Source organism: Abramis brama (assembly GCF_963993115.1).
Source record: "Abramis brama genome assembly, chromosome: 18".
NCBI lineage: Eukaryota > Metazoa > Chordata > Actinopteri > Cypriniformes > Leuciscidae > Abramis > Abramis brama.
In genome coordinates this window covers 15504355-15576443 of record NC_139980.1, presented here as the reverse complement: position 1 = coordinate 15576443, position 72089 = coordinate 15504355, and the positions used below count along the sequence as shown (strand labels likewise).

The window sequence follows — 72089 nt, the reverse complement described above, 5'->3', positions numbered from 1 at the left end:
ATACATATGTTAAAAAATATGTACATATGATAAAAACTCCAGTAATACAGGTGACCTAAAGAAGTTTTATTCTTCATAAGAGTGACCACTGCAGAGTTTTTGTTCAGTGCTGAGCTCTGCACTCTCATGAATCGTCACATTATAACAACCGGAGTGTAGAAAAGATGTAAATAAATGATTCATTGTGCAGTGTAGACAGTATTGGCCGACGCTGTACACGTGAGCACCACAACGCATGCGTGTAATGCTGACACATGGGCTACCCAGTAGTGAGACTGACACACAGATGAAATTGTTGAATAAAGTCGTTATTTTTGTTTTGTTTTTGTGCACAAAAAAATATTCTTGTTGCTTCATAACATTAAGGTTAAACCACTGTAGTCACATGGACTATTTTAACGATGTCTTTACTACCTTTCTGGGCCTTGAAAGTTGCAAAGACGGTGCTGTCTATGGCTGGTTCAGAAAGCTCTCAGATTTCATCAAAAATATCTTAATTTGTGTTCCGAAGATGAACGAAGGTCTTACGGGTTTGGAACGACATGAGGGTGAGTAATTAATGACAGGATTTTCATTTGGGTGAATTGAATAGTGCTTCTGGTACCATCATCATAGTCATAGACCATAGTCATTGGGTTTTTAATGGGTTTGTGGTTACATGCCTGAAATAAGGTCTGTGGTGAACACTAGCTCAAGATAATTTCACGTTTTATTCTACGTTATAAAATACATCAGTAATACCCTCTTTTTTTAAAGCTTTTACTTGTCTTGAAAAAGGCAGTTATTGCTAGCGAGTAGAGATGCACCGATATGAATTTTCTCAACCGATACCGATAGCCGATTGTCAGAATGATATCGGCCGATGCCGATAGATTGTTTTTTCTTATGGATAAAAAATCTCTCCCAAATAATGCTGCAAACTATACAGATAACCCCCCTCATTTGCTACACTATAATATTAGAGGTTAAAATTAACAACAGAGCTATTATATTCTACTGCTATTTATTTACAGATATAATATTTACACTCAAATAAAAGCTGAAATATTTGTATACAACTCAGTTACACATATAAGGTAGTTTTCATAAGCACCTGCATTCTTGGCAAATTTATTCAAACATACATATATAATTAACAGTAAATAACCTCCTCTCTAGGTTTTTTTTTTTTTTTTTTTTAAAGCTAACTAACAAACGGATGACTTTCCTGAGGTAAATGCAACATTAAATGAAACTGTTCACAAGCTTCACAAGCGAGTTTTATTGACATCTTTCCACGGTTGAAACACAGATTGAGTGATTACATGATACGGATTTCGGTAAGTTGTACTGTAACGTTCAACTTACCTTTTAATATTCATGCATGTTTTTCTAGATATATTTTTTATTAAAGGGGAAGAGCTCGCGCCCCGCGCTGCTGCTTGAACTGAGGCGCGATCTGTCACGTCACATTTAAGAGCGTCAAAACGCCATTTATGGTTTGAATTTCATGATAACGATCACACTTTGTTTCTTTTTTAGAAGTAACAAAGCACAGAGGTATCTGCGATTAATTGGGTGAGAGGCGCGCTACAAATAATGTTTAGTATAGGTAAAAACTGCAGATCTGGCAACCCTGGCTTGAACTACGGGTGATTCATAGGGTCAAATAGAGTCTGCTTTTTTGTAGCTGTTTTTAGCTGTTAATGCGTTATTGTCACATACTTGCCCTAACTAACTCAACAGAGATTTTCTTCACACATAGTGTGAGTTGCAGACAGTCATGTTTTACTGCACCCTTTTGATTGACAGGATATAATCTGCCCTGATCATCGGCTGTTTTTAAACAATCGGCCAATGGCCAATAGTGAAAATAATTGCTTTTATCGACCGATACCGATTGTTGGCCGATACATCGGTGCATCTCTACTAGCGAGTGTGGCTAAATGGGACTAAAGAGACTGTCGGAGACATTACATGTCATCACGCCAACCAGCCTCACTGTGTTTATAATCGCACCCTTGCAAACTATTCTAACTATTAAAACAAATGTTTTTTTGTTTAAAAAAAAAAAAAGCTTAGTGATGGTGAAGTTGAAGTCATGTAGTTGTGGTGTATAGCCTGCATTTAGCTTTTTAATTCTGGCAATTGTATTTAGGTTTCAAAAACCATAAAGGTTGTGTTCATTTGTGAAGATTGTCATGATGAACAAAACATGTAAAAATCCTAAACTTTTGTTGGTCACAGAGCTAATTTTCTGCAATAATCCAAAAGCCAATGGAAAAATTCTGTTGGGTTTTTGTCAGGGAAACCATGGGGATGCAACTTCCAAGTTGGCCTACAAAAATACGTCATCCCCGAGTTAATAAACAAAAACTTAATGCATACACCCCAATAGGTGTCAGTATAACATCCAAGACTACTATTGTACCAACACCGTTTTCAACTTAAAACTTTTGGGGGCCTGAAAACGGACCTTTTTTTTTTTTTTTTTTTTTTTAACGATACCGTTATTGTCTCCATGTAAACTACAAAATTGCAAATTTGTGAAACCAGTCATGGTCATGCACATGTACATGCGTGTTGCAGTTCAGTCTATATGTGTGAGTACTTGACAACCAACATTGGTGGACTACAGGACTGTGTTAGTGCTGCTCAAGATACTTTATCAGCGCTTCTCAAGCAAAGTGTAGATTTACTGCACCACTACTACGACTACTTCCGGGTTGGCCTACAAAAATACATCACCCCCGAGTTAATAAACAAAAACAAAAAGGTGGTTTTAGAAAACAGATATCATTAAAGCATGAAATTACTTATATTTTGTGAAGCATCAAAAGTATCATTTTAAGGACCAAATCAACTAAAGGGGAAAAAATTGGACATTGCATTAAATGTCATTTCCTTTAAAAGAAAAACAAGAAAACGCAGTCGAGTTCCCCTACTGTTCTACTGTTTCCTTGTCCTGTTTATAAAATCATTGTGGGGAAACCCATGAAGAGGGTTCCTGGTCAAAAGAAAGCTTTCACACTGTGCTGGAATGATGTGCGATGATATCAGTGAAGTTCAGTCAGGTGTCTTCCCATTGCAGGAAAGTACAGCCTAAAACATGGACTTTTTGAGGAACCACAAAAACCAATAGTGGGGGAAGGGTTTCATTAGCTTTTCTTAACTTCTCTTTTCTAAAAGCTTACTGGATGTACGCATAGCACTGCCATTTAGGGTTGACCTCTAATCTTTAACGCCCTGAGTTCCAGATCGAGCACTTCTGCAGGTTTGCCCCACTCTTGCGGCAATAGCGGTTGTTATGTAGGAGGTCGTGAGGGATTCCCAGTGAGATGTCGCTGCTCACACCTGCTCACATTTGTCCCCTCACCACTGGGTGGTCGATCTCTTCTCTGTTGTGGCTTTATCTTCCTACGTTCAACGGAGCTGTTGCTTCTCTTTCTGTAAGTTCACCTTCAGCGTTTTTTCCCCCAGTACTACGCTGTGTCTTTCTCTTTATTTCTCTCACTATCTCTTTCTTTCTCTTGAGAAATGGCCTGCTGTTCTTTATCCCCACGTGTGGCTTTGTGGCTGCTAACCCAGACAAGGTTTAGAGATGGAGTCCTGGAGGGGCTGGTTTTTCAGTGACCTTTTCTTTCTGCCTAACAGGAACTTGCATTATTGATCGACAAAACAACACTTGCCAAGTTCAGATTTCTGAGCCGTGTCTAAGCATTCACTGCTAAAATCAGAAAGCCTCTATGCCAGTCACTATAATTGTTTTGTTACTTCGGCACAAGCCGACTGGATCTAAGACTGGTTTGGTAAATGCAATTAATATTTAGCAAACCAAACGACAGTTTTTGGCAAGTCTACCAAATGGTAGCAATTTGATTCTCAAAAGGATTATAGTCACGTTTTCTCACAATATCTTACGACTAATACTAATACAATACTAATAACAGGGAAGAGTTATAAAACCTAATTTTATAGTGCAGAATGGATGTGCACATAAATATGTGAATAAGAGAAAAATCAGTCTGTGACTTAAACACTCTGGCATCTTCAGAACAGTAGAAAAAAAGAAAAAAAGGTGATGCATGCGAGACCACAAAGCACAATGCATATGGATGTGTTTTTGGGTGTACGGTGCATCGGGAAAGACACGCTCCCCCATACCACTAACGACACACTGTGCTCTTTCATATATGACATTTACATATTCAATGGCTTTTCTCTTTCGTTTCTGGTCTTTCTCTAGAACTCATTCTTCTGCGGTTTATGCACAAAAGGGGTCTGCTCGTTCACACGAGAGGGAAGGTGATACACACTCAGCGGCGCATACCGGTTTCACACAGACAAGAGAACCTGAAGATCATTTCAAGAAATGCATTCTTACTGGACAGTCATTGCAGTATGTGTTCATATAGTCTTTGTATGTGCATGTCCTCCCAGATTGCTCTGGGACAGAGAGGACGACAGTGTCAAATCTCACTTAAGCTCACAATACACTTTCCACATGTGCACTGTAGAGAGGTCAAAATCTGCTTCATACAGTACATGTGTGAGAGGAAATGTGTTTGCATGCGTTTGTGTGTGTATGTGAAATCCCATTAGCAGGAGGATGTAACCTTTACCCAAAACACCTCTCCATTCTGCACAACTCCCAGCTTTTCACATTTGTTTCGAATGTGGGAAGGACTATCAGCGGCTCGCTCTCTCACTTCCTCTGGTTCTGAGGAGTTAATCCCACTCTCCTCTCAGAACAACCCCTCCTTTCTTAACAAAACAAACCCATCAGGCACCTTGGAAATCCACCTATTTTCCCATTAAAGCCATGTGATGGAAAATCTGTTGATTTTCCTGATTGGATTTAGTCCCGTGAAACCGATCCTGGACCATGTGGCTCGGCGAGGAGAAAGTCTGAATGAAAGAGGAAATAGATGAATGAAAGGGAGGGGGGCGAGTGGAAACAGAAAATGAAATCCACTTTATTCTCTATAGTCCAGTCTGAATGTGATCTGACAGTAACGGCTGCAGAATTGGACATGTGCTGTGCAGTTGAAAGCAGGCAGAGTATCTCAGCTGGATCTAATTGTGTTCTATACTGTATTTCTAAATCAAGGCATTTCTTGTTAATCCTCTCGTTTCAGTTCCAAAAGGATGCCAGCAACATTATTCTGCTTTCTTAGGTACTAAGGCAGCTAAAGGCAAATACTGCCTTTATGTTTTTTAAGCAGCAATGCTTTGCAACAAGCTCAGTTTTAACAGAAATGAACACCAGAGGCAGTAAAACAGCAGTAATCGTACTTTCATACACAAGTATGATTACAGGGGCAGATTCTGGTTTTATAAAGACTTGTTTTCAAGCGACTCCTTGCACAATTATGTTATGACTTCAAAACACTTTTTACCATAGTGCATGATTTGTAAACAAATATCTTTTGGAGTTTGCATCACTTAACCAGCTCCCCATCAAGCATTTTTGCATTTAAAAGATGTCTAATAGCCGTCCAAACGCAGCCCTGATGTCTAGGCTAAAACAAGGCAAAATTTGGGCTGTCAGTGAGAATTTTATAGACGTCTAACCACAGCCCAAGAACAGACGCACAGGATATGCATAGAACATGTCAAAGAAATGAAACCAAACACTGTGTAATCACTGTTGACTTTGCTTACATGATGGAATATCATACATCTCGCAAGTTATTTTGGCAAAAATGACATGTAACCAAATGGCAAGAAGCCATTTGGCAAGAAGTGGGTTACTCATAGCCGGACTTTATCGGGTCTATAGTTAACCAAGATGGTGAAATGACGGCTATTGCTTGCTGGGTTTATATGTTCAGTTTTACTGACGTATTAAGTACTCTGTAGCTCAGCTGGTACAGAATTGTACTTGTGATGCGGAGAGCTCGGGTACGAATCCTGTGAAAGACAAGTCATGATAAAAACAAGCTAAAATGCCATGGTTTACGATTGCGTTTTTATGTCACAGTTGCTTTTGTTAACACTATTGGGTAGGTTTAGGGTTTAGTGTAGGTGTACGTTATTTTAAAATGAAGCATTAAGCTTATAGCACCACTCACTGGACATTTCAATATAGAACTGCGGTGAAACGTACAACTCCAACGTAATAAAACGTTGCCATGTTCACGTTAATCTGTTCCAGAAAAAACTAAACACGCTTTTAGCGCCACTCACTGGACATATCACTTTGAAACGGTCACAAAATGTGCAAGACGCAACGTATTTAGCATTTTACAAAAATGTTGCCCCAGATAATGAGCCTGGGCTGAAAAAACAATGGATAAGTAGCACAGTGGAATGGAAAAACGCGTTCTTTGTAAACTCTGTAAATGCTTTAATCAAGACCTCTATATTCAGTTTTTCACCGATGTTTGCGTGAACATGCATAAGTGTCAAATGAGTTCTGAGACATGCTGGTCCTCAACCAGCATATAGCCAAATCACTCACTCCATTTGAAATTGCCTATATTCATTTCTCAAAGTCCTAAAACCATATTCGACGACATATAAAAACGAAATAATTCGTAATTTTATGAATAAAGGTGGAAAATTAAAAATATATTTTAAGTAGTTACATATTAAATTCCAATGAAGTGAAACAGCTGTCGGCAGTGGGTGTGGCAGCACTCTCTATAGTCCCGTGGCCATGGTTATGTTGCAAAATTGAACAGAATGCAAAAGTTTTTTTAACGTTGAACTACATTTAAACTTGACACTTGATGAAAGATACTGAAAAAACAGAGAGACATGACGCAGTGGCCAAAGATGTCCATCTAATGCATGTGTACATACACTCTATAAAATGCTGGGTTGTTTCAACCCATGTTTGGGTCGAATATGGACAAAACCAAACATTGGGTTTAAAAATGTGGAATGTCTGAAGACGTTCTGTGTGCACGAAGCTGCCTATATAAACAGCAAGGCAGGTTTTTAGACCAGAGCTATTGTCTACACCACACATTTTTGTTGAGTAATTTTGTCCCCTTAGATCAAAGCTCACATTCACTTTGGTACTCATGCATTTGAACTAGTGCACTCTAAATCTTGCATCTGTCAGCATACCGTTCAGATTAAATAGCTGACACTTGTGATTTTATACCCACAGTGCTGTTATGCCACAAACGCACCCCATCTGGATATTAGATCTCAGAGAAACACATTACAGATGGGATTTTACATTTTCTCCTCGCGTTCCTGCGGGGGAAGGGTCTGGGTGTTTTGATGGACAGCTGTAATCTCCAGTGAAAATATTTGATCAGTGATGGCCATTCAAAACATAGAGACACGGTCTGGATTTTTGATCTGACACGGTTTCAAACCGCTCACCACAATATCCACTAGTACCTACAATCACCAGTGCTTGATAATATAGAAAACAAGTTAGATCAGCAGATTTTAACTCTAGTTTGGCAGTTATCCCATGGTACGGTTGGGTCTTTTCGACCTGTATACGGCTATAAAATTGAACAATGTGTCCACTCAGCAAGCATAAACCACATGCGTCTGATGCACAAAACGAACCCTCTATTTATCATTTATTACTGGCTTATATAACAGTGCACTTTGCTGACTTTCTCAGGCCTTATTTGCTACTTTAAAGAGGTATAGCTCTGTTTCGCTGTCTCTGGTAAGGCAGTACTCCTGATAAATCACAGATTCAAGTGCCATGTTTCATCTATAAAATGCAACCACATGTGCATCTGTGCTTATGGGTTGGGATATGGGGAGGATTAGTTCATTATTCTCACAGACATCTCAGAATGGTGATAAGGACTGGAAATGGAGACGCAGGTATCTGGGTCAGATCTACCATAAAAGCTCTCCAATAATAACAGCTTGGCCAAATTATACCCTTAGCTAATGTCACACACCTGCGCTAAAACCACGCTGAACAATTGACCTGCTTCAGAATATATTTTTTAAAGTCTTTGTAAAACTAGCATAAATGGGGGGACATGACAGTTGTGTCTAGATAAAATGCAATTTTCAAAACTCACCTCAGAAAACTCATTATGGAGTTTTGTTTTTTACTACTGAAAGTGCAATGAAGGCTGTCACAATTCAAATGTGGCCTACAAATGCATCCTTCGTTTCCCAGGCCACAAAGAATAGAATGAGTGGATCCTTCACAGCCTATCCCAAAATTCATTGCACGTTGGTGACAAATGGATTTTTTTTAGAGAAAATGCCAGATTACACTTTTATATGTATTTGTATTTAAGTGAAAGTACTTCAGTTCACACCATCTCGGTTTGGTCATCTGCACTGAAACACCTCATTAGCAGCAGACATATCATTGTCTAAGGTCAGCTTCTCACCTCCTTAGCACCTAAACACACTCTCTGAGGGAGATATTGATATGACAATATTCCTACTCACGCACCGAGTGGCAGAGAAACGTGACCCCGCCAGTGTATTTGATTAGGATATGCCGTCCCTCCCATCAGAAAGCCTCTGTTTGTCTCTGTTTGTGTGCAATGCTATGATGGGGATTCCTAAAGAAACAATATGCTACATTCATACACACTCACAAAGGCTGGTTATATTCTTCCTAACAAACATCAGTGCTGTTCCAACAAGCATCTACCACCCTCCTCCCAGCAACCTCCTGCATCTCACAGCATCTAATGCAAAGGGTTCGAAAATACATGATGAAACCTTTCATAGTTCTTAAAGGGATAGTTCACTCAGAAATTAAAATTGGGTCATTTACACACTCTCATGGGGTTCCAGACAGAATTGTGAATTACTTTCTTTCCTCTGTAGAATACGTTGCGTGTTGAGTGTAAAATAAAAGTCAATTAAGCCCAGTTTTGTTTTGGACCCCATTGACTAACACTATGAATAAAAACAGTTGAATTTTTTTTTAGATATGTATATATCTGCTGCTTTTGTGTTCAACAGAAGAAAATACAGAAATCATACAGGTTTGGAACAGCATGAGGGTGAGTAAATGATGACAGTAAAATGAATGATTTTCATTTTTTGGCTGAACTGATTGATTCATTTTTTGGCTGAACTGATTGATTCATTTTTTGGCTGAACTGATTGAGTGGTGAGGATAAAAACATTTTAATTTTTTATGGTGTACTATTCCTTTAACTTTGCGCAAGGCCAAACTTGTAAAAAAGTTGTAAACGTACACCTGTCAATAGTGGTCTTCAAAAAGACTAATAACCGTTGGAATGTTCTGGCAATCAGTTTTTAGCCCATCTGAATCTAAACATGCCAAAATACTTATAAACAAGCAGAAGGTTCATATTTTTGTTCCAACAAGGCCAAAACAGCTTGAACCTGGAATGATATACTGTAGTGCTAAAACACGCTCAGTTCTCATAAAACTATAGCAATAGTTGTGGGAGGATCTGTATTACCCTTTAACAAATAGACTTTAATGATCTGCAACGGTGCCAAATAACAGATAACTGCCTCGTGACAGAACACGCCTCTCTCTCTCTCTGAGACTGGCGGGTCTGGTTTTGTTCTTTCGAGAGCATATTTTATTATGCAATTGTACATCTTGTGCTTAACATCAATTTAGTTGTTCTTTACATCTCCACCCCCCTATTTATAAATATTTGAAATATCTCTGTTACTTTCTGTGTCTTTACACACTCCAAGGGAGTGAACGCCCTGCCACGAGAGAGAAAATGCTGCACTGGGTATTGTTTGACCTTGAGTCTGGGTGGGGACACTAAGCTTGCAATGTGCGAGTTAGCGCAAGATATACATTTGTTGCATTTGCCACCTCTTTCTGCTTATGCATCTTTCTTTGATATTAAAATGGGTTCCTGGAAAAGACTTGGTTGCTATCTCAGAACTAAACATTCCACCTCACCGCAAACTTCTGGAGTTCTGTGTTTGATAAGGTGGTGTGAGTCATGTACATGGGGGCTGTAGATGTGGGAGAAGTTATGCACAACCCTGACATTTCACTACTCCACAGTCAAACCTTAATCTGCCTACAACCGTAATTTAAAACGGCAAGTTGTGGTCACCTTTGAACACTTCCTACTCCCTGACATTTCAATAATTGGTGATAAATTTCAACAAAGCTTGGGGTTAGGACATTTTGGCAATCAGAATTAGCCTTTGCGTTCAAACGTGATGATTTAGAAGGAAGAGATAACTAGCTGTAAGTACATTTTGTAGGGGGAAACTGAGTGGGGGTAAAGCTCTTACAGAAGATGGAACGATATTTTGTTACGGTCGTGACTTTTTCTCACTGTGGAGGCATTCAGCAAGTGCAAATTAACCTCATTGTATTTGGGATATTTTGGAAGTGCTCAAGGGCAAAAACTGTCACAGACATTCCATTCAAACTATCCGAGCTGTAAACCCTTCATTTTCTCCATAAACCGGCCTGACTGAGCTCAAAGCAGTAATTACTACAACAAAACAGACAGGAAGACACTAAAGTAGCTAGTTGGATTAGCAACATTGCTAACTTAACAGTGTAGCATGAAAAGCTACTTGTATTACAGCTGGCAAAAATTGTATTATTATATTACTATGATTTTATATATATATATATATAAAAAATACGGGCAAATACGTTTTCATATGACTGCCTCTAAAGCAAGACATCGACGAACAGTTATACATCATCACACCTTAGGCCCCGCCCACTGGCATTCAGTTGCTTAGCGGCTGACATTTGCCACATCACATTGCGTGAAAAGCAAATAGAATCCATTATCACTGATGCTGCTTGTCAGGCCCGGGTTGAGGAAGGAGACAAGCCAAGCGAAGTACCAAAATAACAAAGGTTTATTAACAGAAGAAAACTCAAAACAAACAAGAAACAGTGTGCTGGTGCACAAACAATAACCGACAAAAGACGAGTGAAGACCAGGAACTTAAATACACACACAGATGAACACAAGACAGGTGATGCAGCTGATGATAATGATGAACAGGTGGGTAATTGAGGGAGTGAGTTCAGGTGTGGAGACAAGGAGGATTCTGGGAACTGTAGTGAGCAGGACGAAGACAGACGGTGAATGTGACATTACTCCCCCCTCCCGCTAGGCGCGACCCGGAACTGGACCCGGAACTGGACCCGGAACTGGATCTGGCCTCTCTGGGCCAACAACAGTCACAGGCTCGGCAGGCATGACGCGAACTGCCTTGGCTTCGGCAGATCTGGCTTGAAGTGCGGGCTCGGCTGGACTCGGAACTGGATCTGGCCTCTCTAGGCCAACAACTGTCTCAGGCACGGCGGGCATGACGCGAACTGCCTTGGCTTCGGCAGATCTGGCGTGAAGTGCGGGCTCGGCTGGACTGGCATGAAGTGCAAGCGCGGCTGGACTGGCGGGAAGTGCAGGCTCGGCTGGACTGGCGTGAAGTGCAGGCTCGGCTGGACTGGCGTGAAGTGCAGGCTCGGCTGGACTGGCGTGAAGTGCAGGCTCGGCTGGACTGGCGAATTGCAACAGATCGCGGCTATCCCGAGCCAAAGCCGCGATCTGTCCAGCAAGCTCCCAGCTCATGATGTGGTCGGTTATTCTGTCAGGTCCGGGTTGAGGAAGGAGACAAGCCAAGCGAAATACCAAAATAACAAATGTTTATTAACAGGCGAAAACTCAAAACAAACAAGAAACAGTGTGCTGGTGCACAAACAATAACCGACAAAAGACAAGTGAAGACCAGGAACTTAAATACACACACAGATGAACACAAGACAGGTGATGCAGCTGATGATAATGATGAACAGGTGGGTAATTGAGGGAGTGAGTTCAGGTGTGGAGACAAGGAGGATTCTGGGAACTGTAGTGAGCAGGATGAAGACAGACGGTGAATGTGACATTACTCCCCCCTCCCGCTAGGCGCGACCCGCGCCGTAGAAGGCAGAACACGGGAGGGGGGTGGGCATCCTGGAGTCTGTGACCCGAAGGGTGAACAGAAAGATAACAGACAGGAGACTCCAGGATGGTATCGCCGCCACGGTGGTGCAGGACGAGGAGGTGGCCATGGCAAAGCAGGCCCTTCGCACCCTTCAGGTGGCCAGGACGGCATTGGGAACCGTGTCGGTGAGACCTCCCCGGTCCCCCCAGAGGACGAAGACAGACGGTGAATGTGACACTGCTACATTGGATACAGTATACAGATGTGTGTTCGGTTTCTGACACACTCCACGCACTTGATTCTGCCGACAAGAGGACAAATGGAAGAGTAAATCAAAGCGTAAAAACATTTGTTTGGCACGTCCTGTTTAAACAGCTTGTAGCTCATTTCTGTAGAGACTTCAAAAGGATTCCAGCATTGGAATCAAGTTGAATGGTTTATTTTAATGGCATTCTGGATCGCATTGAAGGATTGAACGTTTGTTCAGAGCATTTGACTGTAGATTGTTTTTGTAAACGAGGCACAGAATAATAGTTTTTCCATATATATATATATATATATATATATATATATATTGTGCACTTTTTTTCTTTTTTTTAACATTATAACTGAATCTCACAGAACATGTTAAAATAAAAAAATAAAAAAATCCATGTCATGACCCCTTAGTAGGTTTGTCTATGGATTCCATGTCGGGGTATGTGTTTATTCATACAGAGCCAACATGGAACCCATGGACAAACCCATTAAGGGCCCAAACCCATGTAGGGCCCATTCCTCAAGCCCATATCATGCCGAGATTGGCCCCAGCATGAAATGTTGGTTGGGTTAGGCAAAAAAACAGTTGCTGGATTTGCCAAATTTGGCAAGGTTCAAGGCATTTTCTTGTAAGAGTTTTGCAAGATCCGCAAAAAGGGCTTATGCATTAAAGTCTGCAAAGTCTTCAAGCACAACTGCTCATTTCGCTGTTATCAGACTTACGTCTGTAAAATATTCACTGAAATATTTCATCTAGATTAATCTGCCCAAAAGATTATTTTTGGGTTGTAAGCAGAACGAAGGCTCTGCAATAGTATGTATGAGCTTTCAAAATAAATTATAAAAAGCACCATATTTATATATTTTAGTTTTTAGTTTTTAGTTTTTATTACTGACAAAAGTTACCACATAAGAAAACATTAACAAGATAAGTTGGGCTTTTCTAAAAATAACCAGCTAGGGGTTGAAGCCCACCACTAACTATTTTTTTTAAAAGGGAACTGTAATTTAACTAATTTAGCTACTGGTCAAAGTAGTTTCATCTACAAAACAAGAGGAAAGGAAAGAAACAGAAGAGGGTGAAGAGGTAGACCCATGAAAAGAGGTGAAGTGTGTGAGAGGGTGAGGCTTTTGTGTCATATTAATCCTAAAAGAGAGACAGAAATCCAGTGGACGGATCAGAAGTTGGCAGAAGATCTGCTAAGTAAAACATGAAGGGCTTTGCAACAAACAATAAGCTCTTTTTTAGAAGAACAGTAATAGAAGTATAGTGATGGGCTATTAAGAGAAAGAGGAAAGTATGTCATGGGAAAGAAGAGAATACATTTTCTGTGGTTGCTGTGGGTGAGAGGTGTTGATAACTGAAGCTTTTAGGTTCTCAGGCCTTTTTCGACAAACGCAAATATGTTATTCCATATAATCACTTTAAATATTGTCTATGTACACCAAAACATAAGAGAAGGAACATATTGTTATTAGCTCTGGCCCCAAACACAAATTTAAATTGTCTTAAATAAGAAGTGTGTATTTAATATACTTATTAAGTTCCTTGCTTTATTTGCGCAAACAATTGTGGAACTATCAAAACATTGCTTTGTTTGAGCAACCAAACAGCCCAACACAATATTAGCCCAACACAATATTAGCTCAATCGATGGTGTGAGTTGGGGTGGGACTATCTGTTTGTCTCACCAATGACACAATTTGGTGCAAAAAAAAGGTCCCCCCCAAAAAAGGGTTCAATGTAGAATAGACGAGACCAGACGCTGATGAGTGTGTGAAGCAGGCTTGAATATGGAGCTGATGAAGGTGAATGATAGCAGGTGTTGATGATTAAGAGGTGACTGGTCTAGTGACTGAGATTGTGACAGTCCTTATTGATTTTTCACAGGTGTTTTACCCATATTTTGAATTATGTATTGCATTGTGTTGTGTTTTATGGTTAATGGAAATGTCTGTAAATTTAATGGATAATGTCCATGTCAGAAAATTACCAGTACCTTTTCCATTGTTCTATAGATTTTTTTTCTTTTCTTACAATACAGTATTTTTACATATTGTGTAAATATTGTAATCATAATCACTATGTTATTTGGCCACAATGATTATAACGATATTATTATGATTATTATTATCTAGTTGGCAACGTGGGGAAAAAAACAACAATTGAATCTATTATTCTGAATTCTCGAGCCATTAAGAACTGGCAGAAAAATTTGCATTTGCGTATATGTTCCAGTCTGAGCTGAACGCCTGCAGTAGTCAAATGTGTTTCATACAAGCATTTTTCAGCCATGTGAACTGAAGGAAGTGTGTTTGGTTTCGTTCTGCCCTGATGATAGGCATCCACTGCCTGTAATGAATCTGTTCGTGCTGCTTATTTGATCAGCTCACGGCTGTTTGTTTTCTTGCGCTACCAGAGGGTGAGCTACATTTGTTTCTACTTACAGATGCACTGACTGGCTCAGTGAAATCAAACAATAATTAACTCAAATTAAGAGTGCATAAGCACACTAGTGTTCAGGGTTTGTGTTCCTTTGTGAAGTGGTTGATGAGTTTATTTGGGAACAACATTATAATCATGTAGCAGCTCTTAGCAGTGCAAATGTTTTAGGGGTGAACATGGTATAAGACTGCAGATTTTCATCATGTTCCAGAGCTGTGGGAAACAAGGTCCGCTTTACAGGAAGAGTGTAAGGCTGTTAAGAGCAGACCCTTACAAAAATACTGGCCACAATAAAGAGATGGTGGTTTCACTTTATTTTGATGGTCCCTTTAACACATTCTGTTGACTATAAGTAACATTGCACCTACACTGCGTCTAACACGCTCATTAGAGTGTTAGTAGAGTATTAGTAGACTATTAGACTGCAAAGTAATTTAAAGTCAGTAGAATGTTCAAAAGGAGGCGATCAAAAATAAAGTGTTAGCGAGATGGTAATACCATGGTACAGAATGGATACTTAAAAGCTATAATGCCTATAACCATGTCTGGGGTAAAAAACATATATCAAGGTACCTTCTTGTTCGTGAACTTTTTTTAAAGCCAAATTCATTTTTTTCAATTCAATTCTAAAATGTAAAAATAAAATTATTGAAATATAACAAGTTACAACATATTATGATACTTTTTTGTTAGTGGTGTATAAATGATTAATTATTTAAAGTTTATGAAATAATGTTGAAATATATATATATATATATATATATATATATATATATATATATATTTATATATATATATATATATATATATATATATATATATATATATATATATATATATATATATATATATATATATATATACAATATCAACAGCTAAGCATGTAAAAAATGACATTCATCTAGAACTCATTTAAAAAAAAAATCTGAAAAACAGTTTTGTTTTGTTCATGCAATGGAATTCATTAAGGTCCAACGTTGTATTTAAATATTATGAAATAATATTATACATAATAAAGGTGTAATTTTTGTGCCAAAATTGGTAAATTAATGCCTGTTTTCAGACATGTTTCCTGAACACTCCCCCTGTCTGCCATTAATCAACAAAGAGATTATGAAGAGATTGTGGAGGTTGGCATCCTCCTCGGCTGAAATCGCAGTCCCGCTCGGGCGTTAAAGGGGTCATATAATGGCATTTTTGTACAAGTTAATATGATTCTTTAGGGTCTAAATGAAAAGTTTGTAATATACTTTAATTAAAAATTCTCATTAGTATTGTAAGAAAACACTCATTATACCTGGTCAAAAACAGCTCTGTTTTCAGCACGCCATTTAAGTTCATGTGTCTTTAAATGATAATGAGCTTTGCTCTGTGGGGCGTTTTGACACAACACATGTGGAGTGTTGCCTTGACAACAGTTGAGGGTATATTTTGGAGAAAGAATGGCAGCGGGAGTCTCTGAGGACACATCTGTGCAACCATATCAATTTGAACCGGAGTCGGACCCGGAACAAGATGACGGCCCCGAAGAAGTTCGACAAGTAAGGCTCGAACAAGACGTTTCTGAATGGTTGGTTAACATAATGTCACTTTGATCTATCTTTGTATGTACTGGCAGGGTAGAGTAGTGAGATACGAACTCTATGTGTTTACTGATGTATACGTTAGTACATTGACAGATTGATGTTACAGCTAATGGTCATGAAAAACTTTTTTTGGTAAATGTAGGCTTGTCAGTGATGCGTAATGTTATCTATGCAGTGTTAGGTACAACTGTCAGGGCTGAACTCAGCCACTGCGTCTTAAAATGACTGCTGTGTTCGTTATTACACCAAAGAACAGAACACCACAATCGCTTAGACGCCATTCTGCTCCAGCATATCAACAATGGCGGACTATGATGACAGGTCGCTCAGGGCAGGTCTGTGTTGAAACGCTGCTGTCAATTAACAATCGTGAATAGGAGCGTCACACGGTCAGACGGCTCGATTTGAGACAGGGGAAAACATATAAGGAGATTTAAAAAAAACACTGGATGGATTTTTATCATTATATGATGGTTGTGTACCAACACACATTTCAGTAAAATCAACTTGTAAAAGTGCATGTACCATTATATGACCCCTTTAATCAATGCCTATACCTGCCCCAAACTCACAAATATTGGTTGAGTAAATGTTGCGTTGTGTTGTGTTTTGAAATTGAACAGATTTCCCTCAGGAAAATCATCCAACAATTGTCTAACTTAAAATTGTCTCTGCACATTATGCTGCGATAGAAGAACGTTTACATATATTAAAAACAAAAAAAAACATGACATGAACTGTTTGTGCTCTCTTGGTTCATGGAAAGCCCTTTACTGTCTTGAACCCTTTACTGGGTTGAGTTTTAGAGTTGTTGATTTTATAGACACATCACCGACATCCTCAACCCACGCGGCTGCAATAGAGTGGCCCACACCCACACAGTGCCGTCCAAACTGCTCATCTGGCATTAGTCTTCAGGCTCAACGGGATCCAGGGGGTCTATTAGTAAGGGCTTCCTGAGCAGTGACTCGCTATATCTGTGGGTGAGGGCGATTCATCACGTTGGTGCCGTAGAGGGGGGTCACACTGAAAGGGACACAAGATTAGCACACTTCACCTCACAGAATAAACAAATATAAATGGAAACATATTACAGACAGCTGTGGTTGATGAATGCATGGAAAAACTTGGAAAAAGATGAACAACTGTTCTTGCAGGGACCTAGGTTTGAATTCTAGCCTATGTCATTTCCTCATCACATTCCTCTCTATCTATCTGGACAGTCCTGTCACTCTACACCACAGTTTTTATACAACCATCATTACAGGAAATGGCTGCTCTATGCTGCATGACAGCAATGGCCAGTTCAAATGCAAATTACACTTTTATTTTTCCTGCTTTAAGTGGCGGATTTCTAATTTGAAGTCCGTAGCTTTTTTGGGTTAAAAAATATCCAAAATAATTTTTTGAGCAAGTACATAACCAGCCAGTGTTCAAAACTAACTGCTTGCCTTAGCTCAATTCAAAACGGTAAGCTTGTAATAATGTTTTTAATTCCAGTGGTACTGGTGGATTTCCGCAGGAAATTCAAGCATGTCTTTGCGTCATTACGTCACATCTGTACACATAAAGAAGGTGTCTCGGCTAGTAGGCTATATTGCGTGTGAGGATGTTGGTGGTGGAGATTTATAGCCTTTTCTCACAGCACTTGATATAATTAAACTTATCAGTTTGATGGCGGATCCAGAAAGGTTCAAACAACAATCACCAGTGACAACTGGAGATTCAACCGTTGTAAAACGCGAAAGACTTCGGACTTCGGAGAAAAAAAGAGACTGCAACCGCGCCCATGTGAAAACAAGGACAAATATCGGAAGGGCATTAAATGTAGTCACGCAATGCTGATGTTATTAACATTAACAATTTGAGAACAAAGTATAATTTGCACAGTTTGACGTGATATGATAAGCGATCGTTAGATTTAATCAGCGCGATTTACTGCAATGCCTTTTTCCCTTAGTTGGTCAGAACAAAAGTGGATGTTACTTACATGTTCAGACGACATTTTCCAGTGAAAATTCCTATGTTGGTCATACTTCCAAAAAGTAGAATCTGTGATTGCGAATGACAGTTTCCACACCACCAGCGCGGTGATTGACAGCTGCATATTCTCCTCAAAACATTGGATTCATCCGCGCTGTGCCATGCCGAGGCAAAACACACGTAAGGTTGATAATTCCGCGAATAACTGCAATTGCAGATTTCGAACAGAGATGGCGACAAAGAGGAAAAACTGCGGACTGCAGCTTTAAGTTCCTCTTGTTCACTAAGTGTACTGTATGTATATGTCCAGTCACCGTTGCATTTAGTGTGTGTTGCCCTGCCTGTCTGGCTGCTAGTTGTATTATTCTCATCAAACTTTGTATTGGAACTTTATTCTTCATCTTCGAACGTTTGCCTGCAACAACCCGTAACAGGTAGTCTATATGAACTTTAACATAATACTAATTAAATACTCCTGGTATGTTCAAGTTCTCTCAAAAATGAAAGTTCTGTCATAATTTACTCATCCTCATGGCGTTATAAACCTGTATGACTTTCTTCTGTGGAACAAAAGATATTTTGAAAAAAAGAACATTGTTTTTGTATTTTTTTAGTTTTTTAGTTTTTGTTTTAGTTTTTTAGTTTAGTTTAGGAGTTGCATTAAGGTCAGTAAACAGAATTGTAATTTTTCCATAAACTCTCCTTTTAAGAAACAGTACAATAGTTCATTTTAACATGTTAGACCTGCACGTGAAAGTGCTTCAAAAGTAAACTACTCTGCACTATCCGATTTCATAAAGAAGTAAATAAATAAAAATAAATAAATATACTATTTCTGTATTTGTGCTAAAGTTGACATTCTCTGACAGTTTTGAATAAGTAGGTTTGATTCCGTCAGCAAAACCATCCGGACCCTTACCCAATCTGGTCAAATGAGGGAGTGAGAGAGAGAGAGCAATGAAAGAAATGGCAGATATGTTTTTAGACCCGTGCCGTGCTGTGGTTTTCACACTTAGCTGAGTCATCTGGCTGAAATACAATCCCCTTCACTGGTCCCCTTTCTGTCCACACATCTGCATGTTCATGCAAACCTCCAGCCGAGCACCGTAGCTCTTCTCACTGTTTTTATAATTACAGGCCAAAGGTCCTGGGTCGAAGGCTAATTGAAGGCTCCCCTGAAATGCCCGCACATGACTCTCAGAGAAAAGAGATGGAAGGAGAAATAGAAACAAAAAGCAGATTGAGAAAAATAGAGACAGAAAGAGACGGCAGTTGAATGTTTGGAATTCCAGAAAAACAAGAAGGTCAAGATTGTCACTCTGTTTCGGTTGCCAAGCCGTCCAATGAATAGCCACCCCTCACTTCAGATCCAGATGAGGCCGAGTTCACATTGGTGGGGATTTTTAAGGCCTTTTTCTCAATTTTTTCTCTATTTAAAGACACAATGAGAGTGTCTGTTGAGGCCATGCAGATCAAATGCTGCTCTGTTTCTTGTAAAAGGAATTCCCAACCACTTGAATGTGAAGCGGGTCGGGACACAGGGAGAATGAGAAGGGGGTGTAATTGGTTGTGATGAAAAATGTGCGTCCTTGACCCTGTCTACCTTAAGATACTGTGAGCATTAGCCAGAGTTGTCTCAGGCTCCATTAGCGGCTGATAGCAGCAGCTTTTAGGCTCTATCAGGATCTCAACTCTGGCTCATTGGAAAAACGTGCCTGCGGAGACATTTCTGCAAAATGATATTACATTGCTTCTTGCAGATTTTGCGACACTTTTAAAGTGAAATGTCCAGTGAGTGGCACTAAAAGGGATTTTAGTTTTATCCCAAAAAAATGTACATGAATCTTGCAAAGTTATATTATGCTGGTTGTTGTACTGTACGTATCAAGGCAGTTCGTAAATTAAATATCTGCTAAAAGGTTAATGCTTAAAAATAATGTACACACTAAACTCTTATCGTCGCTGTCTGGCGGAATCCTCGTGTCTCCAAAACCATTATTTTTCAGGAAATTAAAAAAACTGCATATTTTTTTAATTATTAAACATTGTATCGTTAAAGTTGGTATTATAACTTATATTGCTATCATATACTGTTGTATACCAACATTAACACAACATTTCCCCAAAATCATGTTTAATCGGAGATACGAGATTTATGATTTGGGAGCAGGGAGATACGAGGTTACGCTGCCATTGATTAGAATGGTACGGACACAGACGTCGCTGCTGCCAGCAGTGTTCATCAAAGTCTGCGGTCACGATGAGCCTTTTGACAAGAGATAAGGCTTTAAGAGCTATTCATATCTAATGATTGTGGTTACATACATCTTCCTAAACTCTATTTTAAAGGTTTAAGAGCTATACGTGAAGCAGAACAAAAAACGATGAGGTAACTAGGCTGTCTTATAGGCGGAAATTTGCCTAATCTGCACGCAAATTTACCGTGGCTCACAGGCTTCCTTCTGCACCAAAGCATTACAGCAATCGATTTTTAACAAAACAAGCCTACTCAAATGTATCTAACCTAACTATTTTCACTCGTTATTGTCTAAAAAAACAGAGTTATGCAATGATAGGCTTACTGGCGCTGTGAGAGACCAAGTTGGTAGGCATGAGGAGTCAGAAAATAGGGTTTCAAGAAAAAATAGATTTATTTACAAAAACAAAAAAAACACTAATTTAAAGAATAACAGAAAATTCTGGGCCCATAAAAGAGGTCAATTAAACAGAATTTAACTCAGGTAACATAACCTTAACATATAGGCTGAACAACCCAAAACCTGGGCAAACCAACAGACCTACTAGACTGAGACATGGGGAAACTTATATAGTGGCTGATCAGGCCATTCTGAAACAAAAGGGGGTAAACAAAACACATAATATATAAACAAACCACAACAACAACAACAACAACAACAACAACACATGTTAAACCAATGCTACCTGATATGAACCAAAGATAAATCAATTAAATAATCATAACAACAAAATATAACTAACAAAGAAAAGAACACATCTCAAATGGAATCCTCTGCCACCCCCATGATATGGGACAACATGGCGCAGTCCAATTATCCATTCCCCTATTTAAACAGCCTGGCGTCAGTTGAAAGTCCTTTTGCCTGTCAGCCAGCCAGAGACCCCCATCAGCCACTCCCCAAGAACTGGTAACTCAAAGAGAAAGGTATTAATTTCACAGAACGTAACTTAATGAACCTGAAATTAGCTAAATTGACAAAGTTAACTAAATGTGTGCACCCAAAAAGAAAACTAAGTCAAATAACTAATAAACCGTTTTTTAAACCTAAAGTGTGTCCAGTTATTTATTTTGTATAGTATGTAATGTGCTCAAAACAAATGAAAGGGTTACCACCATGAGTTGTTGTTTCCATGTGTGGCTGCTTGTGCGGCCATCACAGGCGCCAGTAACGTTAGACAGACCCTTTTTCTCCCATAAATAAAACCTGCTACTTGGGGTATTTTACATGCACAGTGCCAACTTCGAGTCAGTAAAATAATAATAAAAACAATAATTTAATGCTGGTATCCAAAACATTTATTTCAATTCAAGTATTATATTAGATACATTTTAAAACAATGCACACGTATAATAAGCCTAGTAATAATAAGCCTATAATACGTAGACATTTAAAATACATCAATAACTGATATCATAGTTTAACACAGATAAAAGCAGAGTTAAGGCTTGCTTTACGTGTTGCTCGACGAGGATTTCTTATCGTTGCGACGTTCAATCCTGAGGAGACAAAATGCTGGATTATGCCGCGGAGTGAAGAAGAGGTGGAGTTACGAGGATTCTCAGACAGTTGAAGTGTCCAATGGAGTTACGAGATTTGCTCTCAAGCTATTTTCAACACTTTAGATTGGTTAAAAATTTGTAAAAATAACGGAACCACGTGGGGACTGACCAATAGCATCGATTTGTGAAAAAATATGAAATTGACCAAATTTGGACATACAAGGTTTCTGCCCGACAGCGACGTTATGTAGCCCCGCCCCTTTTCAGCGCTGCACTTGTTGTCTTTTGTCTTCCAGTTTGTATTTCCACAGCGATCTTAAGAATTTAGATCTTGTCTACTGACATATGTTAAAACATCTGCTTTAAACATTACAATGCTCGTGATAACTTTCGTTAACTCTACAATAAGTAAATCCACTTCACCAGCTACACTGAACAAAACACTGAACGCTGAACGGTTTGCTGATGTCAATGTTGTGGATCGAGTGGCCCATGGTGGCGGTGGGGTTATGGTGCATTTTATTGATGGCATTTTGAATGCACAGAGATACCGCGATGACATCCTGAGACCCATTGTTGTGCCATTCATCCACGACCATCACCTCATGTTCCAGGATGATAATGCACAGCCCCATGTTACAAGGATCTGTACACAATTCCTGGAAGCTGAAAACATCCCAGTTCTTGCATGGCCAGCATACTCACCGGACATGTCATCCATTAAGCATGTTTAAGATGCTCTGGATCGGCGTATATGACAGCGTATTCCAGGTCCTGCCAATATCCAGCAACTCCACACAGCCATTAAAGAGGAGTGGACCAACATTCCACAGGCCACAATCAACAACCTATTTTTTGGGGGGGACCCCCACAATTCAGTAAAACTGAACATTTTAGATTGGCCTTTTATTGTGGCCAGCATAAGGCACACCTGTGCAATAATCATGCTGTCTAATCAGCATCTTGATATGCCACACCAGTGAGGTGGATGGATTATCTCGGCAAAGGAGAAGTGCTCACTAACACAGATTTAGACAGATTTGTGAACAATATTTGAGAGAAATAGGCCTTTTGTGTACATAGAAAATGTCTTAGATCTTTGAGTTCAACTCATGAAAAATGGAGGCAAAAACAAAAGTGTTGCGTTTATAATTTTGTCCAGTGTAATTACTCTTCCACAGCGATGCCATAGAAATATACAGAGCTACCGCTAAAATGGAAGTTCAAAGACAATATTCTAAAGATGGCTGCGTGTATGTTTCTCTGGCGCATAAGGTCTATAGGAACTACCCGTGACGTTAGTGTTCGCTGATTGGTCGAACGCACGCGGAACACCAGCACCCGCCATTTTGAAAAAAGTTGTGTAAACACACAGATTATAGCCTATATATATTTACACCAGAAACTAACTCTATGAACACGGAAAACAGTGATAGATGGGCCTCTTAACATTTACGCTGAGAAGAAAATCCAACGCATCTTTGAGGGGACCGAGCAAGCCAAACATGATTATGTTTTTCTGCCAACTAGCAACACTGGACATCAAACACACAGGAAACGCTAATACCTTTTCATATATTTCTACTTTCTATGTATAACATTTCTATCTAATAACGTATTAGACAGGACTTTTAGACAGATCATAAACTAATGAAGACAGAGAATGCGAGCACTGTGTGATCAAGCTCTGGTGTTCTCAGCACCGTCAAAATAAAGGTCTGGTGCAGAAAAGCCATACATATGACGCAGCTTATGTGATGCAAATGTCTAAATATATTAGTTTACAAACCATGCACTATGGTAAAAGTGTTTTAAGGTTATATCATAGTAGTGCAAGGAACTATGTGAAAAAAAGGTTTTATTGATTGATATTCTGCCCCTGTAATCATAATTTGTGAACAGGAATGATGGTTTGATGGTGTTTACTACCACCAGTGGTCATTCTGCTGAAAACAGCAGTGCATTGTAGGAATACGTATGTTTTTGAAGTTTTCCAAAAATGTAGGTACGTTTTTCCAGTGAGCTTGCTTTGAACGATCTGTTCCCTGCAGGAACAGTCTGCTGAAGTCACACCCTAAAACACACCTCCTGCTACATCTCCACACCCTGAGAGCCTGTACTCCCACACCCCCACAAAACAACTCAGACGCCAGGCAGATTAGCTTAGCTTATGGACAATAACGGCTTTGCATTATGGGATACGTTGTACGTGGGTGATTAAGCTCTGAATGAAAACGAACGAGCGAAAGACAAATAAGGGAGAATCTATTAGGTGAAGGAGTTTAAACCTCACAGGATTTTAGATCAAAGAGAAGTGATGAGAACAAAATCAGCCTGAGTGCTGTGGACAAAACACCAACACCAATGATTGATGGGCGGTTTTTGGGTGGAGGTGTAGGAGGGTGTGGGAGGGTGTAACAGTGGGACACAGTGAACCTAAACAGCATCTTAAGGCATGATAGGCATCTGCAATGGTTGTTCCAAAAAGTAGCCAGCCACATTTACGCTGCCTTCTTAGATATCTGCATTTGGACAAAATCAATGTATCATTCACAGAGAAGGTAATCACAAAACGCAGCAAGCGAACAAGTATGTATTACATTTGATGAAGAATGAACTTTGGGACCATTAAAAAAGTATGTTCTATATAGTATGAATGTGTGTAGTCATATGGCCTACTAGCATCAATTCACAAATCCTCTCCTGTGGCCTCATGGGGCAGTAAAGTGTCCATCAGATGCACACTTCAGAATCTCTGCAAAAGTCAATGGTCATCCAGGTACTTTTTGCAAACTGTTATGAAAATTGTGAATTTGTACATCCTACTCTTTTCACATACTGTTTTTCGTCCTACTACTCAGACAGTATGTCATTTCAGATGCACTTTATGTATGTTTATGCTTATTTGAGTATCACAATAGCTGTTTCATCCAAAGCTGCCAATTTAACTTATGTGCCAAACTTGCGTAAAACATTTGTGAATAAAGCACTGTTTCCATTCCATGTGTTTGAGAGAACAAAATCCACACTTCCTGGGAAATTGGCACAAAATATCTGTAAGTTGCTTCAATTGGGAAAGCCACTGTGGCTCTTTCTTCCTACATCATAAATGACTTGTGACTCAGAGCGCACAGACGAAATGCAATAAATGCTGTCATGTTATCTTGTGTTCGGATGCCTGGTGTTTGGGAACACAATCATGTGTGACGCTTCTGGGAGGTCATTAAACCCAACCATTCTCATGACAGACTTTGGCTCAGGCATTTCAGAATGATCAAACCAACATTTGAGATGCTGTGCAATGAAATTGGACCGCTGCAGTTATCCAATCACATGATCTGTGAAGGCAAAGCCATGTGAGGTTGTTTTTTTTCCGAGGGATTTAGTGTTTCCATCGTAGTTTATGCGCATATCTTCTTATCAGATACAAATTTCTGCCTCATTTGAGCGCATGTTTTTATGCAATTTTTTTTAAATTTATACACATCTTTGCATTTCCATCCCAAAATTCCCAAAATGAAAATAGGTGCATTGAAACATAGCTATTGTTAGCATAGCAACATGCTAATGTCAAACTCCTGTGCTCTTCATGTGATGAATTTGAGCTATTTGAGTTTAAAAAACACCATTTTGATTGAGTCGTCTACAGGTTGTAAATCAGTTACGGTGTTTCCTTAACAGGTAGGGTTAGGCAGGCAGATTAGCTTAGCTTATGGACATTAACAGCTTTGCGTAATGGGATACACTGTACGTGGGTGATTAATTAAAACAAACTATTGAATGATAAATAAGGGAGAATCTATTAGGTAAAGGAGTTTAAATCTCACAAAGAGAAGTGTTAGCAGGGTTAGCAGTAAACAACAAGTCAGCTCAATAGGTTTTGGAACAGAGCTTGCAGGGATGTGGTTTTCCAAGTGTGCTTTATAAGGTTAACACACCCACACCATACACATCTGCACATTTCTCTGAAACTGGCATCCCCTCATGCCCACTGACGAGCATATGTGGTACGCAAATACTAACCACACCTGAAAGTCACTCATGTGAATCCTGTCTCAGCATAAAGTGGTCTGCTTGAGAGTCTGAAATGGGTGAATTTCAAATACAGGATCTGAAAGAGACACACCAACACAAATGATCCCACGCAATCATAAATAACAAACAATAACAGCATCTCAAACAAGACTACTGGTCTCCAACAGCCTACAAGTATTTTTAGAAGTATTGTGGCCAGGTTCAGACCACACAATATCAGCCCAATTTTGGCTCTATCCATTTGACGTAGGTTGTTGTGTTGATTTGTGAATGACAATGGCCGATAGTTTTAACTCGTATAGTGCGCCATAGTGTACAACAACCGAAGCTGCATCTGTGATACTTGACCATTTTTTTCTGTCTTCCACAACGAGTTCTGCCACATCTGTGACATTGACAAAAAGGAGCACAGAAGCTCTTCCATACACAGTTTTCAAGCATGGCGAAATGAAAGAGAAATGATGGTATGGTGCTGCTAAGTGGAAGAAGCAGTTATGCAATGGAGGAAAGGTTCTTGGAGCTATAACAACAATACTACTGCCATTATGATGTTTCCTCGAGGGACTACCACGACAGAGTGAAAAAAAGATAAATGCTGGCGAACGATGGTGGAGGTGCTTCAGCAACCCGGTGAGTACTGGAAATAGCATTAAGCTAACACGCCATTTCAGTAGCCATTGTTTGTTTACGCTCTTGTTTCCAGAAGTCAATCACTCGTTCCTTCTCTCGATGATATCATGAACATCGTTAAAGATGATTGGTCGAGAAGCAACAAGTAGTCTGACGTGTTTTTTCTTTCAGGACACAAAAACAATTCAGCGGTTAAAATCACATAATCTGACACAGTGACTATCATAACAGACAAAAGATATTGTGTAGTCTGAACCCAGCATTAATGTTTTTTCAAGAAACAGAGATCATTGTCCTCATTAGGTTGAACTCTTATGTAACGTATAACACAGACGCGCAGCGCAAAAACACTACGTGAACCAACTAGAGGCCCAGAGAGAAGGAAATGAATAGTGGAATAAAGTTGTTATTTTTGTTTGTTTTTGCGCACAAAAAGTATTCTCGTCGCTTGATATACTTAAGATTGAACCACTGTAGTCACTTGGACTATATTAACGATCTCTTTAATAACTTTTCTGGGCCAGCAAGTTTCGGCCACCTAGCAGCCTATGGAGAAGTGATCCAGCACTCAGATTTCATCAAAAATATCTTAATTTGTGTTCCGAAGATGAACGAAGGTCTTACGCGGTTGGAACAATATGAGGGTGAGTAATTACTGACAGAATTTTCATTTTTGGGTGAACTAACCCTTTAACAATATTGCCATATTATAATTTTTTTAGTCTAGTCTAAACTAGGGTATTGCATTTAAGAATACCCTTAAATTATTTACCCCAATTTAATTGTGTGTGCACCTCTTTTTATATTCATTGTACATTTTGAGAACTGTTTCGGAAATAACTTTATTATTAGTGCATGAGACCCACTATATTTTCATACTGAGTTATTGGATATGAGTGGTGCGTTGACTGTTGGATGATCCCAAAAGCCTGATCCAAGAACTGACAGTGGCCTGTTATCTCTTATTACAGGCATGTTTTATACATTATATGTCTTCTTATGACTATGAGTTGTGATCAAAGGCGTTTGTAAGGATGAGACTTATCCAGGTCACCCGTGCTGATGCTTTAGAGTAAAGACGACGGAAAGCTGATAGCTTGTGTTTTTGTAATACTACCTCCGTGTCTATGAAACACCAAAGCATCCAAATATGAGGATTGTAGAGACACACTGGATGTAGATCAAGAAAATAAACGATCTGAGTACTTTTCAGTATGAACAATCAATCAAAAGTGGTGTCATTTCATACACACAAAAGAAAACAGCTGCTTCCAAGATGTCCAAACCTGGCATGCCTGGCATTGACTTTATGGGCACAGAAGACCAGTCTGTCCCGACCCAGGTGGCAGTAATGAGAGGACAGGAACGGAGCGTCAGCGCCTTTGATCTCAGGGCTTGTGTTATACCATACCAGTTAAAACAGAGTACACACACATCAAACGCAGTGTTATATCAGCACTGAGTCAATTTCAGGGTCAGTCCTCTTTTGTGGTTTGGCAGAGACTAAAAGGAAAAGAGAGAGAGGTATGATAATGACAATACAACAATGAATAGGGTTGTGAAGAGAACATTCCAGCCTTACCCTTAAACCTTTTGACCTTTTGACCTTTGAACCCAAACTTCTTTATGACATTTAGATAATGTAGTACATTTTATTCTCCTTATTGCATGCTTAGATATTAGCATAGCACTCTCTGTCTCTGCTCTTTCACAAAACGCTCTGATCACTTTGTTTTCTTTCTCACAGCTTGTTCTTTCTCCAGTTCACTCTCCAATACCTTATTTCACAATTGGCTCCAAAAGTGTCTGGTAAGTCATTTGCAAGTTGATTTAACATTTTAACTCTGGCATCAAACCATTGCTCTGCATGTCTGAACATTTTTGTAAGAAATTGTGTATGCCCCTTTTTTTTTTTTTTTATACATTGTACATTTTGAGAACCATTTTACAAATAACTTGTACACAATGAGAGTTATTGGATATGAGTGAGGCCTTATTTCACATGTATAGTCTGAGCATCCCTACTAGCCGACACAGCAACATTGGCTCAACCAATAGCACGAGTTGGGGGCGGGATTATATGTTTGTCTGACCAATGAAAGACAATGGGAGGGTTTAGGAAACCGGTTTGAAAACAATAAACAATTACAGTTCTGTTTGGCAATTCTGGTTAGTTAGTGTGCAAACAAGTGTCCAAAACTACTATATCCAAAGCTACTATATCCCAGAATTCAGTGCAACAAGCTCTGAGAAATACAGATTTTAAAAATACATTTCATTCAATACTGAAAAAAATGATAAAATCAGTCTGAATATGCATTTAATGTGCACACTTCAAATCGTTTTAAATAATTTTGTTTTATTAATTTGAGGTGTTGACCAACATACTAAATCACATGTAAAGAACTTGATTTTAATTTCAACTGTAGTGTGTTATTTCATATTACATTTCATATATTTTAAATGTACCAAATTGCAACTTCCTATATTTAAATACATGACATACTAAACAAAGGCCTACAAGTTTCAATAGAAATGTATATTTTAGTTTACCATAAATGCTTGGCAGTATATTCGGCAGCACACTTTAACCACATTTCAAAGACAATAGAAGTAATTAAATTATACAAAGATGTTCTTACTTAAGTGGGTCAAAAAGCACTCAAAATTTCAGCTAATTGCATTTAATATACATTTAAACTATAATATATTTAATTTAGTAAATAACATGCACGTGTCCGAAAACATCCCATTCAGTTAGTACTTAAAGGGATAGTTCACCCAAAAATGAAAATTAGCCCATGATTTACTCACGCTGAAGCCATCCTAGGTGTATATGACATTCTTCTTTCAGACAAATACAATCGGAGTTATATTAAAAAATGTGCGTGGCTCTTCAAGCTTGATAATGGGAGTGAATGGCTGTATATCTTTGGAAGTCCATCAAAGCGCATCTATTCATGATTAAAGTGAATGCACACGGATCATGGGGGTTAATAAAGGCCTTCTGAAGTGTACGCATCGCATCGATTTATGCCAAAAGAGTAACACTTGAACTTGATGCACAACGTAATGACGGCAGTTGACGCCTCTCGCGGTTTAAACAAACAGGGCTGGGCAACTGTGTTCGTCATTACGTTGTGCGTCAAGTTCAGGGGTTACTCTTTTGGCGTAAATCGATGCGTACGGCCGTCTGCTGGAAGCTAGTTATTTTAGTCGATAAAGTTTTAAATATGGATAATTTTCTTACACGAACACATCGCTTCACTTCAGAAGACCTTTATGAGCCGTGAGGAGCACTTTAATCATGAATAGATGCGCTTTGATGGACTTCCAAAGACATACAGCCATTCACTCCCATTATAAAGCCTGGAAGGACATTTTTTTATATAACTCCGATTGTATTTGTCTAAATATCATATACACCTAGGATGGCTTCATGGTGAGTAAAGGCCCTTGCATTCGCATCCGAAATTTTCGCACATTAAAAAATAAATACGACCTCACGTTATGTCAATCACGCTTGCACACTGCCTCCGAAACTTTCGTCCGTCATAAAAAAATTCGGATCAGGTTTGATTTTCTACGATTTTCTACGATACGTAGCAAGCATTTTGAATGGTGTTTTGACAGTTCAGAGCCACCAAATCACAAATACGAAAAAACGCATATGAAAATTTCGGGCTCAGTGTGCAAGGACCTTAAATCTTGGGCTATTTTTCATTTTTGGGTGAACTATCCCTTTAAGTATGTTCTTTTAAGTATTATATCCATAATAATTACCCTAATGCTAATGTGTCCTTTTTCATAAGGGGTGGATTATCTTTTTCCAACTTTAGACCTATTCTTGGCCACCACATACATTTTTTATAATACGAATATAGCAGAATAGTGGCTCAGCCACTGCAAAGTCAAGTTGCTGCTCAGCCTTTCTAATAGAACCTGGCAACGGTGCAAATGGCACACAGCCTCTCTGAGCTCCTGACTACCTGTTTTGGACAAGAAAAACCTCTTCCATCTGACTCATGCTGACTGCTATTCATCATGTGGATCACAGCTTGTCATTAACATACACTTACAGTTTTAAGTGAGGTAAAGAGCACGTGTGTCCTGTTGTCGTGCACCGTCTGAGCATAGGACAGTGACCCTGAGATATCACTTTTCTAGAAGCAAATGAGAGACCAGGCCTAGACATATGTCATTAAAGGAAATTTCCTGCCCCAAGCCCATAAAGATAAATGAACTCTGTAAAATCCCCACGTCGTCTTGTCCTTTCTATCCCTTTTGTTCTCTCTCTCTCTATCTCTCTCTCATACACACACACATTTATGGAAAACTCAAAGCAAACCTCTGTTGTCTCCTCTTATCTCACCATCTGGAGCCTGGAAGAGGGAAGATTGTGTAAAGAAGATGCGGAGGGAGGGAACAAGTGAGTTGGGAGAGAAGGGCGAATAAAGATAGAGATAGAAAGGCCTTGCTTTAGACAGTTGATTAACTGCAAATAAGCAGCAATTTACCTAACCAGTTTTCTGCATGCTGTTCATCCAAATAGAAAAAGAGCCGAAAAGGCTGTTTCAGCAGGCATAAAAGTCTTAGAAACAGAATACACTACCATTCAATGTTTTGGAGTTGGTAAGATTTTTTTGAAAGAAGTTTTTTGTTTGTTTGTTTTTGAAAGAAGTTTACGCTTCTTATGCGCATCAATGCTGCATTTATTTGATCAAAAATACAATAAACACTGTAGGCCTATACATTTTGAAATATTATTACAATTTAAAATAATTTTAATATTTTGAAATGTAATTTATTCCTGCTCTATAGCTGAATTTTCAGCATCATTACTCCAGTCTTCAGTGTCACATGATCCTTCAGAAATCATTCTAATATGATGATTTGATGCTCCATAAAAGATGTTGTGTTGAAAACAGTTATGCTGCTTAATATTTTTGTGAAAACCATTTGAAATAGAAATATTTTGCTACATTATTAATGTCACTGAGAAATTTAATGCATCCTTGCTAAATTAAAGTATCAATTAAAAAAAAAAAAAAAAAAAGTATTGTATTTTTTTAATTTAAGTATATATACATGCTGCTATACAGAAAATGCTTTACTTTGTACAGTATGCAGAGATAACAGTAGTATGTTAGTATGCTGTTATATACCCAGAGAGAGTTAGATGCTTAAGTTCAGGTCATCGTAGTTACAAACTTGCAGACACAATCTCGCAAATACACATGTACACACACACACTCACGATCTCTGAACATGTACTGTACATGTACTTTTGTTTTGTCCAAACCCAAACGAACACACTTCCCTCTCTGTTCCCATTCACTGATTCATAGTTAAAGCTTCACTGTAGATAAAATCTGCCTGCTATCTGATCTCTCAGGGCTCCAACATGAGGGGAAGATGTTATCTAGATGTTATTTTAGCACAAAGGTATCACTGTGTTTCACGTACACGCTTTGGACATTTTGCTGTGATTGACTCGTTATCTACAAGGTTTGGTTTCCTGTTTAGCAAACTGCATTCATAAACTCATACTGAAACATAATGCTTGTAAAGCTACTAAAGACCATTAACTTTTCCAAAATGTTGCTGTTAAATGATGTTTAAAGTGGCCATCCCTTGTGAAAGAGAAGTAAAGCTCATTGTTAGTTAATGTTAATTAATTCAATAACTAATGGAACCTTTTTGTAAAGTTTTGCCAGTTCATCCTCAGGTCTACATGGTCTACATTCTTGCACCAAAAACAGTGAAAAGTTTGTTTTTCGTGACAAGTTTCAGTCAAGTAAAGTTTGATTCCTCTTGACAAGATTCTTTTAAAACCTAAAATGAAATGGTTTAAATTTATTGTCTCTATATGTTTTTTTTCTTCATCACAGAATGCACTGCCGTTGCAGGTCTCAGGTGAGGAGTTATTATACACACATTCTTTCAGCAGCACCTATACCTTCACCACAAAGGCCGCTCTGTAGCTTGAGCGCAGTGACTCTAATGAGTGTGTCTGGATAATGAGAGGGACCTGCTGTTACTGGCAGCTCTAAACATGCAGATATTAATGGCAACCGTCGCTCTAATCTCAATAGGCCACATTAATAGAGAACTAGAGAGTCCCAATGGCCTTTTAAATATAGGCAACGCTGAAGGACCAGCATATGCCTTGTGCCAGATGAGTGTGTGTGTGTGTGTGTGTGTGTGTGAGAGAGAGAGAGAGAGAGAGAGAGAGAGAGAGAGAGAGAGAGAGAGAGAGAGAGAGAGAGAGAGAGAGAGAGAGAGAACAAAAGAGTATAAATTATTATTAGGGCAGGCAGCATTCTGCTGAATCCCAAAATATTTAACATGGCATATGGCTATAAATATGTCCTTGCAGTGCTTTACTGAAAGAAAAATGCACAAATGCATATATGTACTGTAGTTTGCGTACATTTGCTAACAGGGTTTCTTTTCTTTTGGATGTTATGAGAAATTTTGAAACTAATTTTGTGTGTTTGATGTAGACATGAAGGGCCCTATTTTAACAATCTAAAGTTAAAATAGGTTCACTTAGGGCGTGTCCATTACACTTTTGCTAGTTTAGCGACAGGAAAAATGGTCAGGCCGCTCGGCGCATGGTCTAAAAGGGTTGTCCCTATTCTCTTAATGAGTAATGGGTGTGTTTTGGGCATAACGTGTAATAAACCAATCAGATTCTCATCTCCCATTCCCTTTAAAAGCCAGTTGCGCTGGCGCCATGGCGGATTTGCTATTTACATGGCGGAATTTGCAAGCGGAAAAAACTGAACACTTCTCTAGCCAGGAAACGGATCTGCTCTTGCGCAAGGTTAAAGCACGCACGCAGAAATTCTACAGGACAAAGTGTGCGCACGTTGTGGACCCGCCTATAGGCTCAAATTACGAATGCGCTCTTTAAATAACAAAAAAAATAATATTGCGCCATTGACTTTAGACCAGGTTTCAGTTGTTCAATGGCGCAGTCTATTTCTGTTGCCTCAAAATAGCAACACACAAACAATGCACCAGAACACACCTCGTTTTAAGACCAGAACGCCCATGGGTGCACAGATCGGCGCAAATGCATTTGCTATTTAAACAACGTGGCGCAGAACGTGAAAATGATAACTGCGTCGTATTGAAACTAGCAAAAGACACTTGCCTGGCGTTGCATCGCGCTGGGAGTATGATAGGGCCTGAAATGATGCGTTCTATCATTGTGAGCTGGAAGTCACAATATGTCGATTGTCCGGTTTATATTCCGTTCTATCGACTCTTATTTTGATATTCTATTTTGTTTCCTTTAGTTCCTGCTTGCCTACTCTGTTTAGTTTCAGTTTCCTTGGTTACTGATTATGTCCTCGGCTGTGTCCAAAATCGCTCCAATTAGTCACATTAGTCCACTAATATAGTGGGACACTGAGTGCGCCTGAAGGGTTGCCGCTTTTGCATCGCTTGTGCTGTTAAATAATTCTTTGAAATTTAGCAAACTGGCAGCTCCAGTAGTAATGAAAAGATTTATCTTGAGATCTGTCATGGAAACTAGCTTGTATAATCTCCACAATGGTCTTTTCACAACTTTCAAAAAGAGGAAAAAATAGCAAGAGATTGAAAACGAAAGATATCAGTTTGACCGTCACTCCCATAGACACTATTAGAAACACCCTCACAGCAGTTAACTACTTTTGTGTAATTTAATGCAAAGGTAATATAATACAAGTATAGTGTTATAAATGTACATCAAAAAAAAAAAAAAAAAAAAAGTGAATATATTAAAACTTACAACACAGTCTGCGAAGAGGGTCTATTAAACAATTTAACAATCAAATAAAAAGGAATTTATACCTGTATGATATTACGCTGTACCCACATTGGACCAGCGGTTTGGAAGATGGATGGATGGATGGATGGATGGATGGATGGATGGATGGATGGATGGATGGATGGATGGATGGATGGATGGATGGATGGATGGATGGATGGATGGATGGATGGATGGATGGATGGATGGATGGATGGATGGATGGATGGATGGATGGATGGATGATTATCGATGTTGATAATAATAAGAAATGTTTCATAAGCAAATCAGCATATTAGAGTGATTTTTGAAGACACTGAAGGTTAAAACCAGCTTTGACCATAAGAATTAAAATGTTTTAAAAAAGAACACATATTTTAGATTAAAATAATATTTCACAATATTACTGTTTTTACTGTATTTTTTAATTATTTTTTTATCAAATAAATGCAGATATTTATTTCAAAAACATTTAAAAAAAGTAATGATTCCAGACTTTTGACCAGTAGTGTATCATTAGAAAGTTGTAACCTTTCTAGAAATTGATTTTCCTGGTTCATTTAGCGTGTTTCTGGGTCAAAATGATGGCAAAGGTCACATATGTATATTCTTGGGATAATCCGTGTTCTAATGCAAAAGTTCTTATTATAACTCTTTAAAGCTATTTGATGAAAAAAACAAAGCCAAGTTATATTATTGTCATTGGATGAAAAGCCAGGCTACACAAATTTTCCCTGATTCTAATCCAGACGCTGTAAATGTGAAGGTTTGTTGATGGGATTATGGCATGTGCCGCATGTGCCACCGGCTTTGAAAAAAAGCCAATCCAAAATACCCCCAAAACCAGCTTAGCGGGGGTAACACATGGCGAACACATGGGGGTAACAATGAGCTGCAAGCAAGGTGGAATTGCATCCCAAACCTAACTCTAAACATATATGACAGCAGGTCAGACAGAAGTTCAGTAGGGGAGGGGGACAGATGATTTACACATTAGGTGCATGGGATAGGAATTAGGTCTCTGGTATGCTGGGAATCACCCTCACAGGTTCCTCACAGGATCAAACTCCTAAATTTAGATGCGGGACACATACTGACAGACACGGGGGAAATCCCACCATGTGTTCCTCCACCTTTCCAACAAATCCAAGATGACTGTCATTGGCATACACACCTAAACCACAAAAGATTTTACCTGAGTGCTAACGTGACAGTTGCTAAGTGTCAGATCCAAATGGCATGTGGTCTAAAATGCCCTAGCATTGTCAAAAACAACCTAAAAATAACATCACATCATTATTGTGCTGTGAATTTGTGACGTTGATTTACGTCCTTGCACGCCATACAGTAGACTCAAGATTCAGAGTGTGTGTGTGTTGTAAATCTGGTATGGAATGGCACGTTAAGAGGATTTTCATGTCTATTATTGAGCACGATTAATGTAGTGCACCCCCACAAAGTAAAACGAGCCAGTGTTTATGTTTGTTGGGCTTTACTCATCAGACAAAACCTGCCTTTGGGGAAATGTGAGGATGTTCTCAAAAGAAACATGACCCATAAACTAAATAGTGATTTATTTTATTCTTATAAAGCAGTTTTAAGTTTCCTTAAAAAAGTTTGGGTTATCCGGAATTATATTTATTTTAATATATAACAATAGAAGTCTTTGATATGTTGTCATTTGTGCCATCTTTACTGTGAAGACAGCACCAAAAGCAGAATACTTACCATAAAAATGTTTGTAATTTTTACAGAAAAAAAAAAAAAAAAAACTGTTAATTGATTAACTGTAAGTTACCTTACCATACAACAACAGTGTTAATAGGAGTCATTCAGATCCAAGTGCAGCTTGTCTTTATTAAACAGAGTAGTCACCAGGCAAGGGTCATACACTAGCAAACACAGCAGAGAAGATCAGGCAAATTCATGGTCAACAAACAGGCAGGATATCAGGGCAAGCAGCAAACAAACAGGATACAGGAACCAGGCAGAAGATCAGGAACAGACAAGGTCACAACAGGCAGGTAAACACATGGAAAACGCTTGGAAATGTTCGCAGCAGCAAAACAAGACTTCCCCCGGAGTGTTGTGTGAGTGTGGCTTAAATGAGTGTTTGAACATGAGGTGCAGGTGTGTGTGTAATCAGTGCAGTGCAGGTGTATGGTGTAGGCTAATCAGTCCAGGGGGATGTATGATGGGAAATGGAGTCCGTAATCACCCAGGAAGTGCGTGGCTAATAGTGACCATAACGTGACACATAGTAGTAATGTAAAATACTGTAAAATGTTAAGTTTTTCCAAGTGTAAACCTATTACTTGCCATATAAATTAGAGTGAAAAAAGTAAAAATATGATTGTAATTTTTTACATAGCTTTATTTCTTCTGATTTTCAGTGGCAGCTCATGGATTTTAAAATAGAGGAGGCACACATTGTAGCGGTCTAGGGATCCTCATCCGAAGATTTTTATTATTAATAACTTCTTTAAAATTGCCTTTTTTGGTCACTTTTAGATATAAAATGTTTTTTTTAAAAGACCCCCCCCCCCCAAAAAAAAGTACAGAAAGGAAATATAAATTTATAAATATTATTTTCATTCACCTAGCCTATAACTTGAAGCAAAAATCCCTTCTTCTGTCCTTTTAAATGTCCGTGTTCGTTTAGTGAAGCTGATTGCTGTAGGCATGGGTTCTTCCTTCATAGCTGCTCTTCGAATGGTAGCTTGGTAAATTTGTTGCCAATCAAGTATTCAATATGTCTACTCTACATTATTAAGGTAGTTGGTATATTAACAGCGATAGCAGTTCAAACTAATATCACATAATTTACGTCTCTACTATGATTGGTTGACATACCAAGGAAGGCTGGCCTCCCAATGTATTTTTCTCAACACTCCAACCGCTGAAAGTGAAATAGTACGAAAAAAGTAAAGTTACCTGGTAGCCTTAAATTTTGAGTTCATTGAAATCAAAAATTTAAGTTAATACAGAGAGATTGGAGATTAGTTTTATCAACAGAAACTCTAAATATTATGTTATCTGAACCACATAAATTATCTATGTTGATTTGAAAAAAAAAACTTTTTTACAGTGTGGGAATGTTATTAACATTAAATCACCCTTCTCCCATTTTCCATCTCAAAATGTTGGGTATGCTGCAGTGCCTCCCTAGCCTCCCCATGATGAGCGGTCACTTGAAGCAAAATTGTTGCAGACTGTTAGGTTAGGGTTAGGTGTTAGGGTTTGTGTTAGTAGAATAAGTTGACATGTAATTGCAAAGTTACTTATAGTCAGTAGAATGTCTGTTGGAGAGAAATAAAATAAAGTGTTAGCAGATATTAAGCAGACTTTCTACTAATATTCTATGACTGGTAGTTGACATGTAGTTGCAAAGTTACTTGTATGTCTAAAGAGGCCATCGAAAATAAAGTGTTACCAAAGTCTGTTTTATTACAGTAGCCTCGGAATGCTATAAACGTGAGCGCACACACACACACACACACACACACACACACACACACACACACACACACACACACAAACACACACACGCACACACATGCACGTGGAGATCCCCAGCTGAGGCTTGTAAGCATTAATGAGCCCCATCAGTTATTCAGCAATCATTGCAATTATAGCCTTCCATTACAAGTCATTACAGCTTTGCCTTCCAAGTGTGTGTTTGTGCATGTACACGTATCTATTGTGTATTCTGAGAACTGAGCTGTATCTTCTAATGTACCCATTTATTAATAGCACTAAATAAAAGCATAATAACGTATTTTATGGAACTACTTTAGAAAAACACATAGTTCCTCGTGTTCTTTTCTCAACCTACAGTATGTTTGTGATTAGCATTCTTTTGTGTTGTTGTTCCTCAAAGCCTTTCCACCCTTTTGGCCCATCGTAGGGGTTCATGATCCTAACGTCTATTTGTCCAAAAAGTCTGAGAGCATATTGACAATCTGGGATTCTTTGAATCTTGGAATCAAAGTCTAACTTTAAATCAAAGTTTTATGATTTGAACACATTTGACACCCACAAATGAAAATTATGTCATTAATTACTCACCCTCTTGTCATTCCAAACCCATAAGACTTTCGTTCATCTTCGTAACACAAATGAAGATCTTTATAATGAAATCTGAGAGATTCTGTCCCTCCATAGACAGCTGTAATTACCACTTTCAAGCCCAGAAAGGTTGTAAAGACATTATACATTTTGGGGTGAAATAACCCGTTAATGTAAAGATACTTCCATTCAAAAGATTCACACTTATTATTCATTATACATATTACAATATATTACATATTACAATAGAAAGCTGTTAGTTTAATTTGCAATAATTGTTCACTATATTACTGTTTCTACAGTATTTTTAGTCAAATAAATGCAGCCTTGATGTGCATAAGAGACTTATTTTAAAAACTTTTTTTCTTTAATCTCATTGACACCAAATTTTTTAAACAGTAGTGTTTTTCGGAATATATGGAATTAGGTTTATTAAAAGTTATGTAGTAAATAGGCTATATTATTATATAATAATAATTATTCTTTAAAGAATTTTTTTAGAAAAATGTGAAATAGAAGTATACTCATTTGTGGTCTTAAACTTTAGTTCTTCCATTCTTCCTCCTGAAATGCTGACATTGTTGGGAACTCTTCAGGAATGGTCGGTGGGAAATGTTTTGGGCATAACATTCATCCAATCCCATCCTGATCAACACAATTCAGCACACTCATTCTTGGCCTCCACATATAACAACATCAAATCAAACAAAGATTTTAAAAACAGAATTTGCCAACAACCAGGATTGACATTTAGCCTTGTGCAAAGTTTTTCTTGTTTTATCTTGTTTTGGCTGGTTGCAAAATTGCCGTGTGTGTGTGTGTGTGTAATGTGTGAGCCCTAAATCACCTGAACCCTTGACCTTCAACTTTAAGTATGAGTCTGGTTGTGAGCAAAAATATGATGCGATGGTTTGTGTCGTGATGGAGTGAGACATTCCTCCTCAGATAAAACCTTCCCCAGACACTGTGAGTCATGTGTTTCTGATGGGAAAAGAGAATTGGACAGGGAAATAAGCTTTGTTTGCCTAAAAGAATGACTAGAAGTTGTACAAATATGCAGTTCAATCTAAATAAACACTAAAGTGGGTTTCATGGTCAACTCCCTGAATTTCAATGGTCTACATATTGCCTTCAAGCTGATGTTGCCCATGGGACCTCATTCAAGGTAAAGAGCGAATGCATTACATATACACAGGTTGCTCTGCTATAATTGCTCTGACCTTCCTATAAAAATATACACTTAAATGCATTCAAATATAAAAAATCTGTAGCAATTAAAGCATATGTTGAACTTAAACACATGCTATAGGTGATCCCTGCTAAGACCTTTTTTATGCCATTTTCTATGATTTAATGATTTATAACACTGGTTATGCTAGTAGCTAAAATAGGTGAGTGATTAAGTTAATGTTTACTGGAGGGAATCTAGAAACTAAGTATATAGTAATAATAACAATTACTAAAAATTAAAATTAAATCTGAAATTTAAAAAAATAAAAGCTAATTCAAAATATTAATAAATATTGTAGGTACATAAATAATACCAAACATCACAGTTTTCAACTGCTTTATAGAGTATACTGCATGTTTATTCATGTATATTTAGCGTTAATGTAATTAACTACTTTTTTCTTAGTTTTGCAGTGTAGCTAAAAAAGAAGAAAAGCATAATTATGGTTTAACTACTTTAGATCATGTATAGATGTTAGCTTGACAAGCTACTGTTTCAAAGTGCTTTACTGGTTATATTAAAAATAATTAATAATTAAGTTTGTAATATGTACTTTTCTAGATCATGTTTCCACAGCTCAGTCTCATATTAAAATCAAATAAAAATGTTCAGCTGTTAAACACTTTCCTCTGTGTTTTCCTGAATAATCTTGAAAACGGATTCCTCACAACTGCACTGGAAACACCACACCCTCTCTCATTCTCTCTCTTTGTGAAATTTGCGAGCTTCTTTTATCACTGTTTGCTTTATGATCTTGAATATAATTGATTGCTCCCTGTGAGTCTGCCCAAAATTCACTCGGAGGACATAAACAGCTAATAAAGTAAAACATGTGCTTGCCTCTCCTCCTGCTAAAACCACACCAAACACTGCCATGTCATGTGACTCGATGGACACCAGCCAGGGAACGACACAAACACGCACACGTGCGCATGCCTGCAACACACAAACACTGCAGATGTGTGCAAATAAAAACACTTGTGAGGACCAAATGTTCTTTCTCAACCTCCTGATTCTCAAGCTTTTTCCAGCCATCTCTCTTCCTTAAGCGCACACACACACACACACAGTGCCAGGAGGACCATGCTGTTTTCATTAGTACCCTGTGTGTTTTATTGCCCAAAGCGCTCTGCTGTGGTCAGGAACCTGATCCAAGCCCCAAACAGAAACCATAGCAACCCATTTTTGTGGGAATTCTTTTTGCATGCCCCCTGTACACGCACACACACACACACACACACACACACTACTACTACACCGCACGAGGACTCACTCATTGAAGTGACTTCATATATTTTCTCTGACCTTAAAAACGTATTGTCGGGCAAACGGCCACAATGACAAACTAGTTTTTGGGTGCCTGAGTACCCACAAACTCACTCTTACATCATCCTGCATTTTCATATGAAAAACCAATTGCACTGATTAGAACCTGACCCTGGAAATACATGATTTGTCCCTCATTACTTGAGTTCAGTGATACTGTTGCTATGAATGGTCTAATGCAAGTGTTTCAGACTCAAAATCAGAACTCAGAATTCACATCTGCTTGAAAATAACCAATAGAATGTTTCTTTAGTTGCTATTATTATTTTAATAATACTAAAATAACAATGGCAATTGCAGAAGCAGACATAAATGCTTGGTTGATACACTTTAAGCACACTGTCTTGTTGTACATACTTAAAAGTGTAAATTAAGAAATATTATTTAAAATGTTCACTCACATGAGACAAGGACTATAGACATCAGTTTTCTAGAAAAAATGTGCTTTACTTTTGTTTGCCACCATGTTGACGTCACATGACCAGCTGTGTAACTAACTTATTTTCTTTAAAATGAGAACTCTAGAACTTTATGTTAATGTAGTTGCGTGGACTATGTTTTGGGCCTAAAACTTTCCACATTTAAAACGTGGTGTGGTTGTATTGTCTGTTTGGCTGTGATTTATATGTTTGCCTTTTTATATCAGATTATGTACTGCTGCGCTTGCCAGTTTATTAATTCACTTCACTTATTGTATTGAATCAACCCTAAATTGCCTCCAATCACTCTTTGTGCAGAACCAGTGGTGTTTTTCATTAAATATCCGCCAGATTTTCTCTGTTCAGAAAATCTAGCTGTGATGTATAATGAGGGGCGCATAATGAAGATCCTCTCCAGGCACTCTCATCTCTCTCTGGAGCAGGACGCTAATGTTCCCGTTTGAAGTCTGTATTTAATGGCAGGGGTCTCTTTGTCATGATTATAGATGTGTGCCATTTGCGTTCAGCCTGAGAAATGGGTTGTGGTGGTGTGTGACGTATATGTGTGTGTGTGCGGTCTGGGTAAGAAAGATTTTTTTAATTTGTCATGACTACTTTCATTACTCAGGTTATGTGCAATGGGTGGCTGATTTATTTTGGAAAAGTAATAAGCTTGAGACAGTAACAGCCAAAGAGCCTTAGTGTGTGTGTGTGTGTGTGTGTGTGTGTGTGTGTGTGTGTGTGTGTGTGTGTGTGTGTGTGTGTGTGTGTGTGTGTGTGTGTGTGTGTGTGTGTGTGTGTGTGTGTGTGTGTGTGTGTGTGTGTGTGTGTGTGTGTCAACACAGACACAGTTTTTATTTTGATTTATAGTTTCTCTACAGCTCCACAGCTCTCTCCTGTACCTGGAAAAGTAAAACATCTCACATGATCAACCATATTATTCACAGTGATCAATCTCTCTCACTGTAGGTCTGATCATTTTCATGTTTTTGCATGAAACTTTGCGTGGAATTTTCCAGAACACTTCAATTATGGGTGAAGCTCTAGCCAAAAATGTGACAATTCTGTGATTATTTACTCGCACTCGTGTCGTCCCAAACCTGCATGAATGACTTCTGTGGAAAACAGAAATATTGAAGAATGTACTGGCCTATTTGTTCCATTCAATAAGTTAATGGGGATCCAAGACAAAAAGCTGCAAAATGATATGAGAATACTATGACAGATAATAGTCCAGATATGGTGTATGTGTATCCAGAAGGTCACACGGCACATGAAAGAGTGAAATAACATGAGAGGGAGAGTAATGAGACATGTGGGGTGTTGTAAAGGTATAGTAATGGAAGAAAAGGAGGGGGGTTGAGGGTTTGCTGTAAAGAGCTCTTTGTTTTGAAGATCTGGAGACACCTGGCAAAGGCTGAGGGATAAAAAAATAAAAAAAAATAAAAAAATCAAATTCATGGGTTTTAATTCATCTACAGGTTGCACAGAACACATACCTGCACCATAACTTGAATAGGATTATATATATTTTTTTTTAATGGAATTTATTCCTGTGATGGTCAAACTGAATTTTCAGCAGCCATTAAAGAATCCTGAAAAAAAGGATTTCTTTCAATTAAATCTTACTGACCCCAAACTTTTGAATGATGGTATATAGTCTAGATTAGATATTTCCCATTTGGAGTCATTTTTCCATCCATGTTTTCCATTTCATGATATTTTTGCCATAAGCCCTAGTTAAAGCTTAACCCTGCCACACATAACACAGGTCATGTCACATTTAAAGGCTCTGTCACTTAAGTCCGTGTGAACCGGAAGTTGCGACCATCTTTAGTATTCTGACGTGTTTTCCGAGTAAAACAGAATACTGAATGAGAAAAAATAAAGGGCGTGGCTTGTTTTTTCCCGCTGGGAATTTATTGGATTTGGAAAAGCAGGCATTCACAGAAGATTGACAGTGTGTGGATGTTCTACCCAAGCCGTCAAACTGACGTCATCAGAAAAGGAAGGACATTCCAGAGGGGAAGTACATTTGCAGATTTTGATTAAAGAATACAAAGAGAAAAAAAATTATTTGTGGATTAACTTGCATGGTTGAATTTTTTACCACAATACTAGTAATGTGCTCTAACAAAGTAAACAGGGTCAATTTTGATTTCATGCCGACTTTAACTCACAAGTACGGTATCATTTTATTTCTTCAATATTCACGACTCAAACTGACTACTTATATGGTGCTTTTGTGCTCCTTTTAGAGCTAGACAGCCACTGGTCACCATATGCTTTCAGTGAATGGGAAAGAGCAGTAAGAACATTCTTCACAGTTTCTCCTTATATGATCTACTGAAAAAAGAAAGTTCATACATTTATGTTTGTAACGACATGACAGAATTTTCATTTTTGGGTGAACTGTTTGTTTAATATCAAATTGGTCGACAAAAGTAGTTACAAAACGCCTATTAATACTACATAAACATCACATTTTTAGTGTCCTCTCTTGTTTTCATTCCATGACGCCCATCAGATAGATTTGAAACCGTGAACCATCAAAAACTAACCTAATGTGCAAACCTCTCAGCATCATGACCAGCATTACTGTAGGACAGAGCTCAACTGCAGATGTATAGAGCTATAAACTGCAGAAAACCCAAATGCACCAAAGCTTCCCCAGAAAGAAAAGGCTATAAAAACCACAAAAGCCGAATGAAAAAACCATATGGCAAATGAAATGAAATTCCTCTTGACAAGCAGATGGAGTGATTTGTTACAGAAATTTTGGTGGTATTGAAATTCATAAGCATAAAGAAATATGACGTGGGAGAGAACATATACATCGCAAATCGATCATCACAATTTACCCAAATAACAGCCACTCTGTCCCAGTAATTCTTCAAACCCAAACCATGGCCTGTTATTTCTACCCAGGTCAAACTCATAAGAGCCGCAAGTGATTCACCAGATAGGAACGAAAGAAAATGATCAAGGCCACCAAACATAATCACATTAGCACAAAGATGACAGCCTGAGGCCTTTTTCACTGGACTGATCTGGAAACTACCAAACTTGAGGTCATGGATGGATTTTGAAGGTCCCATGGGGCATTGTTTGAGTAGGCTATGTGAATATGACAAATAAAATGAATGATTTTTAATTATTAATATTGTTATGAATGTAGTTATGGCTAATATCTCACTCTACTGAATCTACTGACCATTCTTGCTATGCGTTAGCATTGCCATGATGATCAGTGTAATTTAGTTTTTCTGTTGACTGTGCACTAAAACAACAATCACCTTTTCGAGCGCTTGATACTGTACATCATTTCCCCACAATTGTGATTACTGGTTAAAAGCATCTTTCGTGGTATAAATTACTGGCCATTTGGCTGGTAATGTTGTTAGGAAGTGCAACATAATGCATGGTTTAAATTGCAAGAGCGATATCTGACCCTCACTGTTTTTACAGAAGTGACGTGAGCGAATCAAATCAAAGACATATAAGTGCTCTGCTAAAGTGACTGTCTAATAACAGTGCAAGCATTCGTGTTTCTCCTCCTCTGATCTTTCTGAACCTGAAGATTTTGTCTGCTCCCAAAGTAGTTTTAGATACTAGTGTATATATACCTCAGAAGCAGTGTTATTTTAATATTATTTATATACTAGTAGAGCATTTATAGATATTTAGCTTTTAATTTTAGTTTAAGTTTTAGCAATCCTATTGTGCACTTTTGTCATTTTTATTACAAGGGGTATTTTTTTTCTATCTCTCCAAACCTGCATATGGCTACACAAGTGGACTATTACTCACATTAAACCTCTAAATCAAGTGCATAAGGGCCTTAGAAGGGTCAAAAAACAAATCTTTTAAAAATCTATAGCTTATAAGACACTTCCATGTCATTAATGTAGTTTTCATGTAGTAAAAAAAAAAAAAAAATGTTCAAGGACAGTTTCAGTTTGATCACTCTAAACAGTTGTGGTGTAACCAAAGTAAAAAGTAACACCTTTGCGAGTGTACACATCTTAAGCATTATTTTGGTAGCACTTTATTTTACAGTCCTATTCACATTTGTATTTATTATAGCTATTACAATAACTGGGTAATAACTAGGTTCAGCATGTAACCTGCATGCAATTACAGCTGTAATTAATTTCTGTAATTACATGCAGGTACTTTAAAAAATATAAGGACAATGTAAAAGCATGTATGTACGCAATGAGTGCATTGTTAAATGATTAATTTAGTAGTTAAAGACACCTAATACAAAATGGGACCAAAAATTAAATAGGTAAAAAATGTTTTCCCAAATGTTATGATGTATTAATTAATTAATATCATTGTGTTTTTTAGGAGTTGCACCACGTGACATTTTACAACCTGAACTAACCTTGCCATGTCATAAAAAGGTCAAATTATCTGATATTTTAGTAGACTTATTGACTTTGACACACAGTCATCTGCAGGAGTCCTTTCAACTGTATCATGACAAAATGATATAATATATATATATATATATATATATATATATTATCTATAGTAGAATAATCAAATCCTGCTTCCCTGTTCTTTGTTCGTCAACTCCGGGGCAGATAAACAGTAGGTGGGAAGCGTGGAGAGGTCTTTAGGGAGCGGGCTCTCTGTTGTTGACTGATATGTGATACCAGCTGACATCTGGCACCCTGTCAGCTTGGCGTCCCCACAGCACTGAAACACACGCACACTTTAAGAGCGTTACTACTCCCAGCTCACCTCTATGCTCTCTCATAAGTACAGGTCCCACCAGGCCCAGTCTATGGCCTACTGGCACCACTGACACACACACACACACACACACACACACACACACACAGCCTCGTCCCTCACGCACTACTGGCTAGACAGTGGTTATTCTGGGAGAGTGGAGCATGTAGTACCCCCTTAGGAGTTACACTATGGAGACCGTCGGTCTGACTCTCTTCTATGTGCATGTGTGTGTGTGTGTGCGTATAGTTCAGTGACGGGGAAGAGGTAACGTCTGTCACTTGCCATTGTGGTCTGGTATGCGAGAAATGAGTTTGATCGGTAGAAGTGCATTCTCAACTCTTCTTCATATTTGATATGCACGTATGAAGTGTGTGAGCATGTGACTGTGAGAATCCCCTCTTTAACCCCTCACAGCCCCCATTTCTCATGTGTCACTTTAACGCCGGGGCTGCTTATTCTCGAAGGTCTCCTATTTCACAAATCAAACACGAGACAGCATATTTCAGTATCACATGAACACACACTAAATGCTATTTAAAGGAATATTACAGGTTCAAGTTAATCTCAATCAATAGCACAAAAACTATTTTTGACTATTATGCCCTTTTTCAAAGTCTTGGTTTTGTTTTCGAGGTCAAATAGGTTTTCATGCTTCAATGTTGTAAAAACCTGCCACAAAATAGTTTGATTTTACAGAAAAAATGGCCCCATTTACTTCCATTGTAAGAATAATTTTTAAACTATTTGTATTTATTTATTTATTATTATTATTATTGAAAAGGATGAGTCCAAATTATTATAATTTTTTTATCAATGTACCATACCACAAATGCTGACAACTGAGTTTATCTTGTATTGAACCTGGTCACACACCTTTTTACAGGTAACATTACAATATTATTTACAAAGATATATCCATATTCAGAAGCAAGTTCAAGCAACCCTAATGCTGCGGTCACATTAGATATGCCACGGCTGGAAAAACAGTGACATGAGGATTCAAGTGCAAAAAGGAATATTTATTAAGTAAATAAAAAGCAATACCAAAACTACAAACAAAACCTCCCCGTGAGGGGGGGGGGGGGGGGGGGAACGAGACAGGCGTTAGACAGGAACTTGAAACACAAGGAAACATACACAACAAACCAGCACAGGACTGCAAACACAGGGAGACTAAATAGGGAAGCAAACAAAAGAGGGTAACAAGAAAAGCAGGTGGGGCAAATTAATCAATAATCAGGTAACAAGATGGGAGGGGCTAGACAATAGACAGGAGAGCACATGGCACAAGGAAATACATGACAAGCCATGTGCTCACAACAAACCAGACTATACACAAACACATGACAAACCGGGAGTGTCAGAGCTCTGTCACCAAACCAAGATACAAACCAGACAGAAGTGACAGAACCCTGACAAGATATCAAAATCCGATATTACTTGCAAACCACATAGCTTTCAAATGTGTGTTGAATTCAGCCAAAAAGTTTAATCTGTGACATTTAGATGCGCTCTGTTGGTCAAATGTATTTTCATTACGTAAATGTACGGGTCAAAGTTTACCACATATACACAACGAAAAATAAAACATCTTCACATGAGTATTTCCGGTCTCCCACATTCACCTGCATATTAATAGAAGTAAATGGAGCGTGAAGTCTAGTGTGACCGCAGCTTAATAGATCTCTTAAAACTTACATAGAGCATCCCATAGTGGATCACTCTGTCCTTCAATCATAGCTTATCCAGGAAGATTGACTTAATAATAATGTGTTACCTAAATTTGTCATTTATCCAAACACTTTCATGCAAAGTGACTTATACTCTTAATAAACAGCCGTTGGACTAACCTGGTATTAAAAGTCCTGCTCAGTATCACAAAGAACCACCCATTGTGATGTTCGAATTAACACTTTACTTACTAGCCTTGTTGCAACATACCCATTCAGTCCATTCAGTTAAGAAAACTTTTAATTGCAACCAACTGCAGATCCTTAAAACCAAACTACCGTGATTCTTTTTACATAAGGGCCAAATAATGATATTTCACAGCAAATACGGCCGGGCACTAAAACAAGATGTCCAGGAGGTACTAGTGCTGTGTCACTAGCATATATTCAAGCAAATTTTCATATATCTACATCAGTCTTACATCTGCAGTGACTTATTTCCAGGTTTCGGGCCCCTCAGCTGGAGGCCCCTGACATTGATGGCCCTGACCTGATTCGTAATCCATCCTTGAGTATCACCATGCTTAACAGAGTTAAAGACACTAGATTGATTCTAAGACCAGAGTAATGGCTGTTGAATGTAGTGCAGGAAACCTCCAATGCAGTGAAGTGCTACTGCCATCTAGTGGTGCTTGTTCTCTGTTAAAAGCATCATTTGAAACTTTTGGTGGAAAAGGCCATCTCTTTGATGAGTTGAGGGGGGTGAGAGGGTAACGCACACTGCCATTGCTCATCCGGCCCGCATCCTGGACACAGTAGCGTCCCACCATCAAAATACATGCCATCTGTATTTTACTGGACAATGAGGGGAATCCCTATCTGTTTTCATGACATTCTTGGGGAGGGAGGGAGAGAGGGAGAGAGGAAATCTGTCCTCTACTCTGAAGCAAAAGAGCATCTGGCCCTCACAAGCCGCATAGCTTCCATGACCTTCACCCCGTTATACGAGCTGCAGTAACATTGTCTGAATAGTTGTGGTAACCCAAAGCCCATGCTAGTCCCTGCGCGCTCATCACTAGCGCCATCACCTGCTTCTCAGAACCCAGGGCCAAAGCCGAGGAGAGCGCTTCCTGCTGGCAACCGAGGAATGAGGATCGTGTCAATGATTTACTCAGCTAAGTGCCAGTGTGGGAACATTTTTCAGATTTTAATGGACAAATGGAATGCTTGTGATAACAAGGCATCCTTTCATGCCTCATTGACACCCAGCGTTGATGTTTGGCGTCACAGTTTGATAATTCCTTGAAGATTGTTTGGAGTCGATCAACAAGGTTTGAAAGTTCAACACCATACCAACAGGGCGGTTATGTAATTCGTCATCTTAATGCTTGGCTTTGTAAACTTGTCAAATAAAACGTTGTCCCTTTGCTGTAGTTTTTATGAAATGTTGTTTGATAGATTCAACCAGAGATCTTATACTGCCACCTATTGGATATTACATGTGGTGCAGGGCATTCTTGGATTAGTTTACAGTACTATTTTTTCAGGGTCATGTTAGGACACATGGATAGAACTGGTAATTTTACATAAGCCTAATTACATTTACATTTATTCATTTAGCAGGCGCTTTTATCCAAAAGCATTGTTCTCTTATAAATGAGAACAATAGAAGCAGTTAAACTAACAATAGGACAACAATATGCAAGTGCTATGACCCTTCCCAGTTTTATCTAACACAGTACCTGTATATATATATATATATATATATATATGGTGAACGTGATTTCACCAAGTACCACATGTTCCTGGATTAACATCTTTGTTGATCCTGGAACAACTTTCCAATCAACCAATCAGATTTGAGGTTAGGGTTAAGTTTACAGTTTATGACAAGTTTAGGCTTAGAACCAGGGTGAGGTGCCTTCAACATCAGTGTTTTTCACCTATCATTTCCCTCTGATTTTAGCGAAAAGTTATGGGTAGGGTTTAGGTTTAGGTATAGGGTAAGGACAAAATTTTGGGACAGGAATGTTATTCCAGTATCAACAAAATATTATATGATCCAGGATCATAATATTACTTGGCAAAATCACGGAGACCCTGGCAACCAGTGCAATTTTGTGAGGAGAGGAGTGACGTGTGCTCTCTTCGGCTCGTTAAAGACCACTCTAGCTGCAGCATTTTGGATCAGTTGCAGAGGTTTGACAGAGCAAGCTGGAAGAGAGCATTACAATAGTCCAGTCTGGATAGAACACATGCTTGGACAAGGAGATGATAGCATGCTCTGATAGGAAGGGCCTGATCCTCCTGATGTTGTATAAGGCAAATCTGCAGGACCGGGCAGTTCTAGCAATGTGGTCTGTAAAGTTCAATTGATCATCAATCACAACTCCAAGGTTCCTGGCTGACCTTGATGGAGTTATAGATGACGAACCTAGCTGAATGGAGAAGTTGTGGTGTAGTTTTGAGTTTTGGGTTGGCCGGGACCACAAGCAACTCTGTCTAATTACTCGCCCCCCATGACACTTGGGAAAGAACAGTGTCACAATTCTACCTGCCATTAGTTTTTAAAATAGCATTTTCACTTTGATTAATCAGGCATAATCACGGTCAGCCTGAATGGACAAATTTATAGAAAATTCACCCTTCTGATATCTGAAAATAATAATTCCACCCATTTTTGTGTGTGTGTGTGTGTGTGTGTGTGTGTGTGTGTGTGTGTGTGTGTGTGTGTGTGTGTGTGTGTGTGTGTGTGTGTGTGTGTGTGTGTGTGTGTGTGTGTGTGTGTGTGTGTGTTTTAAACTTATGTTAGATGAGATTAATTGATTTGACAGCTATCTTAAAACATTAAGAAAAGTTACATTTTAATAATTTCACAATATTATTTTTTGTACTGTAATTGATCAATTAAATGCAGCCTTGGTGAGCATTACAGACTTCCTTCAAAAACATTTAAAATAATCTTATAGACCCCAAACTTTGGAATGGAAATGTATATTAAATAAATAAATGTAAAAATATATTACAATAAAAAGAAACTTTTTAAAATTATAACATTAATAAATTTAATAATTTAAACTTTCCATTTCATCTAATAGCTATAAGTGAGAAGTCATACACAATACCACCATGAACATACAGTCAGGTCAATATACTGTAGATTTCATATAGATCAAAGTTCATTCTGGTAAAGTTTTTTCCTCATTCCGTCTCTCAGTGGTGTCAAAGTTCATTTTTAGTTTCCCCATCTTTGTGAATTTTTCTCAAGCATAATACTGAACTCTCACGTTACACCTTACTTTATAAATGAAACCTGATCTACGGTTAAAAGACATTTGCAATGCATCCATTTCATACCGCGTCCTAACCAGTCAAAAACAAAAACATTTTATTGGTCACTGGGTAGCCCATAGACAGTGAAATCCCATTGATCTTACACAACTAATGCATACTGCAGGTGAACCTTAAATAGCAAGTATTCAAAATTAAATTTATTGCAAATTAAAAAAAAAAAAAAAAACATTCAGCCCAAATGAACTCAACATTTTTAAATTACAAAAGGAACAGTTTTATTGAAAATCAAGGCACAATACAATTATATTGTATGTAATGACCTTATGATGGGTCACTTTATGAACTAACTTCTGTTGATTCCTCTCTGGTTAGTAGCAGGTGATGGGAGAAGTCAAGCGAGAGAACGCGCCACATCAAGTGGGCTACAATATGATGTCGGTTAAGTGCCATTTCTACAGCATTACCTTCATTTATACATTATGGTTTAGTGTAACGAATGTATTTTTTCCCAGAAGGCACCTCTTTGAGGGTAAAACCAGCTGGGAAATGCTTGTTGGCATCTTCATCTGAGAGAGAAGGGATGACCATGACTTCTTGACCAGGCTTAGACAAAAAAAAAAAAAAAAAAAAAAAGACAAAAAAAAAGAAATAAAGAAATAAATATTCAAGGATTTCAAACAAACATTGATGATCATGTAGAACAGTGAAGTTTAGGTCTGCAAAAATTTAGTTCACATTCACAATCTTGACCACATAAAAACAAACACAACTGCTCTGCAATATGACAGAGAGAGAGAAAAAATAAATAAATCTACTCAGTGACTATATTACATAGTACAGTATCAAAGACTGTTTCTACCTTCCAGTCCACAGGTGTGGCCACCTTCTTTGTTGCTGTTAACTGCAGAGAGTCTATAGCGCGGAGAATCTCATCGAAATTGCGCCCCGTGGTGGCTGGATAGAGAATAGACAGCTTCAGCCTCTTATCAGGGCCAACCACAAACACCTGAAATATAATAAATGTGTTAAGGCCCTTATACAAAAACCATTTCACCTTCATAACTAGTGGCCTAATGAAATAACACCACACTAATCTTATTCAGAGACCAATTCTCTGAATAAGCCATCTGAACCATTCTCTTGGCTGGTTCCTCAGCGTTTTCTTGCCTTAGCAGCATTCCAGTTCTGCAAAAGTCTAATATTTTAGCAAAGACTAGATATATGCGGGTACAAAAGGCAATGGAAATGTTGCATGCAGCAGAACATCAACAGAAATTTAGTCAGCCAGATCAGTTTCACATTCACCTTTTCAGGCTCTGGTCAGGATCAAGACAATCAATAAAGTTCTGATTCTAATGCAATGATACTCAACCTTTTTGACTCCATGGCTGCATCTAAAAATCACATTCTCTCAAGCAAGTACTCATTTTGAAGAAGTAATTACTTTGTGACTGCTAAAAAAAGTATGTTCTATATGAGTGTGTGTAGTATAAATATAATCTGGCGTACTACATTCGCCATCTTGTCATTATCATGTGACCTACCAGCGTCAGTTGTATCGCATTCATAAATCCTCTCCCATGGCCTCATGGGATAGTAAAGTGTCAACTTTATGCACACTTCAGAATCTCGCCGATAGTCATGTCCAGAAATATTGGCACCCCTGGTAAATATGATCAAAGATGTCTAAAAATAAATCTGCATTGTTTATCCTTTTGATCTTTCATTAAAAAAAAATTCACACAAATCTAACCTTTCATTGAAGTAAAAGAATTGAAAATCTCTCCAAAACACGTTGGCAATAATTATTGGCACCCTTTCATTATTTTTATACCTTTGCCAAGATAACAGCTCTGATTTTTCTCCTATAATGCCTGATGAGTTTGGAGAACACCTGACAAGAGAACAGAGACCATTCCTCCATACAGAATCTCTCCAGATCCTTCAGATTCCCAGATCCATGTTGGCGCTTCTCTTCAGTTCAGCCCACTCAGTTTCTATAGGGTTCAGGTCAGGGGACTGGGATGGCCATGGCAAGTGGGTTTGATGCAAAAAAAGCTCTTTTTGTGGTTTCATCTGACTATAGAATCCAGTCCCTTTTGAAGTTCCAGTCGTGTCTGACAACTGAATATGCTGGAGTTTATTTTTGGAGGAGCGAGGAGGATTTCTTGAAACCCTCCCAAACAACATGTGGTGATGTAGTTTAGTTGATAAAAAAGATTTTGGGCTTTCTGACCCCAAGACTCAACTAATCTCTGCAATTCTCCATCTGTGATCATTGGAGAGTCTTTGGCCACTCAAACTTTCCTCCTCACTGCGCATTAAGACAACATAAGACACACGTCATATTCCAGGCAGATTCGTAACATCTTTAGTTGATTGGAACTTCTTAATTATTGCCCTGATGGTCAAAATGGGGATTTTCAATTCTTTAGCTATTTTCTTACAGCCACTTTCTATTTTGTAAAGCTCAACAATCTTTTGCTGCACATTAGAACTATATTCTTTGGTATTACTCATTGTGAAGGATGATATAGGGAAGTTGGCCTTCGCGTTTCCTCATATTTATAGTCATAGCGAGACAACTTCATGTTCCTAGTGTGCTAAATTTAAATATTAATGGGAATATACTAAAAAAATTCTAGGGGTGCCAATAATTGTGGCCAACACATTTGAGAAAAACATTTCATAATGTGATTTTCCCCCCACTTTCAATTCTTTTACTTCAATGAAAAGTTTTGAAAGAAAGATAAAAAGGATAAACAATGCAGATTTATTTTTACAGACTTTGATCATATTTACCAGGGGAGACATTAATTCTGGCCATGACTGTAGTAGTAGGTCATCTGGATACTTTTTGCCTACTGGGAGTACTGGGAAATGGACATACTTCTTTTGTCACATACTGTTTTTCACCTACTACATAGTAGGCAAGCATGCAATTTTAAATGCAGCCCAAGGCCTCCTTCATCCGAGACAATATTCAAAGGCCCTCTTCTCTAAACTATGTACCTCTTATAAAAAATAAATAAAGTAATATATAAATACACACTTTTTTTTTTTTGCATTTTAAATAGTATTATCTATAACTACATTTAATTTAAGATCGATTTGGGCACCCTAGTTGAGAACCACTTTTTTTTTTTGTTTAACGAGAGCCCTAAAGCATGATTGCGATGGAAACTCACACAGCGGGCAGTGAGGGGCAACCCGTCTTTATCCCTCTCATCAGGGTCCAGCATCCCCAGCAAGACAGATAACTCCCTCTTGTCATCTGCTATGATGGGGAATGGCATGGGACAGCAGGCTTTGTCTTGGTTAAATGACATAATGTCCTAGAGAGAGAGCAAAGACACAGATGTCAGTCAGTCATCCTTACATGTGAAGCCTTAATAAAAGGAAATTGTAAATTAACTTGTTTGTATTATATAAAACTCCCTTTACAAATACAAGACCATAAATAATGGAAAATATTGGTTAATAAATGGTTTACCAATAAGAGCATTACTTGTACACATCTGGATATTTGCATATAATGAGTGAAGAGTGCTGTGGTAAAACAGTCAGAGTGCACAGTGACTGATTTCAAACAAAAACACTGTCTTGTGGGAACTGTCTGTCTGTGGCATTCACATGAATTCAGAAAGAGTTCAGCCAAAGGCACATGTGGGTGTGAGTATGTCTGCATGTCCGGCAAAGGAGTTAAATAGCGTTAAAACAGACAGACCATAGAATAACAACAGCAGCAAAATCTTGGCAAATAGAGTATGTGCCTTAACACTAGAAGTGCCAGAATACCATAACTGCTAGAACTGCCGCAAGCGGTCATTTTGACTGCTAGATTCCAAACTCTGTATCTTTAATGATAAATACCCAGTTGAGAGATTAATGCATTTATTGTATTAGGATATCTTTTAAAAACAAAACACCAAACTGTACATTTAAACAAGTTTGATTATACATTTATAAATAATAATATCATTAGTAGCCTACCGTAATTATCGCATATTCACAACAGATAGGCTATATTTCCATATCGATTCAACATAACTCAGAACAAGATAATAACAACTAAAAGTATCTTATTTAATTATAAAACATTTTATTTTAATATAATAGAGAAAATAGGCTAATAGAAAAAGCTGGAAACGAGCTGATCTAAAACAAAACAAAGAAGAACCAAGAAGGAAGTGTAGGCTACAGAAACAAAAACACTAGCCTATATTACAAATTGTATGTTAACTATTTACATCAATATAGTGCTTGGCTATTTAACCCTTATGTGCTGTTGGGGATGTTTTCATCCACTATGGGGTATTTTTCAGTCTTAATTTGGCCATAACTTTTTCTGTGTTTCAGCAAATGGAATGATTTTTGGTGACAAATCTTATTTTGACACATATTTTGGGAAAATGCTTTGAAATTTTTCAAAAACTCAACAGTACACTGTGGGCAAATTCACTACCCTTTCGTTATGTTCGTGGCTGAAAACAGCCACTACTTTAAACTGCTGTAAAAATGTATCAGAAAAATATTTTTCAAATTTTTTTGCATAAATCTATTAATCAACCTCAGTCCTGCTCAAAAATACTAAATGTTTAAAAAAAATTCAGGATTTTAACTCTTTAATTGCCAAATTTGTAAATGATGTCACTGATTTGGGGGGGGGAAAAAACACACAAAATGACTCATTTTCAATATAAAATGTGATTGTGGACTGGATTTTTTTTTTACCTTTTATCACAGTCTTGGACATGTCAAAGATTAGAAACAACATTGGTTTTGATGCATTGTTAGTTTTTGTGCAGCATCAGATTTAAACTTTTTCTCCCTCATTTTCTGTTCGTGGCTGTTTTTGCCCCATTGACTTCCATTATAACCACATTTTTTGATTGCAAAGACATGACACCATATAATCATGCATTTTTGATTGTTGGTGGTTTTCCCTCTTGGGAAGAGGTAAAATTTGTAATTTTTACTGTTGATAACCAGGTGGCACCATTAACCCTTTAGATAGGCCTGTGCAAAAAAAAAGCTTAGTTTCTGGCTTTTACATGGAGTTATATGGAGTTTATATGGAGTATAATAGCATAATAAAGTAAGTGAGTGTGAGTGTGTGTACTCACCTTGATGCGTCTGAGAAAATCAAAATATGCACCTCAGCTCTCAGAACTACATGGAGTGAACAAAAACAAAGTAAGTGTATTTATGCATCTGCTGCCTTTTGATGGTGAGAAATGCAGACTAAACAAATACAAAGCAAGTGGATGTAAACACTTGCATGCAAGCATGCTGGTCATTTGATGGTGAGAAGAGCAGCAAGCAACATGAGAAAGGGCTTGACTTGTAGTGAAGTTTTAGAGATGATTATGCAGCCTGACCCCTCCAGCGAGCTGCAGGATGTATCGTCTTCTCCCTCTCGTGACTCCAGGGCCGACGCGCTATGCCTTCGCAAGGCATAGTCATACATGTTTGTATGACTGTACAAACATGTATGTGTTGACGCAAGTCATGCTGACAATGAGGTCAATCATCTCCGTAAAAAACAGATTGAACACAGAATCCATGTTCTGGACCCTTGCGAAGGCATAGCGCGTCGGCCCTGGAGTCACGCCTCTGGCAGGCTGAAGAAAGGGAGTTGTCTCCGCGTTGGTGGAAAACCACACTTCGCCGTTTCTCCCAATCAACCCAGATCCAGGATCCTCCGAATCCTCCTCGCCTTCAGTGGAAGCTAGAGAGGATGATGAGGGTGCCACATCCAAATCAGGATCTGACTCTCCTGAGTCAGTGGTGTCAGAGGGAGAAGACGATACATCCTGCAGCTCGCTGGAGGGGTCAGGCTGCATAATCATCTCTAAAACTTCACTACAAGTCAAGCCCTTTCTCATGTTGCTTGCTGCTCTTCTCACCATCAAATGACCAGCATGCTTGCATGCAAGTGTTTACATCCACTTGCTTTGTTTTTGTTTAGTCTGCATTTCTCACCATCAAAAGGCAGCAGATGCATAAATACACTTACTTTGTTTTTGTTTACTCCATGTAGTTCTGAGAGCTGAGGTGCATATTTTGATTTTCTCAGATGCATCAAGGTGAGTTCACAGACACACACACACACACACTTTATTATGCTATTATACTCCATATAAACTCCATATAACTCCATGTAAAAGCCAGAAACTAAGCTTTTTTTTGCACAGGCCTATCTAAAGGGTTAATGGTGCCACCTGGTTATCAACAGTAAAAATTACAAATTTTTGTTTGTTTTTTCCCAACAGGGAAAACCACCAACAATCAAAAATGCATGATTATATGGTGTCATGTCTTTGCAATCAAAAAATGTGGTTATAATGGAAGTCAATGGGGCAAAAACAGCCATGAACAGAAAAATCTGATGCTGCACAAAAACTAACAATGCATCAAAACCAATGTTGTTTCTAATCTTTGACATGTCCAAGACTGTGATAAAAGGTAAAAAAAAATCCAGTCCACAATCACATTTTATATTGAAAATGAGTCATTTTGTGTGTTTTTTTCCCCAAATCAGTGACATCATTTACAAATTTGGCAATTAAAGAGTTAAAATCCTGATTTTTTTTTTTTAAACATTTAGTATTTTTGAGCAGGACTGAGGTTGATTAATAGATTTATGCAAAAAAAATTTTTAAAAAATATTTATCTGATACATTTTTACAGCAGTTTAAAGTAGTGGCTGTTTTCAGCCACGAACATAACGAAAGGGTAGTGAATTTGAACAATGCACAAGGGATAAGCTTCACAGTCAAGTAAAAAGTGACCTCTCTTCTCCTTGCACAATTGCCACACACGGGTTTGCGGTATTTGCAGCAGGTTTTGTTTTGACTGCAGCTTCCCCGAACCTGGCACTGCCTCCGCTTTGGTTTCTGCTGTGGTGGTTGCTTCTGTGGTGGTTGCGCCAACTGCCATAGCCTACTGCTCTTTTCTCCTCCATGAACTGTGCTCTCAGCTCTTCTACAAGTTGCTGAGAGTCAAAGGTCAACCGCGGGAAATGTAACAAAAGAATACCGCGAAATTCAGTGCGGTCAATATGACCGTCTATGGCCGAAATAGGTACTTTTTTTGCCTTGTGTAATTTATATGAAAAACATTTTAAATGAAAATAGACACTTTTAGGAAAAGTCAGGGACCAGCAGGATTTTATTTATTTTTTCAACAAAGTTATTGCAGATATAAAATTAAAAACGTCATGGCACTTCTAGTGTTAACTTTTTACAAAGCAGTTTTAATGCTTTTCCAATTATGTTATGAATCTTTTGACCCTTGAAAAGTTCAGACCCTTGGGAAGCCAGATGTCTTGTAACAAGATACCAGTCCTGTTCAGTGAGGATTTCAGAGAAAGTCAGCTGCAGAAATTCTTTCCTTTTGGGATTACCGTAAGGTGATTTTGTCTGAACCAATCAGAGAAGTCCTCTGTGTGCTTATCCTAGAGCTACAGGCCAATGATTGGATGCTCAAGCTAGAGGAGTCTCAGAACAATGCAGCATCATTGAACGCCAAGCCATGTGACATCTGAAACGTCTGTTTATGAGTAACATTCAATCTTTCATGAGTTTACACTACCGTTCAAAAACTAAAGTAAAAATAAAGTAAAAACAGTATTATTACAATTTAAAATAACCATTTTATGTGACACTGAAGACTAAGGTAAGGATGCTGAAAATTCAGATTTGACAGGCATAAATCATTTTAAAATATATTCAAACAGAAAACAGTCAATTTTAAATTGTAATAATATTCCACAATATTGCTGTTTTTTTATATATATACTGCTATTCAATGGCAGTATGTATACGTGTGTGTGTGTGTGTGTGTGTGTATGTATATATATATGAAGAGTTCAGATGCAAAAGCCTCTAAGTGCCATCTGAAATTTTCTTCTAGAATGATTTTTATCAAGCTCGTATACTTAAGTTCAGTAGTTTCACTTAAATGACAATTAATAGGTAATTTTCATTGCTATTTAAGTGAAATTACGATCGATAGATCGATGGATGTGTGTGTGCAAAATAAATTAGAATTTTATATTTCTTTCTGTTATGTCATGCATCATATCTGCACACCTCACTCCATTTGTGGTGGTCCTCCACGCTGTCAATGGACAGTGCGATCATCTTCACGTCGCGTTTCTTAAACTCATCGTGAAGCTTCGCAGCACGGGCTAGTTCAGTCGTACACACTGGAGTGAAGTCGCGTGGGTGTGAGAACAAGATACCCCATCTAAAGAGAAACAAGATGGAAGCTAAGAATTACATACTTTTAAAAAGATACATTTAAATGGTAACTGTGCTAATTTTCAACCAGCTTTGCCTTTGAATTGTTACAGTGTTAGGCTTCACCTGCGTTTTGACCCGGGGATTCTGCACTCTTTCAGAAGATGGGTAATATCACCCCCTACCGTATAACAGTGAAAACATCGATTGACGAAAACTTCCGTCAATGATGGGGAAAGAGTTAAAAGCCCATCTTTTCATTGGTGATTTACTCCTCTAACAAGAAAGACCAATAGATAATGGGAGATTCACTTAAATGGTCATTGATTACAAATTCATACTTGTTTTTGTACTTGGTAAAAAGTAACAAATGGCATGTTGAACCAGAGGTGGACGAAGTACACAACTTCCTTACTTGAGTGAAAGTATAGACACTACTGGTCAAATATTACTGCGTTACAAGTAAAAGTTGTAAAGACCTATTTTTACTTAAGTAAAAGTACAGAAGTACTAGTTTTTAAAAGTACTTAAGTATCAAAAGTAAAAAGTAAATGTCAATGCATTGTTTTGTTGCATTGTTGTATGTAATACTTAAGTATCGTATGCCTCTGAATCTATGCCTGCATACCTACCTTCATGTCAATATCAAATTTATTTCTATAACACAGTTCCAGTAGTGGGATTGAATGTGAGATTGAATAAGTGCACTCAATAACGTCCACAATGGTTTCCCGTTTATGTTAGCCTTACTGTTATCTATAAGCAAGTGTGCTCCAAAAAAGTGACAAAATTTGCATTTAGAAGACCAAACCCAGCGCTGAAAATGAAAATCAGGTTTATGTCAGAATCCAATGTCAGACTGACGTTGATTTCCTACGTTGGACAGACGTTGTATTGTGGTTGAAAATGAAAATCGGGTTGACGTCAGAAACCAACATCAGTCGGGTTCTGACGTCAACCCGTCTTTTATTTTCAATCAATATCCAACATCAATCTGACGTCGGGTTCTGATGTCAATCAGATACAGGGTTCTGACGTCAGCCCGACTTTCATTTCCAACCAAAATGCAACCCCTGCAACCAAAATCATCCACTGACTGATGTTACTTTCTACTCAAGGACCATGACAGATTTGTAGTGGAGTAAAAAGTATGATATTTGTCTTTAAAATGTAGCGAAGTTAAAGTAAAAAGTTTCCAGAAAAAATAATACTCAAGTAAAGTACAGATACTCAAAAAGTGTACTTAAGTACAGTACTCAAGTAAATGTACTTTGTTACTGTCCACCTCTGCGTTGAACCATTACAAAACAGCCATGTCTGGGAATCATGTGGGTGGGTGTATGGACAATTCACTATACTACATGGGATTGTGTAATCACGTCACATGTTTTTCCAAGTTATAAGGACAAGAATGATTCACTCCCTGGCCTGCAGACATGAATTTGAGTATGTCTGAGATTGAACATTCTCTTTCTCTATCTGTGAAGTTATTGGCATCTCCAATTAGCTAGATAAATGTAGGCCTAATCTCCATTCAGCCCGAAAGACTTACAGTATTGTTTTGTAGAAAAGCACAGGGCAGCACTTCTTATTCAAAGCCAACAGTTGTTTTGACTGCTGTTAAAGAAACAGCGTCAAACTCTGGAGGTCATGTCACATTATGTGATCATCACAATGAAAGTAAGTTCAAACTCATGCAAAATCTTGTCACAACCATCTAGCTTCACATCGTACAGTTTGGAAGACAAGTATTAAAGGTGAAACTGGTCAAATGGTCAAAAACAGGAAGCTTACAAAACTCTAAATTGGGAAATGCAGAACAAAGGGTTGCTAAACACACTCTTAGAATTGTCCATTTTGACTTCATGGTGATATTAAGATATTATAAACAAACATCATGCTTTTCTTTTAAACTAATTACAAATAATTAGCTTGACTTTTAAGTTATTTTAAATCTAAACTTTCCAGACATTCACTTTTAATTAATAAAGTTTTGGCAGAATATGGGGGACTTCCAAACACTTCACACCATTGCCAAAATCTCACAATACCAGCCATTGTAATGTCAACTCTTACAGCCACAGTGACTAGGCACATTTACACTCCCCTTCAAAACATTTACTACATACAATGAAAGCAAATGGTTTAAAGGAAAATTAAGTCTGCAGTAATATCTGACATTACTTTGAGAAATGTGCTATTTGATTAATTGCAATGAAACACTGATGGCATATAAAAGGCATGTAAAAAAACACCCTTTTTTAAAAGTTGTATTGATATAAAATACTCGTTATTAATAACAATAGTTTGCTTTGTGTTATTATACGCAGTTCATACTTGTGCTAAATCATCTCCTGCAATAAAAACCGGGTTCGCAGTATCAAGAGTCATAAAGAAAAGCTTCCTGACAGGAGATTACTTGTGTTTTAAACTTAACGTGAAGAGTTTTTTTTTTTTTTAGACTCCCTTTAAGCCAACTCTGTTGCCATAAATAAGCAATAATATTAAAAATAAAATAAAACAACTGGCAGATTATTTGAGTAGAAATATGACGTTGAAGTACAACGCTGGAGTCATATAAGCGTGTTTCAGTCTCTAAATGCCATATGTATCGATCATGTCATGTTTTTCAGCCACCTGATGATCATGATTGAATTAATTAAAAGCACATTAAACGTGAATTACAGACGTTATCCGAGTATGCCAGGTGAAACAAACATACAACTGAGCTACTTACGAATTTCCCAAGAATTCATGAAATTTTATCTTGCCGATTGTAGTCTCTGCTTCAAAGTTAGGTAACACGTCTCCCAACAGAATTCCAGGCATGACTGTTGTTTTCAGCTAGTCTGGTCTCTGTACTCGGCACATGTAACCATGGAATGGAGGTTAATGTAGCAGGAAGAGAGTGGAGTGCGCGGTTCTGATTGGACGAAACACCGTCACATCCCTAAATTCAAAAATTAAATTCGGTTTTAAATTAATTTTCAGTGTTTGCAATTCAAAAGTCTTGTAGATTATGTAAAAATGCAATCATGTCTTTTCTACACAAATCATTATTTTATCATTGCATATGATATGGACTAAACTACCATAGTTTAGTCCATATAGAGGTTTCATAGTTTACATAGAGGCGTCATTGGTAAACCGTCCGCCATATTTGAACGGTCAAAACACCGGTCCGTGAACTACTCGAGAGCAAGTTATCGGTGCATCTGCAACCTATATTTACAATAGACTTCATCAGATGATTTTGCTAGACTAACACAATACAAGACGAAGGCGTCAGCTAATATGACGTTAAAAAGTTACAATAGTATAAAAACCTGTAATATTGAGTTAATACATGTAAAAACACAAACAAGCAAATTATCACATGTGAAAAGTTATCCAATTTCCTCAGGAATTTAAATCTCAGAGGTTTCACAACCAGAATCTACACAATGTTATGGCACCATCATTGATTCTACTGTGAATGATGACACGCCGGCCGTTCCAACATGGCGGGCGCGCTGACGCATCTGGAGCAGTCGAATGTGGTTTCTACGTATACCACGCTCTCTCGGCTTCTATCTGTCAGTTTATTCAACAATCTTAAATAAAGATATACAATTTAGTTAAAATATCAGACAGCTGCTTTCTTCATGTAGACTTTTTCTTCATGTTGGTGTTTATTATAGCCTACCTATTGTGTGGTTTTGACATTATAGACCAGTGTTATACTTCAACACCATTGTATAAATTGGTTGTTTGTATTTTTTAATAACTATTGTATAACATATTTAATCTAATATCGTATGTTAAGTAAAACACAAGAGACTCATCACATCATAGAACACAAAGGTTAAACAAAATATGCAGTGATCTGTCTTAAAACTGCTTTCATGGGGTATGTTATAGCCTACATGAGAGTGACATATTTCAAAATTTAATTTAAAGAAACCCATGTAAAACCTGCTAAGTTAAAATCTGAGTTTTAATTTTGCTGCTGTTTTTAGTCCACTTTTGTATTCTAGGACAGCGGTTTTCAAACTGGGATCCAGGGGTGCTAGGGGGAAAGGTTTAGAGAAAAGCAGAGTAATAATAATAATAATAATAACGATTAAATTAATTAACTAAATAAACAAATACATTTGATTAAAACAATGAATTGATTAAACTAAATAAATGCATTTTGAATTAAATAAATAAACAAAAAATGCATTATAAAATATAAAATTATATGATATAAAATTAAATGTAACGTAATTTATAATATATATATATATATATATATATATATATATATATATATATATATATATATATTTAATTTTAAGATGGGGGTCCCTCGTATGATCATTATTTGGTGTTAAATAAGTAATTATTCAATATATATATATATATATATATATATATATATATATATATATATATATATAATGATTATTATTATATAATAATTAATAAATAATATATAATAATAATAATGTTAATTTATTTTGTAATTTAGTCACATGGTTGAATCAAACATGTTTTCCCAGTGTGCACTGCGCAGACTGAGCTGCAGTTCAAAGATGGCGCTGCATGGAAGTCCAGTCAAACGAGTTCTCTGTCATCACCTGTAAAACGATGACCTAAAAAAAAGACGCATCCAAAAGCTATTTAATAAAACAGAAGACATTCTAGTCTGTCTTGGCATAAGTGAGGTAAAATGCCTTCTCCTAAAGCGCGGAGCGGCTCGGGGCGCAGCGGCAGCGTCCCGTGCGCCGGTGGAAACGGGCGCTATGAGTTCATTTCTCTGAGCCGAACCCCCCCCCCGCCGCAGCTGCTGCAGAGGCAGGGCTCAGACCCCACCGCGGCACGCCTCAGAGCCTCCGAGAGCCCCAGCCGACGCCGCGGATCGGGCTCGTCCACCTCCTCCACCGGCGGCGGGCAGCAGTTACCGGAGGAGGACTGCATGAAGTTAAACCCGTCTTTCTTCGGGATAGCGTTCAGCTCCCTGCTGGCCATCGACCTGTGGCTGTCGAAGCGGCTCGGGGTGTGCGCCTGCGAGGACTCGTCCTGGGGCAGCGTGCGGCCGCTCATGAAGCTCATCGAGATCTCTGGGCACGGGATCCCGTGGCTGGCCGGTGCCGCGTACTGCCTGTATAAAAGCGACAGTGTCGCCGGTCAGGAGGTCATGCTGAACCTGCTCATGGGTAATGCGCTCTTACTATCTTACAAAGAAATGCTCGTGCTCAAAAATTATACAATAGCCTAGACCAGGGGTTTTCAGTTTTTTTAAATGCCACGGACCACATGTGAGGGACCCCCATCCTAAAATTTAAAAGGCAGTTATACATAAAGTCATTACATGATCATCCATACATCTGCATCTGCTCTTTTGTTTAGTCACAGCCTATATCCATATAATAGGCTGGCTTCACTTTTGGTTTCTTATACACTTCTGCATTCCCCACTCTTTCTGGTCCTTTTTCAGGCTCATTTTCTTGTATGAAGCAAATCATAACCCACTTCCTCTGCTCCCGCTTTCCCAATGAAACATCCCTGATCTTTTCTTTTGGACCTCTCTTTCCTTCAAGTGTTTTCAGTACCAGGGGGATCTGCAGGTGAGGCAGTTTTCCATTCATTCTGGCTTTCCTTTATTGATGTGGCTTATTGGCAAACCATTTAAATTGCGAAAGGCTTCTTGGTTGTTGCTGCCAAGAGATCCAGATTTATTAATCATGATTCTCAGCAGTATTTCCAGAGGGAAAATGGAGTGATAATCACTCACTTACCGATCCCGCTACGGCGATTGTCATTCCACTCAAGCCCTTGTTGCTTTGACATCCCATTCACTAATGTCGACAGGTTTTAAAACTACAACTGAGCTGAATGGCCTACTCAGCTTGTTTCTGAAACACAGAGATATGCACAGGTCCTGCAGCCATGCTTGATCTCTTTCCAGAGATTTTGCTTAATTTAACATTTTTTATGAAACATTTAAATAATCCTGGTAATCATAAGCCTTGTGTTCAGAGGCAGCTGTAATCAATCAATGTATTTTGAAAAGATCTTTCCACTCGTCATTGTGGAAAAAATGTCTTTCAATCAAGTGTAGTTGGCCACGATGGTTTAATGGTTCCCATGAACAGGACCTACTAAAATGGTCTATAGTATATCATATTCTCTGTTGTTACAAGAAAGAATACCTTAAAATATATCAATTCAGTCAAACATGATTGAGCAGAGCAGCTGTAGAGCTATAAAACACAAACAATGAGTGGTGTGCATTAAAAGAAAGTGGGGGTGTCATTACAATACGTTCCCTTCCAGAGAGATAAAATGAATACACTACTTCATTAGTCATATTTATGTCATACTATATCATATTTAATGCGAATTTTCGGATGCCACACACAAAAAAAACGCTGGATAGAAACGCTAAGAATCACATCAATTTTAAAAATGCACATAAAAAATGTTTGTGCTCAATTGAAACACATTTACCGAATAAATCCCTCATTGGGCAACAAAAAAAACCAACATATAGCTTTGCCTCAATAGTGGATGCGAGTGGATAACTGTTCAGATCAGCAGACCAATTTCATTGCACAGCATCTCAAATGTTGGTTTGGTCATTCAGAAATGCCTGGGCCAAAGTCTGTCATCAGAATGGTTGGGTTTAATGACTTTCCGGAGGTGTCTCGCATGATTGTGTTCCCAAACACCAGGCGTCCTCCTCCTCATGCAGAATAACATGGCTCACGCTGAGGCGCAAGTCATTTATAATGAAAGAAAAAAATAGTCACAATTGCAGAAACTTCCATTTTTATGACTGATATTTTGTGCCAATTTCCACATGGGATGGAAACTGCTTTATTCGTAGATGTTTTATACAATATTCTAATTTTGTGTGCATGTTAAATTCGTAGCATTGGATGGAAACATAGCCATTGACTGAATGCATTTGGCACTGAACTGAGCAGGCGAGTGTACGGTGTTATTTAGAGAAAGGCTGTAAAGATGTACGTGTTATTGGCAGATAAATCATATTAAGTGCTTGCTGCTGATATTGTCATTACTGCATGGGATTATCACTTTATTTTTTCTTGTCCATGTATTCTGAACAAATCTACATGCAGAAATACCAGGATATCCAATGATTTTCTGGCATTACTGGTGCTTGTGGAAACTAGGGCAAAAGCAGTTATAGTTAGCATAGCATATATAGCATTTAAATTCGCAGTCTGTATTAAATGTGATTCAATAAAACTGTAGTATGTGTGAGAAATTATTTATATCATAAACATAAAGGGAATTCTTTCCATACTGTATGTAAGCAAGCACAATAAACATTATAACTTGAATATACCAAAATGAATCATCATTGAATTGAATTGCATCTAGCGCTTGTGAATTGAATCAGGAAATCTGTTTTGATACCCAGCCCCAAGGTTTTGGCCATTAAGGTATCCATCTAATTATTAAAATATTAATATTTCTATAATTTAACATGTTCACAATTTTCTGATGTTGGCTAATGGTCAGGATATGCAAGTAGACATAGAATATCTAATCCATTTTTAGTAAGTGTTTTATTTTTATGTTTTTTTATTTTAACTATATGCTACATTTAACTATGTTTTATATTTTATATATAATTATATTTTGAGGGTATTCATTTTGAGGGTATTCACTTTACAAGAGCTGACTAACACACAAGTTATGTCTTAAATCTTTACTTTCAAACATTTCAAACCCTTGAGCTTTTAATATGTCAGATCCTCAAGCTTTTATTTTGAAATGTAATGTCAATTTCTGTCCACAAAAATGATGTGCACATTAATGCAAATGAAGTGAACCTACTGTACAAATGCATGTTAAATCACAGAGATGGAGTTTGTGAGAAGCAGCATTTACTTACTGTGAACCGAGTCTTATAAGCTGTTTAGTTAGTTGGTTTAGTAAAGTCAGCTTTAAGGAAGCCTGTCAATTTTAGGTTGGATACGGGTTTACCAGACTTCAGTCTAATCCAACAATTTCCCGGTTGTCCAGTTTTTCTTACGTTTTTGTCATTTCTTTTTCAGCCTTGGTACTGGACCTGGTCCTGGTCGGCGTGGTGAAGGCTGTAGTGCGGCGCCGACGTCCATCCCATAACCGTATGGACATGTTTGCCACGTTCTCTGTGGACCGCTATTCCTTCCCATCAGGCCATGCCACACGTGCTGCAATGTGCGCCCGCTTTCTGTTGGCCCACCTGGTGTTGGCGGCCCCGCTCCGCGTTCTTGTCCTGCTCTGGGCCACTTTAGTTGGTTTTTCTAGGGTTCTCCTTGGACGCCATAATGTGACGGATGTGGTGTTCGGTTTCTTCATGGGCTACTGGCAATATAATTTGGTTGAGATTCTCTGGTTGTCTCCAGTCATGTTGCAAAGCACGATGGGACAGCTTCACTGAGAAGTTAAGACTGAGGAAAGGGAGCATTATTTGGAGGATCTAGACTATAATTCCTTAGTATCTGTTAAGTTGCTTTATGTTAGTTTTGTGCGTCTGCTAATTTGAATGTAAAACTTAATCTCTCAGATCATCTGCCTGTAATATCCAGGTTTAAATTAGATTCTACTGAACAGATAAATGAGTTGAAGTTGGAGTGTTAGGGAGCAGTGAAAACAGACGTCTTATTTTCCGCCCCTTAAAGATTTTTTTTCCTTTCTCTACTTCTTTTGTGTCAATACTGTGATACTAGATAGATTATGCCAGGTTTTTTTTAATCATTTGCCATTGTGCTCTGCTTTTTGAGGGTTGGTGCTTATCAAAAAAGGATGATTGGTGGCGACCTCTGGCTTTTGACTTCAATGTTCTTGTTTACAGAATAAAACCTCATCTTTGTGATACTACATATTTTTAGCACCTTAAACAATAGGCGTCATCTTGAAGATTTTGCCTCCGTTTTAATCAAAAACCAGCCAGAACTCTAATTAACATGAAAAGCAATTCATTAATGAATGTTTAATTAGGCGAGGGAGAGGATTTGAAACATCGCGGTGAATTTCAGCGCAGCTCTGATACCTTTAGGGTATGTGGCGTCCTCAATAGATATTCACAGAAAAGTAGTTATCTCTGAAGGCTTATTGGATCTTATTGGTCTGTGAAGTAGGAGTATTCGTTATATTTTGCTATGGTCTTAATACATTTGCTGGATTTTAATTGGGTTAAAGCCTCAACTGTGATTATAGAGCCATAAATCACCAGGCCAGTGAAAGCCAGGGCTTCCAATGGGCCGGGCTGGGCTAAAAGCCTCGGACCTGTAGCACAGAGCCCAAAACCACACTGCGTTTCCACCGTCGGGCCTGAAGCTCCACAGCGCCTCACTAAAACACGCCCATAACACGCCTCTCTGGAACAACGTCACACAAATCCATCATTTCACCAACAAATGCAAGTTTTATCAGAAAACTAATCAGAAAGAAATCACTGGAAAATAGCGAGATTGCAAAACGAACACGGACGTTTGTTGGCATTTTTGTAGTTTACTTAAAGATTTAAAACCCAAGCATTGATGTTTTACCGAAATTTTACAATAATAAGTGATATATTGATCATAATTAATTAATCTGTGTCAAGATTGCACATTACTCACACAGAAGTAAAGTGGTATTTACCGTTATTTCACAAAAGAAAGAAGACACACGTACTTGTTCAGTTGCGTCTGTTTCTGTTTATTTGTAGTCACAGGACAGTGTGTTCATTTCTACCGATCATTTCTACAAAATTTCCACCAAAAAATATGACCCGAGGAGCTTTAGCACTCTCTCCAGTGACAGTCCCAATGCAGTTATAATTTCAGTCAGAGAAACAGAGATGCTTTATTTTATGACGCATGTGGAGCTAAATATGGATATCAGACAGTCTGGTATAAAGACACGAGGCGTACTGACAGATAAAATAAATACTGTGATAGCCTGTATGATTTGTCTGATTTCAAGCGTTCATATTTACCATGTTTACTATGGTAATGGTTAGCGCACATAGTCTTTTGCATCGCATATAAATATTTCTGCCTTATATGGTGATCGGAATCCACACCGGATCAAAAACCGAAGTTATTTCAAACACTTGCTGCTGTCTGAAAGTGAGTTTTGAGCTAAAATTATATTAAAAGTTTTTAATGCTGATGTTAGCTGGTATATGAAATCATGGAAATGTGACTGGCCCTGGCACACACTAGCATGCTAGCTTTTGGCCTGACAGTGGAAACGCAGCTATAGGCCATTTGGTAGCATTAAGCAGGTGTAAATTGCACCATGATGACATTAATATTTACTAAAGGACCACCTGTGCAAAATAAGTAGTGGGGTGGTGCTGTGGTACTGCACTTTGACATGCCATTTTACTGAGTGATTGCATATTTACAGGTATGTACCATGGTTTTTACATGGTGCTTATGCATATGTCTGAATACAATGGTGTTACCATGTTTAAAAGCCATGGTATTACCAGTGCCAATGGCAATAATGCAACATTTTATAATTTCCCATGCAATAATTTTCCAACATTTATTTCCCCAATTATTAAAGTAAAATGTGAATGGATGGTTTTTGTTTGTTGGACTTTCTCATTGCTTTTTTTATTTCTCATAGACTTTTCTCTTGCGACTCAGGTTGTTAAGTGAGAATGATTTGGTCTTATTCTACTCTACCATTCTTTTAATTAGTCATCCTCTTGTAACCAGATTTGGCTGTTCCAGTGATTCCAGTGAAGACATCTTAATATAACACATACAATGACTTTATAGAGAAATCTTTGCTTCCAGTTTAGAGGAAATTTGTCCTCACATACATTCATAGAATAGTCAAACCCATTAATTATAAGGGGGTTTCTAAATATTTCAGCCATGTATATCTTGTTACATTCCACTTGTTAACTGGTTATCTAAAACGAATGCACAGAAAGGATCTTATTAGTTGGCGATATAGTGATTGGTAACTTTATTTTAGTGTCTCTTCTTCCATATTACATGTTACTTTAATTACTATTGTGGTAATTATTGTGTAATTATTATTTTTAATTTCAGTTTAATTCCACACATTAATCCACACTTTCTTCTCAGCATCCTGATGATTGACACACACTCCATTCAACCCATTCAAAGAGAAGTAACACACACACACACACACACACACACACACACACAGCCAGCCTTACTGGAATAGTTGAAACACTGTCAAGCTGTTTCACTGTCAGCTTTAAGTAGTCATAGTTCTTCCTCTTTCTTACAGTGGCATCAAAGATATTATAAATCCACCCCCAAAATCTAGAGATTTTTTTATTATTATTATTATTCGTTCTTTGAAATATGTCTACTCTGGCAGCGCATTCCCTCAAAATGATTCACTGTAATACGTGTCTGGTGAAGGTTGTGGGCGTTTTGACTGTTTCAGGAAAGTCATATGCACTTTTTCTTGTTCTTTCTTGAAAATCGTTTGATCATTTGTGCAATATCACAATAAGTGATAGGTGGCAACCAATAAATATAACATTTTTAAATTGCAAAAACTTTGTGCTGTTTTAGTGATGTGTTTGTTTGCTATGGGAACTTGTGTATTGTTTTTTTTTTTTTTGGATATGGAGAGGGATTATGGAAGATATTTTTTATTTGATATTTCAGGTGTTTGGAGTCATTTTAATTGGCTTCATCAGCTATTTCAACTGACATTTGATTGTTGTTTAGTCTTCAGTGAAAAGTGGCAATGTACATTCACCATAGTGAAAACTACAAGGGATTCATTAGCTTACTGTGGTACCTGCTTTGACTGTTCATTATATTTGTGATGTAAAATATACTCTACATTGATCATAATGTGATTGTATTTTCTAAATAAATATGAAGATGTCATGGCTTTGCCTTGGAATTGTGTTTTCTCCAAATATCTAGTCTTGTGAAAAATGAGAAGCTCAGTAATGTCTTGCAGCTCTTGGAGTTTTAATTCTATAGATGCCTCCATATGAAGATGTGGGAGAGTTAAATCTGTATGAAAAGAAAATTAAATGTTATAGAACAAATAGCAAAACAATCTGGTTCTGTGATGTAGTGCGAACAGGATCCGAGATATTTAGCCTACATAATGGAAAAATTTAAGAAAGTATTGTCATGGTCATGTTTCAGTATAAACTCCTCTGAGACTTTGTTCCAACAAATTCCAATATTTGTTTTCTGCCCATGTATTTTGGTGACGGGTCCCATATCATTTTTTGACAGGTCCCATATCATGTATCACAATGTGTTCATGGGAAACAGCAATGCAAATGCTTGATAGACTACACTCTTAAAATTCAAGGTTCATTATTTGCATCGATAGTTCTGTGAAGATGCATACTAAGAAAAAAATGTTCTTTTAAGAACTGTACACTGAAAGTTTTTGGGGGAACCCAAAATGGTGGTTCTATGGCATTGCTGTGAAAACCCCCTTTTGGAACCTTTATTTTTAAGTGTAGACATTAGAAGTGCACTTCAGTCCAGTTTTTCACTGCTCTCCATTTCACTTTTTAGCAGCAAACATAGTTTTTTATGCAACAAAAGTTCAACAATTAGTTTCTTTTTCACTCCAGATTTAACATTCTTGTCCATTTAAATTGCACGTCTTTGTACGTGTGCAAAAGAGCAAGTGTAATTTTCTTGCACAATAAAGGCCCTGATATACTTTCCGCTCAATCGAAGAATGAACTGGTGTGACATCAAAATGGTATTTGTTTTTTGTTTCGAAACAACTTGTCAAAGCAAACTTTC

General features: G+C 38.0%; 2 protein-coding genes across 2 annotated transcripts; one reads left to right on the top strand and one right to left on the bottom strand.

Moving 5' to 3' along the window:
• Window positions 1-51341: 51341 nt before the first annotated feature.
• prdx6 (peroxiredoxin 6) lies at window positions 51342-62417 on the bottom strand. Its single transcript, XM_084092073.1, has 5 exons — window positions 62075-62417; window positions 59188-59344; window positions 54280-54426; window positions 51951-52097; window positions 51342-51694 (listed from the first exon to the last, which is right to left on the bottom strand). The coding sequence occupies exons 1-5, from the start codon at window positions 62164-62166 to the stop codon at window positions 51569-51571; spliced, it is 669 nt and encodes a 222-aa protein (XP_083948199.1). The 5' UTR covers window positions 62167-62417; the 3' UTR covers window positions 51342-51568.
• A 1451-nt stretch (window positions 62418-63868) lies between these two features.
• plpp6 (phospholipid phosphatase 6) lies at window positions 63869-71201 on the top strand. Its single transcript, XM_084092072.1, has 2 exons — window positions 63869-64517; window positions 67392-71201. Exons 1-2 carry the CDS (start codon window positions 64031-64033, stop codon window positions 67757-67759), a joined length of 855 nt encoding a protein of 284 aa, XP_083948198.1. The 5' UTR covers window positions 63869-64030; the 3' UTR covers window positions 67760-71201.
• Window positions 71202-72089: the final 888 nt, after the last annotated feature.

What these genes read in the sequence shown, in the direction of transcription:
- prdx6 (XM_084092073.1), bottom strand. Translation starts at nt 62,166, where the DNA reads ATGCCTGGAATTCTGTTGGGAGACGTGTTACCTAACTTTGAAGCAGAG. An exon ending in CATGAATTCTTGGGAAATTC is followed by an intron (nt 59,345 to 62,074) that starts GTAAGTAGCTCA and finishes GTTTCTCTTTAG; the next exon opens with ATGGGGTATCTTGTTCTCAC. An exon ending in CCACACCTGTGGACTGGAAG is followed by an intron (nt 51,695 to 51,950) that starts GTAGAAACAGTC and finishes TTTTTGTCTAAG; the next exon opens with CCTGGTCAAGAAGTCATGGT.
- plpp6 (XM_084092072.1), top strand. Translation starts at nt 64,031, where the DNA reads ATGCCTTCTCCTAAAGCGCGGAGCGGCTCGGGGCGCAGCGGCAGCGTC. An exon ending in CATGCTGAACCTGCTCATGG is followed by an intron (nt 64,518 to 67,391) that starts GTAATGCGCTCT and finishes TTTCTTTTTCAG; the next exon opens with CCTTGGTACTGGACCTGGTC.